The sequence below is a fragment of the Lepisma saccharinum genome, chromosome 26 (genome assembly GCF_977018435.1).
Source record: "Lepisma saccharinum chromosome 26, izLepSacc3.1, whole genome shotgun sequence".
NCBI classification, from domain to species: Eukaryota; Metazoa; Arthropoda; class Insecta; order Zygentoma; family Lepismatidae; genus Lepisma; species Lepisma saccharinum.
The window spans coordinates 57,765,278-57,837,366 of record NC_139254.1 but is presented as its reverse complement, the minus strand read 5'-3'; positions in this window follow the sequence as shown (position 1 = coordinate 57,837,366).

The window sequence follows — 72,089 nt, the reverse complement described above, 5'->3', positions numbered from 1 at the left end:
CGATTTAGAACTTCATGGTAGATCGTATGCATCATTTCAAACGTCTGTTCAAGTTTCAAATTAATACAGTAATGCTGCCTGTAGTGTTATATGGTCCCTTACATTGAAGAGGAACATAAATTAAAAGTATTTGAAAATTAAATCCTTAGGAAAATATTTGGACCTAAAAGGGATGAGGAGTGGAGATGGTTACATAATTTAGAACTGCATAATTTGTATTTATGTCAAGATATTATTAGAATAATTAAATCAAGAAGACTTAGGTGGGCAGGCCATGTGGCACGAATGGGAGAGGAAAGAAGAGTTTACAGGATTATTTTTGCGAAACCTGATGGTAAGAGACCAGTAGGAAGGCCAAGACGAAGATAACGTTGAGATGGGCCTAAGGAAAAGATTGGATTGATCTTGTCTAGGGATAGATGGAAGGCTTGTGTTGTTGCAGCCATAAATCTTCGGGTTTGAGAAGGGTAGAGAGTTAGTAGTTATTGATAGTCAATTTATACAATAGGATAAATAACATGTGAACGCACGTCATAGACTTGTACTCAAAGGACCCTGGGATTGATACCGATTGCATCTACCAGCCGTTTGCAGCAGCTCGAATTGCTTTGCTGTGCCCAATCGCTTTCTCTCCTTTACAGTTACGCTCGACCTTGCCCCACAGATCCCTGGGACAGAGCGTAGTTTACTATGAATTTACTGCACAAGGACGAACGGTGGATCAAACAATGTTATTGGAAGATTCGAGAGTTACGGGAATGTGTACAAGGAACGACAACATTCCCTGTTTATATGTGTTAAGAGTTTGCGAGATTCAGACTGAGAAATCAATTAAAAAAGTAGTACAACTGCCTTATTCACCTGACCTTTTCCAATTTTAAACATGCTCTGAAGAAATTAAGAATTACCGACATTCATAGCATCCAACGGAACGTGATAAGGTTACTGCGAAGTCTTCTTGACACAATTTCCAAATCTGTTGCCAGCAGTGGCACCTGCCGGGAGACTTATAAAGTTCAAAGTTTCATATGGAGATTATTTCGAAGGCAACAGCAGCCGCTAGAGCACAGGTATGGAAACTTTGCTTCACAAGGCCATTACAGAAATTAAACTGTCACACCTCGTACACCACAACTTATATAGGGTTTTAATAATTTAGTAATATATTAATTGGTACCGTACAGTCACATTGTAAAGTAATGGTAAATGTAACTAAGTAACAGAGTAAGTGTAAGTTACTTTTGGTGCAAAGTACCTGTAATGATAACTCGCGGCGCAACAGCCCGTGAAGGCCAGGGTCTACCTACCGACTGCTATCCTCACTCCTATCTGCCGAGGTGGGAGATCATAAAACCAGTTACGAGGTGACGTGTGGTCAGCACGACGAACCCTTATTCGCTGTTGTAGGTTTCCATGACAGGGTAGCTCCCCAATTTCCTCACGACCGTGATTGGCCCATACACATGCCGAAGTCTCAGGAGAAAAGGTGTTACGCTTCCCCCAGAAGTCTCGAACTGACGTCATGACAGCTATTTTGAGCAATCCCTCCTCATTAAGAAAGAGGTTAAGCTCGGAATTAAAACTTCTCATAAGGATTTATATAGTCGTCAAGGAAATTGAGCTGTTTCGAATATATTTCTTGATAAATTGCGTGCGGGGCTTTCCATCGATTTCCGGTCACAATACTAGCTTAAGTATAAATATAGAAAGGGTGGAGGAGTACAAAAGGACATAGGTCTTTTCATTCGTGGATGTCTTTGGCCTTCGAGGCGCAAGGCATCAGAACGCCTTCTGACTCCTGACCCAATTCAAGCTGGCATTGATCGAGTTAAGGCCCTGGTTTTGGTGGCGCGAAATCACTCACATTGAAAAATGATGCAGTGCAGGGACCACAAAGGTTCCGTCTGCGAACCTGAGGAGAGATGGAATCAATAAGATCGCTTTTGTAGTGATTTATATGCATCAAAATTGATACTTGATTTTTTTTTTTTTTTGTTTCTTGCTGTTTCTGCTAAGTTTCCAGACGAGGGAAGTTAGCGATGGAGAGTTTCAGACAGAACACGGTCTATGTTAAATGTGTGATCTGGAATTTTAGCACGCCATATTGTTCAAAATATAGTGATGTGAATAACAACGAGTGTTTGGAAGTACTTAGTTACTTGTAATTTAACAGTTACTTTGTGATATATTCTGTCAAACTAGCTAAGAAAGTAGCTTTAACATTAACGCAGTTATTTTCTTGAAATTGAAATATTTAAGAGAACATTAAGATGTCTATTATTACATATGATATAGAGCAAGATGGGGCAACACTGCGCAGTTTTTGTTCATTATGTTTTATGGAAGTTATGAATCTATAGTAACATACGGAAAAAGTAACACCAAATGCATTATCCTTTGCCAACATACAGTAAATTTACGAAAGCCCAGTAAACAATATTTCATCAGAAAACAAATTAAAAACAGAGCCATGCAAACGCGCAGTCTTACCCGCAAAGGTAAAAAAGGTAAAGTACTCCCCTGTGCTTAGCACCACGCCACAACTTTATCCAGTTGTGAGTGGGGGTGATGTGATCAGCAACATTCCCCTGACCGTCCTTACCCCCCAGGGTTGCCCCCAGGTACCCATGTCATTCGACGCTGAATGAGTCTTACCAGCACATGTCATTAAAGAAAGTTCCTCTTTCATATGGGAAGCATTTGTCGTGCCATCCAAACATGTGGCACAGTGAATCAAGTCCTCGGCTGGAGTATCACAAATCTTAAATCACAAATGAAGGTGCCTGTTTCATACAAGGTGCAGTTTTCGTGCAACCATTAGTCACACGTGGCACACTGCATCCAATCCTTGACTGGGAGTTCGCTGTAATTCTCATCACAACCGGGGCAACTGTACTCTTTCTTTTGACGTTGCCAGCTTGATGGATCTTCTTCAGCAAGGATGCTCGTTTTCATCATCATACCAATAGCAGATGGCGGTACCCCATTAAGTAGCTCTGCTTTCATTATATTCCGTGGAAAGATGAATGCAGGATGAATGAAACTTCCTGACGCGCTCATACGACATACAGCTGTAATGGTTTGTCCACTAACAACTTTCTTAACCGATTCTTTCCCGTTCACACTTATCACCTTTGGAAGATTCGGAAGGAACTGTGCTGGCACCAGATTTATCGATATTAAATACACGGCATGGATGAAATTTATATCGATCCAATAATTACTGCAGGTTTAATATCTGTTCCCCTGTAATTTATTGCGCAGTCTTGCCCCGTACTGTAATCGGGAACAAATCACATGATGCGGTCGAGCCATTGCACAATTCAATGAAAACGAATACACAGGTGGACTCGGCACTGACACAGCTGCCTCCTTGAATGAACATCGTGATATTCTCTACATTTGCAGTGAAGAAATTCTAAGAAAACTTAATATCAAAATAAATAGTAAACACCTTAAAATTGTTCTCGCTTTCCTCTCTTAGCACAACGAACTACCAACTTGTCTTCATTAACATCCACGGCTAGCTTTCATCTTGACGAAGTGACGGTGGAGCAGTGTTGCCAATCGTGTATGATTCTTATCTGAAAAAAAAAAAACTGTTCGCAGTCTTACCCGACGCGCAATCTTACCCTTCTCTACTCTATATGTAATATATACAATATCTTGTAGATAATACAATATGTTGTATTAGGGCCTCCATGATGGCGCAGTGGTAGCGTAATCGTCTTGTAATCAAGGAGTTCGATACCCACTTTAAACTCTAGGTCCAGTCCCTATTAGCCTTACTGTACATAAAGCAAAGCAGTAGGCGCTGCTGCAAAGGCTGGTAGCTACTACATTCCTTTTCCCCCTCCACGCAATCCCTATCCCTCTCACGTGTTCATTGGTCGAGCCGTCTTGAGTCCATACTTGCGAAGAGACTTGTTTTCGTTTGCTGTCTCCATAGATTCCCGGGACAGATTATAGTAGATGACGTATTTCTTTTTCTCTCTAAGCAGAGTAGCCAATGTCACTAACAAAGATACAACTCGTCAACTCTAGTTTCCGAAAAAAAGCTTGTTGAATGCCGTAACCATAGAAACGAGCCGTCAATTTATGTTTATATTGGCCTATTACGTTGAATTGATTCATTTGGTTTATTTTAATACGCTTTTCTTCACCTGTGGTGAGCTGTACTAACCACTCCGACGCGGAAGTTGGTTTATTACGTTGAGCAACAATTGAAGAAGAAGGAATCTATTTTCACATCTGTCCAGCTCAACCGTGTAGGATTTCAACTCCATAGAAAAAAAGACGATCAATATGTTACCGCTAACATTATCACCATATATCAGTCGTACGATACGTCGTAGAACCATGAAAAGAACTTGTGTAAAGAAGGAAGACGCGATTTTTTAATTCTACGCTTTTTGGCTGGATGCCTTCGGGAAAGGCGCTCACCACATAAATCGGGAAATTACTATCCCAAAAGAAATTCTTGTTCTTGGAACACCAAGTGACATGATGGAGCGAAACCTCTTGCCAACAATCACAACACCAATCAGCACGCTATTTGTAACGGCAAATGGATTGGAGAGAGAGAGAGAGAGAGAGAGAGAGAGAGAGAGAGAGAGAGAGAGAGAGATCGAAGGAGCGACATCTGGTGAAAGAAGTTACTGATGGTTTTTGGATTGGTGACGTAAGCGAAGGATTCCTAACTAAAGAGTCATTGGAGCTACGTTTGCGTTTCCATGGTTACTGAAGGTTCGATTCTACTCTGTCCCCTTTATCTCTGGAGCAGTCGAACGAAACGAAGTCTCTGCGCAAGTAGTGACGCGAAATGGCTCCACCAACGTGAGAGGGAATGGGATTGCGTGGAGGAGGCGAAAGAGACTGCAGCTACCAGCCCATTTGATTTCATCCCCTTCTCTGACACTATGCGAGGCCTTGCTCCGGAGAAATATGGGACATGGTATAATAAAACCTTCAATGGATTAGCATTTAGTTCGTTCCTTTCATCCAGAGGGCGTTTGACTGCCAGGCGGGAGACTTCGGTTCGATTCCCTGTGTGGGTGATCTAATTTCCCGGCCTTGTCCCCGCATAAAGTGGCTCTGGGGCTCACACAACCTCAAATCAATGGGTACGTGTGGGCAACGCCGGCAGATAAAGGCAGTTGGAGCGTGGTGCTGATCACATCACTTCCAATGTGTGGGGCTTTACGCTCACATCCCCTAAATGTGCCTTCATGCCACGGTGCTATTTGCACAAGCAACTTCACCTTACGTTTTCTTGCCATCATTGCGATTAACCCGTTAAATAGAAAGAGACGTAAACTAAATAGAAATAAATACAAATGTAGTTTTTATTAATAATAAATAATAATTCAAATCCGGGAATTTTTCTAACAGCCGGAAGCGGCTCCGGCGCTCACCCAGCGTCGAATGACATGGGTACGTACCTGGGGGAAAGCCTAGGGGATAAAGGCGGTCAGGGGCGTGATGCTGATCACATCACTCCCACTCACGACCGGATCAAGAAAGTGTGGTGCATTAGCCCCACACCCCCTGTACGCCTTCATGGCGTGGTGCTAAGCACAGGGGAGCACTTTACATTTTTTCATAGTAAATATACCTTAAATATTACAGTATATTGCAATATATCTAATGAGAAGCCTCGAGTTCACTGATATGATTCAATCTTTATTCCTATTCGTGGTAGCAGCGCAGGTAAATGTGACCCTATTCAACATGGTTACATATACTCGAGGATAAAATGCCGTTTTTTAAGGGTACGTAGAATCGAAGCTAAGCGTCAAACGGAAGAAACTTTATTCTATAAAGTTGTTTGTCTTACTGCCCTCTGTACGCTGTGAAAGTTTGTGACGTGACAATCTAGAGCGAGGTAACGGTCGGTTACGTAGTTAATGTTGTTCAATGGCCATCACGGTCGCCGGACCTAACACCCTTGGATTTTTACTTGTGCGGGCATGCAATGTTCCACACACACTTTATTAGACGCCTTATGCAACTGAGAGCGTCGAAATGAAGCATGCATTCAAGCAAATGGTGCGCATATTGAGCCTGTTCTCTAGCTCCAAGCATTATATTGGGTTTATGCATAGAATTTGTTTTTGGTTTGGTATAGCAACATTTCGGCTTTAAGAGTTTGCTTATAGTTAAACTTAATAACACCATTAAGCCTTGTTTCCATGATATGAAAAACTCAATATGATGACCAAGGCAGAAATTTATTTTATTAAAAACATAAACTAAACGTAACCTTTCAACCTTCTAGCAAGGTCTTCTTCAGACTCCAAACCGCTTGGCATCAGAAGAAGTGTGTAGCAGGGGTATTCTGCCACAAAAGAAGTGATGTAAGTGCGGTGACAAAAATAAATTTTATAAAGAATATGGCGGACAGAATTAAGAAAATATGCACGAAAGAATGTGAAAGAGAATTCAAAATAAATATTCTATTGAAACAGCTGGAAAAGAATGGCTATGAGAAAGAGGATAGACTGGACATAAACAGAAGAAGGAAGAAAAGTGGCAGGGGAGAATTGGAAGAGAAAGAAAAAAGGAGATGGTTTGGAATAAGGAGTATGGGAAAGATCACAGGGAAAAGATAGGCAAAGTGCTTAGGAAAGCGGGAATTAAAACATGCAGGAAGGTAGACCGATGCATCTTCAGAATAGCGAAGAATGCAAACAATAAAAATAAAAACAGAGAAGAGAAAGAGAAAGGGATTATCTACGAAGTAAAGTGTAAAGAATGTCAGAGTGTGTACATAGGAGAAATGTAAAAGAGGCTGAAAGACAGGTTGAAACAACATAGGGATGATGTACGACTTAAGACAGAGAGAAATGCGATATTTAAACACACGAGAGAAACAGGACATGACATAGAGTGGGATGAGGCTAAGCAGATAGGAAGGGAGGAGATAATACCAGTGAGAAAATGGAAGGAGGCCAAGGAAATAGAGAAGAAAGGTGAAGAAAACAGAATGAGCTGGAATGGGGGACTGAAGTTAAACAAAGAATGGAAGAAGGTGTTAGAAAGAGTGGAAAGGAAGAAGAATCAAGGAAAAAGAGCGTGAGATAAAGAGTCCAACCACATTCTAGATGGAAGAAAATATGTTTAGCCTTTTAGATGAAAGTACAGTTGACAAGGGAAAGCCACCTGCTAGAATGTTCCAGAAACACTTTCTAATAGTCTGGAGGGGAGTATTTTTGTGTATATGCGAGGCCCACTATTTATATTTTGAGCCTTGGCAACACTGATTGAAGTTAGGCGCGATTTGACGTTTGCACGAAATCGTCTGGCATTATTGACCATAACGTACTTCAAATGTTTTGTCAATAGCTTCATTTGTGTTGTTTATGTTGCCTTGGAGATTGCGCGACAACAATAAAATGGAATTAACTCGTGAACATTTTCGTGCGATGATTTTTTACGATTTTCGACGTGGATTATCAAGACAAGAGTGCATCGATCCACTTACTTCCACATTTGGCGATGAAGCCCCATCCTTTGCCACTATGAAACGCTGGTATAACGAATTTAACCGTGGCCGCCATTCGCTCACCGACGAGATTCGCGAAGGTCGTCCAAAATCAGTTGTTGTTCAAGAAAACATTGATGCTGTGCAAGACCTAATACTGCAAGATCGTCATGTGACATACTGTGAGATTGAGACAACCATAGGCATTAGTTCCACCAGCATATATAAAATATTACATGATCATTTAGCTGTGAGAAAGGTATGTTCTCGTTGGATCCCACACAATTTGACAAAAACTCAAAAAGACGCTCGCGTCAATTGGTGCAAACAAATGCTCAATAAATACAATCGTGGTGCTTCAAGAAACGTATATAAGATTGTAACAGGTGACGAATCATGGACATATGCATATGAGCCGGAACGTAAACAGCAGTCGACTGTATGGGTGTTTCAAGATGAACCCAATCCAACCAAAGTTGTTCGCGCTCGAAGCACATCGAAACAAATGGTCGCCTGTTTTTTCGGAAAAAACTGGTCATGTGGCAACTGTGCCTTTAGAGGAACGTAGAACGGTCAACTCTGAAAGGTACACAACAATTTGTTTGCCAGAGGTCTTCGGTCAAATACGGAAAACAAACAAACGCCGTCGGATCATTCTTCATCAAGACAATGCCAGCTGTCACACATCTCGTCTAACAACCGACTTTATGAACAGTCAAAAAATCGAATTGATAAGTCATCCGCCGTACAGTCCTGATTTGGCAAACAATGACTTCTTTTTGTTCCCGAATGTCAAGAATAAATTGCGTGGACAACGATTTTCGTCGGCGGAAGACGCCGTTGATGCGTTCAAAAACCATATTATGGAGGTGTCTCAAGAAGATTGGAAAAACTGCTTTGACAAATGGTTCGAACGAATGCAAAAGTGTATTGACCATAAAGGAGAATACTTCGAAAAACAATAAAGCAGTTTTCAATGCCAAATTCCTGTTTTTTCATTGTTAGGCTCAAAATATAAATAGTGACCCTCGTATATCGTCCTGTTTTGTACCGTGTTACATTTGTACTTGATAGAGTCTGAAGAACACCTTTCTAGAAGGTTGAAACGTTACGTTTAGTTTATGTTTTATAATAAAATAAATTTCTGCCTTGGTCAGTATATTGAGTTTTTCATAGTTAAACGAACGTCATTTGGAGGGGCATTGTTGTGTTTATGAATACATCTTGAATTTTGCAGATTTGAAGGAAGTTTGTGCAATTTGTGGACAGAAAAATGTAGAGTGTCAAGTAGAGAAAAAATAATATTTCCGATATATTTATCTATTTCAGTTTAACACAGGAACAAAGGCGGCGGAGGGGATCGGAACGTTTGTGTCTTGTACGGGAAGAATAACGGAGGGGAAGGAAGCAGTGCAAAAAAGTGGTTTTGGCACTTCAAAAGGAAATTTTGACTTGATTGATTCTCCTCACTCAAGAAGACTATCGGGTTTTAATGAAGACGGTGTCAACGCTTTTAATGCACGATGATCCACATTGGTCGACCCTAGAAATAGCAAATGTGGTGAACTGTGACCGACCATTCAACCATCGTGCGACATTTGCATTCCATGATTAAGGTTCAGGATACCGCACGCTTTAAATGAAAACAACACAAATCAGCAAGTAGTCTAGGAGAACTGCTGCAACACGTTAATGCACACCCACACTTCGCTAACAGAACAAAAGTTGTTATCCAGAAGCTTAGGGGGGGAGTCATTCGACATCCTCCTTACTCCCCAGCTCTTGCGCCCCAGGATTTCCACATTGTGCGCTCTCTATGAAATTTTTAATATAATTTGTTCTTTATTTTTATTAATTCTATAAAGGTGGTGTATTACAATCTTTGTAACGATCGCCATGTTAGGCAGATTTCAGTTGTATATTGGTATTTATCTTATTCGTATACTTTCAAGTTAAGAACTTGGATTAAATTATTTATACTTAATTGTTTTCATAATTCATGTATATATTTACGTTGTATCTTATGTTTTAATATTATTCGCGTATTCTTGCAACATTTATTCAGAATTTATAGGCTAATTATTATCCCAAATAATATATGCAACGTTTTCATTGTTATTCAAATCCTAAATGGCTAGGATTATTACTATCTTTCATACACATTTTATTGTTTAAGCACAAGTTAAATACATTTCTTCTTAATATCGATTTTTGTTCAACAATATACAAGAGTGAAGTAATTTGTCTTCGTTATAAACTAAATCTTTATTTAATCATTTTTATGTGCAAGGGCAAATATGAATTATTTGATAAAATCAGTTTAGTTATTTCTATATAGTTTAATATTGTAATATAATAGCAAAGTATTTCTCCCTCGTTTTCAATAAAATATCGTTTTCCTATTGGCTGTTTATGTTACGAGTGGGGGAACCACGCTTCGTGTTCTTGGCGATGTAAAAACTTCCACGTTGGCATTTTTAATTGTTGCCAACCTGAACTTTAGCTTACTATCGCTAATTAACATTGATGTATTATATAAATTATCAGTTTTTCTTGTTATTTTATGTTATGAGTTTGTACCAGGTGGTTATAATTAAAGTGACGGTGTTCAGAGTGGTACAGCACGGGCTGTAATGAGAGCAGCAGTCTGAAACTTCGTAGATATGCTAATGAAGCAATGCGCTCGCGAATTATGAAAAAAAAAAAAGTTCCAATTCTCGCCACCAGGGTAAAAATGTCGCTGTAAGCGGTCGAAACGTGGAATTTTCCGTAACTCTGACGTCAAAGTCGGTGACATTGCCTAACCATTGTGTGAGCTCCCTGGTTGTCGTTGGTGACGCTTGTTGCTTTTTCCTTTAGTAATGTTCATGTAATTCGACTAGTGAAATTGTAGCGATATTTTATTACAAAGAGTATTGTTTTCTGCGATTTATAGTGTTTTTCCTGTAACTATACCACGTTTTGACTGCTTACAGCGCCATTTTTTACCCTGGTGGCGAGAATTGGAACTTTTTTTTTTTTTTTTTTGCATAATCCACTAGCGCATTGCTTCATTAGCATATTAACGAAGTTTAAGACTGCTACTCTCATTACAGCCCCTGCTGTACTACTCTGAACACCATCACTTTAATTATAACCACCGGGTATTATTGTAAGATAGAACAATCTGTTATGCTGCGCCTCGCTCTTGAGGTAGGGGTTGAGGTCTTGCTATTAACTGTGAAGGCGGTGCGCGGACTCTCGTGTTAAATAAGTTGCTTTTCACTGCCTGCGTGCGTGCATGACTCAACAAAATACAAATTTTAACTTGTGCGAATCAGTATGTACGCGCACGATTCGTGATTAAGGATTTTGGACATTTTAATTATGAAGTATTTGGAATTTTATTTACTGTCACGTGTCGCAATTCGGTGCTTTCCTTCCTGGAGGAAGGGTGGATCGTCTTAATCCCGATCCCTGGGTGAGAACTGGTGCTTCCAACTGACCAGCCTGACCAAGGAGCGGTGTGTAGCCAATTCAGATCTCCATACACTGGAGTTACGAGTGGTGGCACGTTGCATCTTAAAGGAAACTGATTTGATATCGAAAATAAATATTCTTCCAACTTGGGCTGACGACTTCTTTAACCCCAAATCAGCTGATTGCTTCAGGCGTGTAATGGAAAACTGCCCTAGCGTTCTTAGACAGTCATAGAGAAGGAAGGCAAATATATTACTGATGATTTCTGTCTATTGTTCATCTAAAATGAGTGTCAAATTTAAAAAAAAACTTTGCTACGGTGAAAAAACATGTTTTGATTTATGTATTTGGTGTCTTAAGTCCACTTTCACAGTAAGGCTAATCGGGACTGGGCCTACAGTTTACAGTGGAATCCCAACCACTCTGTGCCTCCACCGGGTATCAATCCCAGGACCCCTTGATTACAATTCGACGACGCAACCACTACGCCATCGGGGAGACACATATCAATCATATGTCACCTGACTTTTGCCTCACTCTGTACTTTGAGACTCAAAGAGACGGTTCACAGGAGAACCTAAACTAAAAAGATTTGTACTAAATGCTAATTTAAAATAGTTTTACGTGGTTCCTCTATGAAGTGAAATATTTCAAAGGATTTATTAGGACTGAATTCTACCATGACTGAACTAATATAAACGAAGCAGTGGGCAAACAGATGACCAGAATGACAAAGCGCAGCAGAACATACTCAGGTATGTGATGATATAACCAGCATGCGGTGGGGCCTCTTCTTTGAAGCTCAAGTCCAATAATATTGTTGATGGAAGCCGTAGGACGTAGGGGAAACCACAGAAATAACATGTACCTCTGCGGAGACAATGTCATGGTAATTACGATGACCTCGGATGACAAATTGGCCCCGAAGAGAGCAAGTAATCTCGCCAATATCCCCGCTCCCTTTCATGTTACGCAAATCGAATTGGATTCTAGGTCCCCGTGATAGGATGGCATATTCGATTGAGCTTTCGCGTTCGGATTCTTCTTTCGTCTCTTCGGCTTTTAATTCTAGACTCTGGAGCACGCAGCGAATAGTAATGGCATGCAGTGAAAAGGGAGAGAGGCCGTCTACAATCATATAGGATATGGGAATGTGCGTCGAGGAGGTAGGAGGAAAAAATCAGAGACCAATTTGCACTTCTCCTGCTCTCCACATGTCGGTGATTGCCTACGCAGCGGTTCTGTTTCCGAAGCAGAGGTAACGAAGACAGAATCTTCTGCTAGGTTTGTAACAAAGGTAAGCGGATCTCCGTGGCAGAGCGGTTAGCACAGCACGCTGCGGAGACAGAGGTGTGACGTCATTTTTGCACTGTCCAAAAGGTCCAAAAAGCAGGCTTGAAGCAGATTCTTGTCGGAAGTGACGTCACGTAGTGCAGTTCGAAAGAGAAACGAGCATTCTACACTTCATTGTGCAGAATACTCGTGTACTACCCTCGTGTGCTAGTTATTCACTTGTTTGAAATCATGGAAGTCGATAGTCGACCCACTGTTAGTTGTAGTTCTTCCTCCTATTGTGTGGAAATGATAGAAATGTAAAAATAACAACATTTTAAAATGCTGTGTGATTTCTATACTGAAAAACAACTGTTTATAACGCGAGATAAACTATGTGTTCGTAGTTTTATCTACTGATCGTATTTGGCGCTGCAGTCGATGTACTTTACGGACACGGCCTTTCTGTCGGAGCCAAAGATTACGTCACGGTAGCCGGCCAATCTCTGTGCGCGGTAGAGTAATGAGACTCTCCTTAATATTGCGGCTGCAATGAGTCATCTCAGGATGTGATGTCGGAAAAATTACAAGATAATTTCTTACCTTTTGCCAAAGTTTATTGTTGTTTTATTATTCAAATTACTCACAACTGTTTACTATAAAGATTACTTTTTTAAAACAGAATTTTTCACACATTTTGCATCTATACTCATAACAAACTTCGTTCTATCTAATCCTAACAGGTTGTCATGGCAAGTCATTCAATAACAGACTATATAACAAGATTTTCAGCTTTTCACAACACCTAATTTACTGTGTGAAACAAAGATAAAAAGAACCTTTTACAAACTTTCTGAATTTTTAATTAACAAACCATTATGAGGAGGCCGTTGGTAATTCTCCTTCACCTGATTTATACGAAAAGATCCAGATACAGGAATTTACAGAGAATGCCCTGATTGTCTCGGTGAAGATTCAAAAATGAAACCATACTTAAAGAACTAACACAAAATAGAAGCTAATGAGCGCTGTACTTTTAACTTTATAATGATCGACGCTAATATGGCCATATATTTGAGAGCTCTCAACACTTAAACAAGAGTCACTATCAAAATCACTGAGCACTTATATTCTTCAACTTCTGGCTAGCACTTCCTCTTCATTCCTCCTGTCTGTATCCTTAAAAAGTTGCGGTAGAAGCCACCTCTCGCCGATCCATCACACTACCAGTCTTTTGTTCTTTCAAACTACGAGTCCACCATTCGTGTTCTCTTTTGGACTCGAACTATCCATAAACTTTTGTGTTCCGCGGTGACGAAATATAAAAAATGTCAAAAGCTCGAACGACTGCAAACTTTTCGCGTTTTCCCAGCAACGCGCGCGCGGACATCAACCACAAAGACGTAACGCTGTAACTCTCTTTCGCCGACTGTTGCAACTAACTTGCGCCGAAATTTAAGAGCGCTTATTTTCCATTGTCTTTGGGACTCAGCCTATTTTTTAAGAGGGTAGTGAAGTCTTTTTTATTCTCATTCGTTCCGAAGTCTCTGACAGACTGGATAGTAGCAGTAAAGCGACGATAAATGACAAAATTCAAAGCAAATGTAACAAACATAAGATAATTATGCTCAAAATACGAGGTACAGCTGTTACATTCATGATATTTCCTTATAAGGTTCTTATGATTTCACTAAATCTTGTTCTACATATTTTCAATCGACTTTGTCCGTGGTGGAGTGGTTATCAGAACGCGCTGTGACGCTAGAGGTCCCGGGTTCGAATCCCAGCCTGGGCAAGGGTTTTTTTTGTGAGCTTCCCTTCATCACTTACATAACATCACTCATCCCCATCTTCGCGATTAGACTAAAGTGATAAAAAAGCAAAGTAAAATAAACCAAATCAATTATTCTCCAGTACTTGGATACCTATTCCTTTCCATACGCTGTTGTAAATGACGGCCTAAGGTTGGTTTCAGACAAGAGCTGCAAGCTACCTGGCGGGTTTCACACCGAAGTGGCAAACGACGCGGGTACGTATCTGCAGTGTGCGGAAAATCATTCATTGCGCATGCGCAACCAACCGATAGAGGCGGCACGATGATTTCATTTCATTTCCTTTATTTAACTTCGCCTTTTGTAGCGCTTTGGGCTAATTTATCAAGTTGGGGATGAGTGATTCGAACCCGGGACCACTGGCGTCGTAGCGCGATGTGCTAACCACTCCGCCACAGAGGCCGGCGAGGCGGTACGATGAGAAAATGGTCCAGTTCTCCCGAGTGACTCCCAAGCGACAAGTGACTTCGGTACGAAAGCTTGTCTTCTTGCTAGAAGTTTCATTTTCAAGTCTCCCTTCGGTCTTGAAAGCTCCGCAAGACCGTCAAATTCCACTGCTGACAGCATACCGTAAAAAAAATGGAAATGACTCTTTCTAAAGTATTAACGGCTATTTCAAATGTCTGTAATTAATGTAACATTAATGATTCAGTTTTTAGAAATATAATTATAACGCACACATCTAAAATGTATAAACATTAATTACACTGAGGAACAATGAAATTTGCCGCGACCGGAAATCAACCTCTTTCTATGTTTTTTGACTTGCTGAACACGAAAATGATGTTCTTTTTACGCCACCACGTCTAGTTTTTGAAATAACAAGAAATTAAAATAAATGTAACAAAGCTTTTTTTCGCTATATGATATACAAGGATTCTTCAAGAGAACACGTCTGGCTGTTTTTCCTGCATAATATGAAGAAAGATTGTAACAACAACAAAAAGGGCAAACATTGTTTACTTTTAAGATAAGAGTAGAGAAAAGTCTTTGTTAAAGAGGCAAGGTGATGCATTGTACTGTGTCTTTATCAGTTGCGTTCTGTTTGCTGGGAGTGCAGGTTGTGTGTTAGGTTATGTGCTTCATCGTGATTGTTTTGTGTGGTATTTGAAAATAGTGGAGTGATGCCTCGTAACTGTGTAAATTCACCCAATCTGTTTTGCTATGTGTGTGGTGAGTTCACGACAAAATTCCAACGAAACTCAATTATACCAGTAGTGAAGAAATCTTACGAGCTATATTTCGGATGCAAAATCGGAGACCAACATAAAGGGTGGGCTGTTGCAGTAGATGCTCGCGATACTTACGAGTGTGGTTACATGGTGCCCATCTATCCATGCCCTTTGCTCTTCCCATGGTATGGCGCGAACCTCGATATCACATTACTGATTGTTACTTTTGTGTAAGTAATGTAACGGGATTCTCAAGAAAGTCCAAATATGTCCTACAGTATCCAAATTTACATTCTGCGATAAGACCAGTACAACATGATGAGACATTACCTGCTCCAAAGCCACCATTGGAATGGTCTTTGGAAGAGGAAACGGATACTTCCTCAGATGAACCGATATCTTCTCTCGGACATGATCCTGGCTTTCAAGAATCACGAAAGACAACGCATCTTATCACCCAGCCAGAATTAAATGATTTAGTATGTGATTTGAACCTTACAAAGAAAGAAGCGGAATTTCTGGGTTCAAGACTGCAAGGGTGGAACCTGCTGGAACCAGGGACAAGTATTACATTCAGAAAATGTCAACTAAAATTTTCTTCCATTTTTCTATGAATGGGTCCCTGGTATCCTGCAACAATGTCACTGGATTAATGCAGGAGTTGGGAGAAAACTATAAATCAGATGCGTCAAAAACTAGCTTCAAGGCCGTCCTCCTGCATAATGGAAATGAGAAACCTTCAGTACCAGTTGCTCATGCGAGCGAAATGAAGGACACACATGAAATCATTGCTTTGATGATTCTTACAAGTGTTAGCTACGACAAACACCAGTGAAAAATCTGTGCTGATCTGAAGGGGATGCATAAGGGTTTCACGAAATTCTGTTGTTTCCTCTGTGCATGGGACAGTTTCCAATTACAAAACTAAACACTGGCCTCCCAGAGAGTGTTACACACCTGGAGAAAGAAGTATCTCTCACAAACCTCTTGTCGAAGCCAACAATGTGTTACTCTCCCCCACTGCACATCAAGTTTAGGTTAATGACGAACTTTGTGAAGGCCATGAACAAAGAAGGAAAAGGGTTTGAGCACTTACGAAGCAAATTTCCTGGTGTAAGTGATGCTAAAATAAAAGAAGGGATTTTTGTTGGCCCTCAAAACCGGGAGGTAATGAACGATCCCAATTTTGAAGAACTGTTACGTGAATGTGAGAAAGTAGCATGGGGTGCGTTCAAGGGTGTGTGTTGCAATTTCCTTGGCAACCATAGGGTTCACAATTATTCTGAACTTGTAGAATGTATGCTGGCAACATACAAAGAAATGGGATGCAATATGTCTCTCAAGTTACACTTTGTGTTCCAATTTAGACTTTTTCCCCTCTGCTATAAGCGGGAATCATACAGAAATACGTTTTGAAGGTTCATTACTTTTACTGTTTACATTATTGTTTATTATTTTACTGCAACTGCAAATTTTAGTGCATGTCATAACTACATCATTTACAATCATATTTGGTTTTCTATGAACCGAATGTATTACTAAAATTACTAAAATGCACATTAAGGTTTGGAGCAAAATGCTATATTTTACCCTTCTTTTAATGTGCTGTGAAAATTTTCAAAATGGTTTCCGCCAGAAATGGTACGTGATACAGCATTTTTGAAATCAGCACACCCGATTTATTAAAGATCACCTATTTTCATCCAGCGGAAAAACAAAAAGTTTTAATTTGTTCCTCAGTGTTATCTCTATGTACGAGCAAATTCATGCTGAATATAAATCTATTGAAATTCATATTGAATTTTCTCTCTTCTATATGAGTGCATATGTGTGTTTAATGTCATCGTCGTCTTGTAATCAATTGGTCCTGGGTTCGATATCTGGTGGAGGTGCAATTCGCTTTGGATCTCGATTTAACAGAAGATGTGGTCCCAATTAGTTTATCTGTGCATGAAGCAATCTTAAAAAAAAAAACGACACTACTCGTATGTTTAATTTTTAAAACGCTTATCGACGCCATCTTTGTCTTTTTTACTACAGCACCGAGACTTGAGAAAAATGCACTCACGTCAAAAACAATTGCAATTTCAACGGAGTAACGTAAAATTTGCAGTAATTTCGAACAGCATACTTGTTCAGTATGTTCTGATAATACTCAAAATTACAATTACGATAATTCCTTCTGCTCTTTTCTTCAGTTCTGCTGTAAAATGCACAGCGTTAGAATCAGATATCTTCCTTTACAGGATTTTTTATAATTATTCTGTTAGAATACGGTCACCTTGAGCATTTCTGCATCATTATTTTGTTATGATTATCTTGATAAAACATAAAGACGGTGATTTTCTAGCTGACCCAAGCGATATTCTAAAGAGATGGAAGAACTACTTTAATGACCTTTTAAATGTTCATGTAGGAGATAAATCAGAAGTAAATGAAGTACACACAGCAGAACCTTTAGTTCCAGAACCTAACTTGGCTGAAGTTAGAGATGCTATTAAAAGACTAAGGAATAACAAAGCACCTGGCATTGATTTAATACCAGCTGAGTTAATTAAATATGGTGAAAATTCGTTAATATGTCAAATTCATAAATTAATTTGTTTAATATGGAATAAAGAAGAAATCCCTCAACAGTGGAAAGAATCCATAATTGTTCCTGTGTTTAAAAAAGGTGATAACGTAACGAACTGTGAAGTTCGTGGGATCTTACCTAGAATGTTAACCAATTAATCAATGGGTGATGTAAGTTACTCATCATTCATCCTCTGATGACAGCACTCGTCATTGGCATGACGAGTTAACGCTTGGCAATACGAAAGGTACAAATAAGATTAAGGAACTAAACTGCAGAAAAGACAATGATCACTCGTTGGGTTTTCTGAACCTTTGAACCTGAATCATGGCTGGGTGTTAGGATAGTTACCTGTCTATCTGATATATGAAGATAATTACGATGAATAAAATATACAAAGTCCTCTGTTGGCTTCTCTATCGGTTGAACAGAGCGTCGTCACATTTCTGCTCCACTGCTCTCCTAACCTCTTCTCACTTCTCAATTCCAATCCAAAGTCCGTCACCTCTCAGCTTGTCTCACCTCTATATCCCTAGGCCATGGAGCTCTTCCTCCATGCCGAATCGTGTTTTTAATTGCCACTATGCAAACCACTGACTCCATAGGCAGAAGAAACTACCTGTTTCCTGGATGCTCAGGAGGTTTGCATAGCACAACACTGTGCATTGTTTACATGCCTCAGAGGCTGAGACAACTGAGAAAAACAAGTGAATGCCCTGGTCAACGTGAAGCATTCAGAGAGGCTTTTATAAAATAAACATATAATCTTAGGGATTGATACGATAAAATGAACTGCAACAATTATCGTGGAATTTTTTTCTTCTCTGAACAACATATAAAATATTATCTAACATGATTTTAACAAGACTAACCTCATATGATAATGAAATTATAGGTGATTATCAATGTGGATTTAAACGTAACAGATCAAATACTGATCAAATTTTTCACATCAGACAGACACTTGAAAAAAAGTGGGAATATAATCAAAATGTCCATCAGCTATTCATTGATTTAAAAAAAAGCATATGATTCGGTCAAAAGAGATAAATTATATAATATATTAGTAGAGTTTGGAATACCTAAGAAGCTTGTTAGTATGATAAAAGTATGCACCAGTGAAACAGAAAGTAAAATTCGTGTGGGTAATAATATGTCTGACAAATTTACAATTCATGATGGGTTAAAACAAGGAGATGCATTATCTCCATTGCTCTTTAATTTTGCTTTAGTTAAGAAGGTAAAGAAACTAAAGAAGGACTAAAATTAAATGGTATGACTCAGTTGTTAGCATAGGCAGATGATGTAGGGGATGATGTAAATACAATTAAGAATAATGCTAAAATATTTTTCAAAACTGCTAAAGATATAGGTTTGGAAGTTAACAAAGAGAAAACTAAATATATGCTTACAGGCCGAAAAAAAAGTGTTAGGTAATAATCAAAATCTAATTATTGGTAACAACTCATTTGGACCAGTTTCCAAATTCAAATACTTAGGAGTAATATTAACAAATGAAAATGATATTAAAGAGGAAATAAAAGGTAGGCTTAATTCAGGAAATGCATGTTTCGTCTCTCTTCATAAACTCTTGTCTTCTCGTTTAATATCTAAGAAACTAAAAGTTAAAATATACAAAGCCGTAATTTTGCCTGTAGTATTACATGGGTGTGAAACGTGGTCCCTTACATTGAAAGAGGAACATAAATTGAGAGTATTTGAAAATAAGATCCTTAGGAAAATATCGTGGCCTAAAAGGGATGAGGAGACAGGTGAGTGTAGAAGGTTACATAATTTAGAACTACATAATTTGTATCCATGTCCAGATATTATTAGAATAATTAAATCAAAGAAGACTTAGGTGGGCAGGCCATGTGGCACGAATGGGAAAGGATAGAGAAGTTTACATGATTCTTGTTGGGAAACCTGATGGTAAGAGACCTGTAGGAAGGCCAAGACGAAGATGGAGGGACAAAGTTGGGATGGACCTTAAGGAAATCTTTAGAGATGGAAAAGAGTTTATACTATCTTGCTCAAGATAGGGACAGATGGAAGGCCTGTGTTGCTGCAGCCATGAACCTTCAGGTTTAAGAAGGCTAGAGAGTTATTTAGTTAGTTAGTTATTTTGTTATGTTAGGATCATTCGCGTATTGCTGAATAGTTAGTTGTCTTTGGTCAGAGCCGGCCTTAGGGAAAGGCAATTCGGGCACTCGCCCTACGCCCCGCGATCAATGGGGCCCCGCTCCAGATAAAAATAATTATTTTTCTACGTTTTTATTACGAATTTATAGATCTCTGGTGATTTCAATTAAGCAACTCACACGATATTTTCTAATTTCATTGATTGTATTGACATATTTTAAAAATATAAACTATTATTAAAATCATTTTCTAAACGAAGTGCCACATAATAATCACGTTCAAATATTTCAATAAAAAATGTTTAATATGGACTATTAGTTTATTTACAGTATGAAATCATGAAGTGAAATTTTTATTTTATGTGGAAAAATGTAAATTTACTACATCATCAAAATTCAATGAAAAATATACAAAAGAGAATTATGGTAGAGAATGTTATTGAATTATTTAAAATTGCCAATTTGGAACATAAAATAATTGTTTGATTTTGAACATACTAAGTTTTATAATTAAATACAATGAACGTCGCACCAATGGCCTATCGTAAATGAAAATATACACTAATTTAGATACTTTATTAGTATCCCATAATTCTTGGTTTGAACCTTGAACATGCTCTGTTGATTTTAATGTTTATATTGTAATTTTATAACACACGTATACTTCAAAATAAGGAACAAAAATCTCTGATATTTCAAACCTCTGAATAATGTTGGTTGTAGGCTCGGAATTTATTGTATGTCCCAGGCCTCACACCCTCCTAGGGCCGTCTTTGGTGCAAGGGTTCCCCGGTTTGATTACTAGTTGCAGCTCTAAAAATTCGCCGTTGGCTCAGCATGGCGAGGACAATTGGGAAGCTACTTGATACCAATAGTATCGAGCGGACTCCAGTCACTGGTATGTCTAGAAATTTTCAATTGTGTGGTTTCGTGGACGATAAAATACTTGCAAGAATCTCTGTGTAATATCCTGTTTCTCTATCTACCAATATCTTCCTTTATCTTCTTTGGTTTTTCTCTTCATTTCACTCTCTCGTTGTTTTACAGGGTGCATCTATAAGCAGTTGGCAACCCTGTCGGAATGCGGCTGCACATTCGCAAAAATCTCAGATGCTTAGACTGTTGAGTCTCGCAATCAGCCTGCTATGGAACGTTGGCCTGTTCAGAGACAGTGGAGGCGTTCATCCGAACGGATTCCATTCAGGAGATTCAGAGGGCGCTGCGACAACGTTCCAATGAGGGTGGCCATCAACCCGTGCCAGAGCGTCACAACATGATACGATGAGTCAGACAATAGAGACCCAATGGAAGCGTGCAGAAACAGAAGTCTCCAGGTCGGAGGAGGCGTTTCCTCTGGCGGGCAGATCCCACTGCGTCTCTTGAATGGAACCCGTTGAAATGAACGCCTCCATTGCCACGACTTGTGTCTGAACGAGCCAATGTTCCATGCCAGACTGATTGCGAGATTTGCACCTATCTAAGCATCTGAGTCTTCTGCGCATGCGTGCCTGCGTTCCGACAGGGTTGCCAATTGGTATTGGTAGATACAGTGTGCACCACTCTGCATAATATTTCAACCTTTTTGTTTCGCTTCTCTACTTACCTCTTTTGATTTCCTTCTCTCTATCTTCAATGGTTCTATCTTTCTTTCTCCCTGCTTTCATTTATTTTGTCTCACTTTCTCGTCTTTATTTTCAACTTTGTATCTCTATCACTTTCTCTCTAGTTATTTCTCTATTTTCCTTTGCACCTCTTTCGATTACTCTATTTCTTTGACTCTCTCTCTACTTCTGTTTATTCATCACATTTTTTCTAGTTATATCTTTCATATTCTTCCAATCTCTTTCTCCTTTTTTCTCTCTCTGTGTGGAAGAGATTCTTGCTGCTCGGACAAGGTGACCAAACTTCTGAAACAACAAAACGAGACATTTTTCACATTTTCCTGAAAGAAATACGGGACAAAACGGGACGGCAAAATGTACACAGTTTAATATAAGAACTGTTTCGTCATGAATACTTATATTTGAAAACAAAATAGATAAATATTGTGTAAGTAACTTACATAATATTGTGATTTGCACTCCAACCACGGAGTCCTTTAGAATTAGAAGTCATTCTGTTTTTCCTTATGTCCCCACATAACTGCAGTGTTGCAAACTTCTAACATAGACACTGCTGTAGTCAGATGACAGAATGACTGAATTTTACTATGCCATTGTTCATAGTGATAGTAGAGAAGTCGCATTGTTGCACTAATTCTATGCCGATAAGTCATTGTTACATAAAGGGACAATTTGAAGTCTCGTTTTACATTTTAAAAAATCGGGACCGAGACTAAAAGATAGGACTTTTCTGGATAATACGAGACGTCTGGTCACCTTGTATTTGTGTGTGTGTAAGGGTGGCCTAAAACTTCATCTAAAGAGGCTAGGGCCCACCGTTGCTCCTCTGGTGGCGACACCCCTCATTTCAATCTCGAAAGCCAGGAAATAGCAGTAATATATACAGGGTGTTTCACTCGCTCTCGGCCACTGATTTTCACTTATGAAACTATTAGTCATAATATATTCGCACCACTATCAGGTGCGTCACAAGCCGACCCCGTGGCGGAGGTGTTAGCACATAGCGCTACAATGCCAGGATTCCCGGGTTCGAATCCTGACCTGGGCATGGATATTTGTAAGTCTATTCATCAATTTCATCATATCATCACTCATCCCCATCTTCGCAAATTAGCCAAAAGTGGCACAAAAGGAAAGTAAAATAAAGCCAATCAAACCAAATCAAACCAAAGGTGCGTCTCAACAGCAGGGTCAAGAACTCAGACGGAAAGCGCACGTCCGTACGATTCGCATTTAACAGCGGAATCGCTCAGATTCATGCTAGGACTAGAGAGACTGTGGCGCCATCTCCAATGACGTCACCATGCTTCTCATACACCAAGGTATGTCTGTATGAAATTTCATTACATTATGACCAATAGTTTGATTGTTATAAGCGAAAATCATGGGTCGAGAGCGAGTGCAAAACATCATCTTCATTTAATTATAATGGGACACAATGAAATGTTACGAATACTAAATCCTTTGTCTATAATAAAGGAGAACTGAATCGATTCTTCTTCATAGTTAAGTCTCCTTAAGTTTGCCAGAATATTTTAAAAAGTGTTGGTAGATAATTATCGGTAACAAATAAGTTTATCTTCTTAGTCTTCCTAATCTTCTAATCTTCTACTCATGCGTTATTCACAGAAATAAAATCTAATAAAATCTAAATCTTAAGGACAAAGGTTCAATCTACCTTTAGTTCCACGCACGCCTGTCATTTTTTTTACAACGAAAGCTAAACTGTCCATTAATGTTTTAACTTGTAAAACTTATTTTAATAGACATTGAAACAAGAGTACTTCGACCTTAAAAGTAAATGTTAACGATTAAAGTTTCTAGAATTACGTAAAGTAGGGATAACTTTCGTACTGCGGAAGAATGGAAGAAGCTAACTTCCGATATGAAAACTGCAACGTAATGTTCACCAAAGATGGCCGTATTCGTTGATAGCATGTCCTGAATGAGCCAATAGAACTGACGTAATACCATTAGGTCAGCTCTATTGATGGCAGATGATTTCCAGGGAAATGACATAGCTTTTACGGCAATGAAAATGGTATTGAACGCTGTTGCAAGCTTCTTCAAAGAACTTATTGATTCATTTGGTTTAAATTTCTTCGCTTTTCTGTCATTTTGTCTTATCTCAAAGATGAGGATGAATGATGATAGGATGAAATTGATGAGAGGACAATCAAAAACACACAAGGACACGAGTTTTATGGACCTCCCCGATGGCGCAGTGGTAGGGTCGCTGCCTTGTAATCAAGGGGTGGAGGCACAAGTGGTTCGGATTCCACTTTAAACTGTAGGTCCAGTCCCGATTAGCCTTACTGTGCATAAAGTGGACTTAAAACACCCAATCAATCAATCAACACGAGTTTTATACTGTCCGTGCACTGGCGTAAGCAGGGTTTTTTGGAGGGGGCTGCAATTGTATAGGTGTATATTACATGGCTGCCTTTTGAGAGGCGGGTACACAATAAAATGTTTCATAATTGCCATTTGTAGCCTCCTAAAAGTTTTCAAAAAACAAGAATGATCATCTGAGATCATTTTCACTCTAGAACACTACCGTGTCCTCATATAACATTGCAACTATAGTGGAGCCCAAGATAAAAGTTCAGTATGGGCTGTTTATTTATTGAGAAAATTTCAGATACAGCCCAGGTGGCCATTTTACACTGAAATTGTCAACAATGAGAAAACAATAATTATAATAAGCATATATATATATATATATATATATATAAATAAAAAATAATTAAGAGTAACAAAACAACATAAAAGTGAATATCAAATGAACAGAAAAATAAGTAAAAGATGGCACTATGTGATATTAATTACAGGCATTTCTTCTGATGGAAGACCGAAAGGCAAACTCGGAGGAAAATATATCAATATTTGAGGGGAGATCATTATATTGTGCTGCAAGTCTGTAAAAGAGAGATCTCTTTTTGAATTTCTAGTCTAGGTTTTTTTGTATAAAATAACCTTGTATTGCGAGTTGTGCGCATGGGTACTCGAAAGTGGAATTCCTCAAGAAGTGTGTTGCAGCGGATTTTGCCATTCACAATTTTGTATAAATAACTGAAATCATTCTGCAAACGTCGCTGATAAGCTGTTTGTAAGTTTAGAAAAGACAGGAGATGCGGAGATGAAAAATTGCGTAATGAGGGAACCCTGTGACGGAGTATAGCTAGGAAGAAGTGAAAGACTGAATCGATCCTGGAGAGGTGAGTGGGACATGCCATGGACCAGACGGGAGAGCAGTATTCTATTATTGGGGAGATGAATGATTTGAAGTACAAGGTGAGGGCTGAGATGTCACTAATTTCAGTGAAACGGTAGAGTAAACCTAAGAGACGCATGGCCTTGTTTGTGGTGAATAAAATATGTTCCTCAAATGTGAGCTTTTGGTCGAAAACAATGCCTAGGTCTTTGTGAGAGGATACTGCTTTGATGTTATTGCCAGAGATGGAGTAAGATGACTTTAACAGATTCTTCTTGAGAGAGATAGTGAGAGTAGTACACTTGTCAGGATGTAATGTAAGGTCCCATTTCAGGCACCAGGAAGTGAATGTTGCTATGTCATTCTGAAGAAGATGAGTATCGTCGGAAGTGGAGATTTCTCTGAAAATGTTAGAGTCATCTGCGAAAAGAATGTAATAGCTAGAGGGAGCTGTGAGATTGTCGGCAAGGTCATCGACGAATAATATGAACAAGAGAGGTCCTAGAACACTACCCTGTGGAACTCCAGAGAGGACAGGAAGAACGACACGATGTTGGCGATCGCTAAGGTAATCTGTGAGAAGGGTTAGAAATTTGCCATGAATGTTGAATCTATTGCATAATTTGTGAATCAGAAGACGATGACTAACAGTATCAAAGGCTTATGGGCTTTTACTTTTGAGATCACCACCCCCAAACATGTGTGTTTCTGTCAGAAACAAAAGCCGTTAACATTCGAGGAGAATATAATAAATATGCAAAAAGCAGAGGAAATGTAAGGTTTTGATGGTCTATACCTTCTTTTACAATTCAGACCATTAAAAAAAGGCGCCTTCCTTTCATGTGTTAACCACGATTTGGGGAGTTAAAAATAACAGCCTTCCACCTGTTGCCACTCGTTGCAAACAGGTGTTGGGAAGAGGGAAGGGGGCGGGGAATGGCCAGCCAAAAGTTCGTGAATAGGCTTCCGCGGGGTCAAGTGGTTTCTTATTTGTGTGCGCGTTTTCTCATTTTGGGTAATTCTCCGAAAACAGGCATATTGTATGCATTGGCGAATCTAGCGGGAGACCCCCGGTTCACTTGCTCTTCCCAAAGGATGACTAAGTATTATAAAAAGTAATGATAGCATTATATTAAACAAAATGATCGTTCAGTTCTTTTCCAGATAGTTAAAATAATAAATCAAGGTTTGACGCAAATGCATAAATAGGGAATAGATTTATGAGATACTTAAAGTAAATTTAATCCGAGACTTGTTGCTTGCAAGGCAATAACGTTAACTGATGGACACAAAGCGAGAGCATTTTAGATTGAATATTTCCGACGTATGTCTCTTTCTTTCTGTAATCATTGATCACACAAATACAACAGAACTTCATCTATTTCAAACCTCTACTAATAATTGGTTAATTGAGTTTTGAATCCACTTTTATGCACAGTTATGTTAATTGGTACTGGACCTACGGTTTTATGTGAGATATGAACCACTATGTGCCTCCACCGGGTGTCGAACACTAATCCCTCGATTAAAATGCGACGACGAGGGGGGAGATTTGCTTTGGTGTATGCCGGTATAATGAACACGGTTCTGTTTCAAATGAGACAGTGCACTGAAAAATGTGAAAGAGGTCTCCCCGATGGCGCAGTGGTAATGTCGTCGCCTCGAAATCCAGGGATCCCGGGGTCGACACCCGTTGGAGGCACATAGTGGTTCGGATCACACTTTAAACTGTTGGTCCGGACTAGTCCTGATTAGCCTTTCTGTGCATAAAATAAAGAAAAAACACTGCCGACGCATGTGAAAAAATAGACAGCAAGACGTATAAAAAGTGAAAAAAATAATAAGAACACTTATAACACTGTAAATAAGGAATTAATGTAATTTTAAAGTTTTACAAGAAATAGTGCATGCTTCTAAACTTTTGTTTTTCAAAATCTAATAATCAAAATCGAATTTACGAATGTCAAATTTACATGCACGATTTTTCTTCTATTGCTACCGCTACGTATTATTGACGTACAGAGTCCAACGTAAGGAACAAACTAGAGACGTTCAATGCTTGCACCCTCCTTACCACAGTGCTGCCAAGTAATATAGAGTATTATAGGAAGAGCATTCCGAGACACGGCGCACTCCGATTGGCCAGGAGCCGCAACGAGCTCTGACGTGACCAAGGGGATCTGTCAAGCGGCGAGGCTCGCGTAGCAATGGAAGCTTACGGGAAATATCTTCATTTTTAATTGTCCATACCTTGGTTCTATCCACCATTTGCAGTAGAATAAGAGGCAAAAAGCAAGGAATAAGATCTAGGCAATAATATGAGGATGTTTACAGCACACAATTAGAATATATGGCGTTATACAAATCAAGCAAAAAGTAATCACGACTATACACTTATATCACCGCTACATTGAAATCTGAAGTTGCGTATGGGTAAATAAATACAATTTTACGTATTAAATATTTCGCTACCTCACCAATACTTATTATCCTTCATACCTTCAAATTTTCACAGATATTTGTTATTTATAATGTGTTCATAATAATTTATATATGTGTATAATATACATAGGATGTCACTGTTGTTAAATAAAACAATAAAAATGAATTAAGAAATTATAAATTCGATGGGAGCGTAGACTAGATGAGTGTGGCAAGCACTGGCGTACGCAGGGGGGCTTGAAGGGCTGCAGCCCGCCGAAATTCTTAGAAAATAAAAAAATCAAATGAATGCAGTAAAGAAGTAAAAAAGGGACATTAAAATGACCCCGATAACTATTTTTGTTTTTGAACAACTTTTAATGGTAATTGGAGCTCATCTGAAAACAGAACAGCGACAACGGGATATCGGTGAAATTGATTTTCGGCGATACATTCTATGAACCAATCTCATTCTGTTCAGTAAAGGTTAGATTCGTGGCACTGAACCCGCGTTCACATTCAGCTGTAAATATTGGTACGACTTGAATTGAATTAACATAATCTTTGATTGAGGTGGAAATGTGTTTTGGATTTTCTTTGTACATGTGAAAATCTTTAACTAATGATGCACACATGCTTTCGCTTACATTAAAGTTTACCTAACATGTCAATATAAAACACGCGTTTTTAATCATCTAAATGCCATGTGTGCATTTAATTGGACTACATGCGAAAATAAACCTAAGTCTTCAAACCAGCTACAGAAGGTTGTTCGCTTTATATCCGACCATTTTTGACTGGTACTCACCTTAAGAGATACCGCGCCGCCACCACCGATCATGTTCTATTGGACCCCCAGCATTGTGGACTATCGCCCGGCATCGCAGTTTCAATTGCAGCAAGCTCCGGCGCAGGACAGGCATGGGAATTCTGTCCCACTCCTCCCTGCAAGCTTTCCATAGACCATCCAGGGTGCGCGGGCGGCGATGTTGAAGACGTCGTTTCAACAATCCAAATGCGCAAAAATCCATTGGAATGGCATCTGGGCTTTTCACAGGAATGTCTTCAAACGGGAATGACACGAATTCCTAATTCCTCTGCATTTCCTGATAAAAACGTAGTGCTGTTCTGGCGGAATGAATCGAAGCCTTGGATCATCACCTGGTTCGCGTCCATTCCATCCAATTGTGGGATGTCTCTCCGATAGCTAGGTGTCAGAATGGAGTCTTGGAAGTATCTGTCATTCACCTTCACGTTTTTGTCCACCTTGCGTATCATAAACTTACCCTCATATCCGAATCCCGTCACAACCATAAAGCCACGAGGGAAACTTTCCCTGCACTAACGAACAATGTGTCCCTTGCCGTCAATGTCACGGTATGTGACACTTTGGTTGCAGCCCTTCTCCTGGTGGTTTTCGTGGGTGAATGTTTCACAAGGAGAGCCTGTTGTGTGTAACGGGCTACAATAGCTTTCGCAGTAGTCACCCCGAGTGTTAACCCATTCTCCCGACACTGTTTCACAATTCGTACGTATGACAACTTAGCATGGAAAAGGGCCATTACGTAACCCTCCCAATACCGGTTGATTTTCGGCGCCATTTGATAACATTCACTACACACATAACTCAAAATGCATCAAATGACACACCTAAACGTGTAATCTTGGATTATTGGAAATTGTCTTCGGTTTTTATGCACTTTTACTACATCAAATCGAATATCGACTGTGGAGTGTGACTTTTGATGCATCTTAGTGTGTCAATTGCCCATCCGATGGGATTTTATGCATCGAAATGCATATTGCTCAATTTATACACTTGCATGCATAATTCTTACGAAGCAATTGTTCGGTGATTTTACTTAACTTATACAGAAAATAAATTCTGATATTACGATAATATGAAAGGAATTCTTAATTTATAAACTCATAAGTTGATCGAAGTAAAAAATATAAGGTATCAAGAACAAAAGTAAATTTATTTTTAAGTAACTAAATTATATTTCCTATAATTGAAATATCAAAATTGGTGCCACCCTTGCATGTTCAAGCCACTAATAATGTTCTTTTGAAGCATTGTTTCTGCACAGTAAGTAATTTGAACTCTTTGATCAACCACTGCATTGTAAGGGTGTGTGCAGGATTTTTTTTCTCGGAGGAAAGAGAAGGGGCCACATCTTGCCCTCCAGTCATGGAAACTTAAAATTTCCGTCTTATTATTGTTAATCAGTGCTGTCTTTCTGGGAGGAAAATTCCGTTACTCTTCCAGTTGGTTTGTTGTTGTGTTCATTATAAAAAAATACTCAAAATATTTTGGCATGTTTATAAATAAAAAGGTGCCAGAAAAAAGTGCTTGTTGTTATTATTATTTTACAAAACATAAAATTGAAATTATATTGAAAATACTTTGGCGTTGTTAACAAGTTCAGACTTGTGTACGCTATTTAGGTAGAAACTAGATTCGCTTTGCTTGTTTCCATAAGCATCTAAGTATATCACTTTGTTCATGAACAGTTCTTTGGCTTTTTTGTACTTTTTCACGATACACAGATATGAAAGATCCCTTAATCTGCTCCGCGGCGGAGTGATTATCACAACGCACTACGATGTCAAGGGTCTCGAATTCGAATCCCTGGTTGAGCGATTCATCACTGAGGGGTGCTCGCTGAAGCTATGCGCTTTCACCTCTAGAAGCGTGCATTCCATTCCGTTTCCGTAGTTGGCGTCTTGTGAATTTGTGGTGATACATGGTTTGTTGGTGTTCGTGTGTTTTGAAGTTGTTTGCAGATTGCACAAGGAGAGAAGATCTACGGATTGAAAAGTAAGTATCTATGCAGTTTATTTACAATTTTATGTTTTGCTTTTTCCGCTGAAGTTCTGATTTCAGTACTTAATTCCAAATGCTCTAGTAAAAATGAAACACGTGTTCAGTCCCAACGATTGAATTAAAATGGGAGATCAGCTTCAGGACCCAATATTTAACATAGCACAATAGTTTCACACTAAGCTTCGCTGTCATCTTAAGTTGCAAAAACTACAAGTGTTAGGTGTGAATTCAACGTTTCTTTGAGGCTTCCCCGATGGCGCTATGGTAGGGTCATCGCCTTGTAATCAAGGGGTCCCGGGTTCTATACCCGGTGGAGGTACAAGTGGTTCTGATCCCACTTTAAACTGGAGGTCCAGTCCCGATTAGCCTTACTGTGCTTAAAGTGGACTTAAAACATGTTAATCACTCGAACATTTCTTTTTTATATATTTCTTCTCACATTTTCGGTCTGTGTCTTCATTATTCTTTTTCTCCATTAATCTTTTACTATTCCTCTTCCTTCTGTCTCTTTCTGCCTACCTTGCTTCTATATATTTCCTTCTCCCTCGCTCCTCTTATTTCTATCTCTCTCTTTTCTATTTCTTTCTCTGTTTTCTATTTCTGTTTGCTCTTTTTAACTTCTTCCTTTCTATCTCTCTCGCTTTTCTATCAATATGTCTTTATTCTCTTTGTCTCTTGTTTCTCTATTTCGTTTGTTTCTCTATTCTTCTCTCTCCTTCACTTCCCTATTTATTTTATTTACCTCTCGCTTCTCTATTTCTTTCTCGCTCTTTCATGTTCTTCTCTCTACCCTCTCTGTGCCTGGCTTATGTGTTTCGCCTCTTTTCTCTCTTTTTTTCGGCCTCCCGGTGGCGTAGTGGTAACGTCGTCGCCTTATAATCAAGAGATCTGGGGCTCGATACCCGGTGGAGACCCATTGCACGTTGGTTCGGATCCCACCTTAAATTGTAGACCCAGTTCCGATCAGGCTAACTGTACATAAAGTGGATAAAAAAAACAATTATCTTCCCCTCCTGTCTCTCTCAAACGTTAGTGTGTGTGTGTGTGTGTGTGCGTGCTCGCACCTCACTTCTTTTCTTCTTTATCTGTCTCTCACTTGTGATTCTCTTCTTTCCTTCACTCCGTCTGCCTTTTTAAATCTCTTCCTTTCTCAAATTCTCTGCCGCTTCTTTCATCTCCCTTAACGTGCTTCTTTCTTATGATGATATGGAACATGATGTCAATGTGTCTAACTTGTTTACATGCCATCCCACTCATAAGAGGGAAGATTTGAAAAAATCGGACAGAGAGTGAAGTAAAGAGAAGAGAATCATAAGTGAAAGATAAAGCAAAGTAAATAACCGATACGCAAACATACACCGAATACGTGGGGGGGGGGGTGAAAATCTAGGGAAGAGAGGGAGAGGCCGAAGGGAAATAAAAGACATGGGAGAGAGAGAAATAGCTAAGCGAGAGAGATGGGGACATACATAAATAGGGAAACGAGCGAAAGACAGAGAAAGATGTAGAAAAGCAATCTGCGGGTTCCGATTGTCGCCTACACCAATCACCAACCACATCGAATTTACACAAACTAAATTTTTGTTTCTTCTTTTATAAAAATTGAGAAGGCGTACATACAGTAAAAATCTAGAATATCTTAATCTTAAGAATATCTTAATCCTATTTACGAAAGTTCAGAAATATTATTTTAATACCCCTGAATGTTAGAGACAATAGTTCTACGTGTGATTTTTTTTAGTAGTCAGTCCTTACTTTGCCATCTTTTCGTGCATCTCACGTTCTTTTTTTAAGAGTATTGAGGCAAAGGGGGGTTATGACCTTCACCAACCAACTCCCCCTTGGACACGCCACTTGGTTCTACTTTAGCATGCAATGTTAATTGGATATTATAAATTGTCTAGTGCTTTAATATGTGTAATTTCAAGAACAACACAATGGATAATGTCGAACTAACATAACAGTTGGGCTGAAAAGTTCGTAGGCTGACTCATAGATGGCGTTACTAGAATTAAATCCATGTGATTTTTACTTAGTACTAACCTTCAAAAGATATGTGTATAAATTTTACAGCTGCCTAATAATTAGTTCGTGAGATATAGCATTGTGAGTGAAGCAGCTTTTGTTATTGTGAAAAAATGGATAAAAAAGAATTTCGTGTGTATTGCTTTTTGGCGAAAAAATATACTGTTGAAGCCAAGGCTTGGCTTGATAAACGTTATTCGGACTCTGCACCAGGAAAATCAACCGTTGAGAAGTGGTTTGCTAAATTTAAACGAGGCGAAATGAGCATCGAAGACGATGCACGCAGTGGACGCCCCAAAGAGGCTGTTACCGACGAAAACATCAAAAAAGTCCACAAAATAATTTTAAATGATCGTAAAGTGAAGTTGATCGAGATAGCTGAGACTTTAAAAATATCAAAGGAACGTGTTGGACATATTGTGCATGAATATTTGAACATGCGAAAGCTGTGTGCAAAATGGGTGCCGCGCGTGCTCACAATCGATCAAAAGCAACAACGTTTTGATGATTCGGAGCAATGTTTAGCGATATTCAACCGTAATGAACACGAATTTTTCCGTCGATATATTACAATGGATGAAACATGGCTCCATAACTACACTCCAGAGTCCAATCGACAGTCAGCCGAGTGGACTGCACGTGATCAACCGAATCCAAAGCGTGGAAAGACGCAACAGTCGGCTGGCAAGGTTATGGCATCAGTATTCTGGGATGCGCATGGTATTATATTCATCGATTACCTCAAAAAGGGCCGGACCATCAACAGCGATTATTACATAGCGTTGTTGGAGCGTTTAAAGGATGAAATCACGAAAAAACGGCCCCATTTGAAGAAGAAAAAAGTGCTGTTTCATCAAGACAATGCACCGTGTCACAAATCAATGAAAACGATGGCAAAATTATATGAATTAGACTACGAATTGCTTCCCCATCCACCATATTCTCCAGATCTGGGCCCCAGTGACTTTTTCCTGTTTGCAGACCTTAAAAGAATGCTCGCTGGAAAGAAATTTAGCACTGATGAAGAGGTAATCGCCGAAACTGAGGCCTATTTTGAGGCTAAAGAGAAATCGTACTATAAAAATGGCATCGAAAAATTATATGACCGCTATAATCGTTGTATCGCCCTCAAAGGCAACTATATTGAGTAATAAAATCGAATTTTGTCAAAAAAATCTTTTTTACTATGTTAGCCTACGAACTTTTCAGCCCAACTGTTATTTCAAACAATAAAAAAAATTAAAATATGATATTTCACTCATCTTAGTAATTAGGAATGAAATGATCGTTCCAGCACTTGTATAAAAAAAATATTTTTGAATGCTCTACTTGTCTGTTATTCATTAATGTTAACTGTACCATTAAAATTATACTAAACTAGTATTTTGTTTTAATATGACTAAGTTTCGTTTTTCTGCTTATCCCAAGTAGATGTCTTATGAAAAGTTATTTTTGTTTATTTTTAAGCTACTTGTTGTTTCCTTCATGAAGACAATACAGAAATATTCAGAAGCTCTTTTACAGAGGACTCTTAAGCAAATGAACCGACTGAAGAGTGATTATTATCTGGTTCTTGTTGATACCCACCAACAATGCAAGCAAAAGGTTAGTGTGTGTTGCATATTGTTATCCGTAACATGAATATGTGCTAAGAAAATCTCACTTTCCACAGAAAATTTACTATGGTGAAAGTGTTGCTCCTGTTTGAAATTACGACTTCAAGTTAACCCATGTAAATATATTTTTTCCATGATGAATAATTTAAAATGTCTTCAGAATATTTTTTCATTTGATAGATTTTAGGCTCATTAAATAAACTGCTTCAAGTAACATCCAGTGGCGTGCTCAAGGGGGTTTGTTGGGTATTATAACCACCTCTTTGGCCAAGTATTTCTAAAACAAGAGAACATCAAAGACAGGAAAGATGGCAAATTGAGGGCTTATTAATAAAAATAAGTATATGTACCCCCCTTTCTAAAATCCTGATAACTGATAACATCAATCAAAATCCAAACAGCTTCTCATTGGATGACATAATGATCAGCTCTTAAGCCCCTTATCACCTTTGATACCTAGCTCTTTATATGAGACTGGGGTTAATTCAATATGGTTAACTTTGTTGCCTCTCTCTCTCCCTCCCCTCCCTCTCTCCCTCTCTCTCTCAATGTGTGTGTAAATTATTCGACATGTGTTTCATACTTGTATACAAAATCAAAAGAGTTGATGTTATGTTTGTTTCAGTAGTGGAGTTCTTTTGTGGAAAATGATTTCTATACTTATAGGCATTATAAATAAGAACCTTATGTCAATTTCATGTTTAATTTTGCTTTTTAACTGCTAATGACATAAGGTCATTTTGGCTCTAAATTTACCCTACCACCCCTAAATATAAACTTACAACCCACATATGGAAAATTCAGGATACACTCCTCAAAATATTTTCTTTTAATGCAACTGATAAATTATTTTAAGTAACCATATATACATAATGGTTAACTCAAGATTGTCATGTATTTTTCTGTTTCATTTTCTTAATTGCTTGAGATACGCAATGAATGGCTTTTAATATTTTTTTTCATTAGCATACATAGCACATCAAGCTGCCCATGAAAGGCTTGGAAATTTAATTATTACAATGACATTAAGTCATGGAAAGCGGTACAGGAGGAAAGTGATCTCTTTCACCCTTAATTTGTTTTTCTTTTTCTTTCATTCTTTCGTATTTACTCGATTATCTTTCTTTCCACCTTCTTTCTCTATTTCCCCTCTCACTCTTTGTCAGAGAGAGAGAGAGACTCCTTCACTGTCTTATTTCTTTCCTTACCTCTTCCCCCTATAACTCTCTCTCAGTCCATTTCTGTCATTTTTCTTCTCTCCAAAATATATATATGAGAGTCTCTCTTTTAGAAAGAGAGAGAAATAAACATATGTGCTTATATATATATATAATAAACATATATATCTCTCTGTCCTCTCCCTCTCTAATCTCTTATGCTTGTTATGTGGGAGAAAGAGAGGTTTTGGGAAGGAAAAGGATGGAAAGGTGGAGGGAAGAGATGGATGAGTTATAAAGGGTTTCTGACTGAAAATCGTATACAAATTACACCATTTAATACTAGGGTAGCTAAGGGGCTATATCGATCATTTCACATTGAACAGTATATAAAAACTTTTCCTCCAAAAACTGTTAATTTATTCTGAAAAAACATTATTTTGGCTGCAAAAGTTCACAATTTAAAAAAAAAAAAAGGTAAAGTGCTCCCCTGTGCTTAGCACTACACCATGAAGGCGTATAGGGGGTGTGGGAGTAACGCCCCACACTTTCTTGATCCGGTCGTGAGTGGGGGTGATGTGATCAGCATCACGCCCCTGACCGCCTATACCCCCCAGGGTTTCCCCCAGGTACCCATGTCATTCGACGCTGGGTGGGCGCCGGAGCCGCTTCCAACGTTATAAAAGTTCCCGTATTTGAACCGGCCGGGGATCGAACCCGGGACCTTGAGCATGGTAGTCAGACGCGTTACCGACTGAGCCACCGCGGCCACAATTTAAAATTATATGTTTATATTTCTGATAGTTGTAAAAATGGAAAAACTGAAACACTACACATTGGAAGATTTTCCAAAACTAAGGGGTAATTCTGATCATTGACGGGGCTATTCTGATCACTTGCAAAATCACATGTCTAGATACATTTTCCACAAATGAATTGTTTCTTACCAAAAGCCCCGACACATTATTTAATGAAACCAAGTGTCGCGTCGTTGACATCGTATCCAGTCATCTTTAACAGCACTTTCGTTGGAGTAGTACAACTGACCGCAAAAACCGCAAGGAATATTGTCTTCATCGTTACCGACATTCTTAGTTTGCTGTAGGTTTTTTCATTTTCTTCCCTACAGGCATATGCTCGTCAGATGTCAAATGGCATGCTCCCAGTTTTCTTGTACATCGTTTTGTATTTTCTGGCTCTTTGGTGGGAGATGGGACTATTTCAGAGAATGGTGGAGTGGAAGAGGATGTGCTTGGTAAATTTGTCGAGGCCCTGAGAGGGGAAGTAGGTGCAGTAGAAGGGAAATACTTAGGGCTAGGCCTATCATTAGGTTGTGGAGGTTCTTCTAGCACTGGAAATCCTATTCTGTAATGACGTATATGGCACGTTGAAGAGGCCCGCCGCAGCACGTAAACTTACATCTCCACGCAGTACGCTTGAAACAGCCCTATTCATACTGTCCTCCGACCATCATCAAATTCCTTTCGACTTGTAGTGCATCTTGGATCTGCAACGATAACAAAAGTTATCGTAATTAATTTTTGGAGTGGAGTAGCACAAAATCTGCTGATCGATACAGCCCCGGAAAAAATGATCGTAAAAGCCCCAAAAGCCAATATTTCTTTCATTGGTTGGCTACACTGCGCTATACAACTTTGGCGCCACGAACGTGTATGACTAACAACTAATATACCTACCCCATGGTTACATATATAATTACTCATTTACTCATAATAATGTGGCTGGTACAGCTTACGTTCTAAAGCTTATCTGTTTAACTATGCGAACATGCACATGCAGAGTACATACCTTGTTTTGGAAATCAATTTTTTACAGGCACATGAATTTACAAACAGCAGCAGTGTCGTGCGCGTCTCAACCGTGTAGGTTCTCCTTCTCCACTGATGCCATGCAGTTCGCCAACCCGAACATTAACAATGCGCTAGAATAGAATATTCTTTCGTCGATCGGAATAACCCCTTGGTCGAAATAGCCCCGGCCTACCCTATGTAATATTTTCAGTTCTACTTGATCTAATCAGTATTAGTCCACATATGTTCCTAATTATTTTATTTTTAAAGCTCCAAATCATGTTCATCTGTGATAAAGTACCCACTGTTTCACATTCATATACAACAGAAAAAAATTGCTGTCTTACATTTATTAAATCATATTTTTATATATTGATGAGTATAAACGTTTATGAACAGAAAAGTATTGTACATTAACTGAATCGAATGTTCTATTTGTTTCCTGTTTGTGCTTTTCAATTGCTAATCTTGTTCGTAACTGGTTGGATTTGGAAATTGATTTGAACAGGTTATCAATAAGAAAGTTTATGCTTAACCTGTGTGTATTGTGCAAACTATTATGTCACTTCATTTTGGCCTATAAGCATATAACAGAATCTGTCTCCTTTAGAGTTTTACAAAATTATTATTGCTTTACACCACTTACATGTGGTAATGTTTTCCCAGAGCCAATTGACATATGATGTTTTGTAATAAAATTCAAGGAAAATATCATAATTATGAGTGCTTCATTCATTTATTTTCAGGAAGCATCATCATTTGCTAACAGAAGATTTTGAGAATGGAGCACCTTATATGGCTGGCACTATTAGTGGAAGGAAAGTTGAGCTGGTAGCTGGATGTTAGAAAGTGCAATGTGTCACTTTACAAACATTTATCTGTGCACTTGTTGGCATGTAAAATGTTTTTGAATTAGACTACTCCGAAAACTGTGGTACATGTATGGTATTAGTCGAGTACATACTATTAGGTCATAAATAGAAACTGTCGCCTCAAGTCATCTATCTTATGTGAGAAGTTCAAGGATTTAAAACAGAATGTGCATTAAGCACCAGTGTATCTGTGTCAAACAATAAATGTTCTGTCTCAGGATTATCTGTATCACTTGTTAGTATGAATCGCACCTAAGTTCTTTTATTGTTCTCTAACAACATTGGTGTGATTGAAAATGGTATTCATAGATTTTCTATGTTTTATATTAATTTTAAGTTACAAGGTGTTGTTGATTTTTTTCTGTTTAATGACAATGCTTTTACTCCTACATCACTTAATTCTTGTTCATAATTGAAAATGTTTGCTTTTTGATTTTTCTGTGATTGTTAATCTGCATGTTCACGGTAAGACATACACATGTAGATTAAAATGGGAAGGAAAATCAATTTACTTCTTTTTCTCAGCCTAAAAATGATTACAATCTCATTTTGTGCAAAAGTTATTTTCAGTATGTTTTAAAAGTGTTATTTTTATGCATTCAATATTCAATTCAATATTTACACATATAACCATGAACTCACAAGGCCATGCCACTTTGAATCAGAAAAGTGTGTTTATATGTGCAGAAATGTGAACAAGAAAAGCCCAATATTTAGTTAAGTGTAGCTTAACACACTAATTCCCTTGCACTAGAGAAAATTACACTAAGCATTCCTGCATCTAATAATTTCCAGTAATAAGGAATTTGTTCATTGTGTGCTAAGAAGTGTTTTCAGCATGTTCTAAATGTGTGAAATATACTATAAATGATCAAATATAATTAATAATTTCTAGAATGCACTTTACACACTTGCAGAATATTTAATATTGACAATACTCCTTTCTATCACTTTTTCAGGAATTTGAACACTTCTCAAGCACATTAAATGTGAAGTGCTTCAAGAGAGCGTTTGAAAAGTGAAATATTTTTTTAGTGGAGAAATGTATTGGAACTTTTCCCTTGCAGGTATGCAACCCCCATGAACAAGAATAGGAAAAAAAAATACGCATTTGAATGTGTCACTCTACACACTAAAAGTGCATCAAAATTTTTGACTCCAACGACACGTTTTGGTGCATCAACATTTACTTTGATGCATTTAGGTTCATATTTCAGTTTGATGCATTTTAGTGAATCATTTGACACATTTATTTTTATGCATTTAGGTGGATTTTTCGGTTTGATGCATTTTTAATGTGTCATTGGAGTAAAAAAATCATGCACTTTTGTGTGTAAATTGACACACTTTGAGTTCTGTGTGTACCAACACTCACGCACCTACAAGGTCAGACACAACACTGCTCCCGCCAGCAGACCCATAGTTCCAGCATGATACGCCAGGTGGCAGCACCGAATCGACAATGGTCGGATATAAAGCAAACAACCTCTGTATTTATATTATTCAAAGATTGAAGAAATTGCTTTCGAACATATGGTTTGATCTAACCTCTGAACTAGACCTCCTACACGGTGAATCAATCGTTTTCAATGTTTCAAGAGTAAGAACCGAAGGAATTGGTGTTGCGTATACAAAGAGAGTGTAGAGAATCTTAAAATAGAGCAAATTCGATCAAAAATAACTACATTGTCAAATGTTCTACAAATCCTTCAAACCTAAACCTCCCATGAGTCGATCAGGAACCATCTCGACTTCTTTAAGACACAACAAAACACTGCAGATCTCAAATCCGCTCGAACAAGATTGGAAGACGAAGCGACCCAACATATGTCAAAAACACAGCCCATCGATAGAAAAGTGCTTGTGAAACACCAGAAGTCTGAAAAACACTTAATGCATGCCATCTTAAAGAGCGACAGCCAGGGGCTTTTCAAAAGCATTGAGTGGGCTTGAACACTTGAATTACAAGTTCACAAAAAATCACAAATTATATTGAATGGGCTCGGACTCCATGAGCCTATGTAATTTGGCGTCACTGTACACAGTCGCTGTAAATTGCGTAACGTAACGTATGCATGTATGGTGAACTTAAACACCATAAATACAATATAGGTTACAAGTGGGTTGAAAATAATAATCCCTGGTTGAGATGCCCCTCCTATCGACCCCTCGAATCGCACCCTGCATTGAAATGAATATATTTATGTTTCTTCACTATTTTCCAATGACGAGCTTCTGATTTTCCGATCCATCATATTCGAAATGAGCCCAAAACGAGGTCTAGAGCTTTAAATGTTTCGGAAATATCTGTCTTTAAAATTACCATAAATTCTAAAAAGAAAAATAATAATAAAATAAAGAAATAAAATGTATTTACGTAAACTTTGGATTAAAAAAACAGAATACCGTGTCTGCTCTTCTAAAAAGGAATTCTCTATGCTCCATACATACATTATCATTATATACAATATTTATGTAGAACGAATTTTGTACCGCAGATGAAAAATGTTCCTGTGCCACCGAACGCACCAATGCACCATCCAAGTTCAGAAGTTCAGCCCCCGAAAAAATTCCTGCGTACGCCAGTGGTGGCAAAGCTATTCAAATCAACATTTCCCTGGTAAACAAAATATGGGAAAACTGCAGGAATATTCTACCTAAATTGATTTGTGTTTAGAAAACAGTAACTGAAATATATTTTATTTTTGAAAAATTAAAATATGCTTTTTAGAAATTGTAAAAGGATAAAATCTAATGTCGTGGGAAAAGATTACCCCCACCCCTTTTTGTGGTTGAATCCCAAAGAAATTCGTGCTAGCTCGATGGTCAATGTGGTCAACTTTGGATCCCGTCAGTAAAGTTCCCGAGTTCGAATCACGTCGTGGGCATGGGTATTCTTTGTGACTGCCCTTTCATCAATTTCATGTGATCATCACTCATCGCCGCGATTAACTAAAAGTGGTAGAAAAGTGACGTCAAATAAATACATAAATAACAGGCCTGGCCTCTGTCTTGGTTTAGCAATGTGATTTGTTAATCACTATACCGTCGAGGCTGCACATGCTTCCACAAGCACACACACACACACACAGAATATATACACATCCTGTACTGCATATTTGCATACTTGCAACTAGCGAGGCTCTGGCGTCTGGACTCGTGGCCATTATAATCCTTGGTGGGGCTCGTATTGTATTGTCTTTTCATGTATATGATTGTCCCCTTGAACTACATCTCCATTCATCCTCATCTTCGCGATTCTTTATAAGTAGCAGAAAAGCGAACTAATAATAAATCAATATGTATCGTATGTGTCCTTTATTTAAATTTGAATTTCTACCTATTGGGTTGATCGCTACGATGAGAATGAATGATGAACTAATGAAGTGAAGAATGAGACAAACATTGCTACATGCCTTACTGTGGTTCGAACTGGGGCTTCTGGCTTCCTAAAGAGTTATGCTGTCATGGAGACCGGTTATATACATGTAGAGGGACTTACTTAATCCTTTCCGTCCAATCTTACTCTCTCTCGACCCTGTTGCACTTATGTCCATCCATGGTATAATTAATTAAGTTAGTCATCTACTTGCACGAAAATATGCCCACGAGACTTTACCCCCATCCGCCTCCAGCAAACACACATGCCTTTAAAATTGGCTCACTTTACGATTTTTCGGGTGTTCTATCTATTGTGCTCGTCTCAAGATTATGACGAGACTAGGCAGACGAGACTTCCCCGTTCCTATGTGTCCTCATGCAATAGCTCTACAAAGTTCCCAAACCTAAATTCTCCCTCAAAATTTTAGAGCCACCGCACTTTGGACTCACCCGTCAAGCAACGCACGGATACGCAGCATTGTGATTGTTCTCGTGAGATCATACCCTTAAAGCTCCAAGTTAAAAAAAAATCAACGTCCAAAACTAACACATATGGTGACCAACCAGTTAGAATGAACAGCTCTGCGAATGAATTAAGCTCACCCCTAGCCCTTACCTTTAACTTAAATTCCCGCAGGCTTTTAGAAAGAAAAACATAACAATTAATCTACACTGATGGATGAAATTCGTAAACTCAAAGAAGTTCAACTATTTCGCTTAACCGGAGGGGGGGGGGGGAGTATGCTAGCTTTCCGTACACCCCAACCCAGAACAGCAGACTTGAACATGAAAACCCTTGCTGAAATGGAAGTTCAGCTTATTGCCCTAGGAGACAAGAGCGAGATGAACCTTCCCATCCTGAAAGAAATATTATGATTAACATGATACCATTTAATTTACACTAAAGCATGCATGGATACAAATTGTTGATTCGGAGTCAGAAATACTGGTTTGACGACAACTATTTATTTACATCAGAACGTAAACAAACTTGTAATTGACAATAAGTATTCTTCACATATACCATGTGTCAAGTACGCATTATTATCTTTCCTACCAGAAAATTATAAAAGTTTCATGTACTGGCATTATATTATTAAAAAAAATCAATACTGAATCATTCATCAAAAGTTTTGCCGTAAAGACAAACGTCTGAGACCTATAACATTCTTTTACGACTGATTGTAAATTCCACAACGGTTCTTATTTTCTTTTATTCAATATGGCTGCCTAGGACGCCAAGTTTCCCGCCGAAACTCAATACAAGGAAAGCACACGAATAATGGCCATTATTTGACACACGGATGCTAGCATTAATATATTTGAGAAAGAACTTTTGTATAGTTCACAATCCTTCCCGTTCCTGTAACTGTGATGCAAGAAATGACAGCAGATTAGTACTTACAGGACAGTTGACATCGGGGGAAAATTCCGTCATCTTTAATTTAAAATATCCATTTTTAGTCACCATGGAGGGTAAATACTCATCGGAAATTTTGAAGAACAGTCCTTCATAAACAATTTAAGGCAAATGGATTCACTTATCACTTCCAATTATGTTCGATTTCCATTGATGCTTATCACAAATTCTTTCACATCAGCCAAAGCTTCTTCCTTCTCCCGGACCGAGTCCCCGAACAGTTCCGCCGATCCGATTCCCACTATGTCCATTCCACCGCCTATGCAGAGGCAACGGCAAGGTTATTAGAAGTATAGGTTGGGCCAATCCGTTGTTTACTCGTGATGACGAAACGACGGTAAGAAGTGAATTTATCAATGAAATGAATTCCAAATCTATGCGCTAGTGTTGCACTATGCAGATAGGAAACCATGCTAGAAACTGGACACACGAAATCGAGTACTCAAATGAGCATTTCCACCCATTTACATTTTGTGGCTTCAGACAAATTGAAAATAAATATCGATGGGTACTTATTGTTATGCGGGACAGAATATTATTGATCGGAACGGTAATTGTTTTTAAATTCCGACATTCGGGACGGGAAATTTCCGAAATTTCCCGAGGCTCTGGAAATCTCAAATTCTACACGTCATTTTCACCTTAAGTGATTGTCTTTGCATATCTGGAATGAAAACTAACAATTTCCGATAAGTTCCAGACACTTGCAATGTAGAAAACGTCAAGAATTAATATCGTTTTAAAATGACCATTCGGTATTTCTCGACTGCTCGGGATCCAGAAAAGTAGGGAAGTCATTTGCTGAAGTTGGGATCGGGACGGAATTTTTCTTTCCGATCCCGGTCACGACTTTTCGAGATACCGCACACCACTTGTTATTATTATTTATTTTAGTTCAGCACAAGACGTTGAACATAATATGCTGTGCATACCAGAAAAGAAAAGTTCAAATGAGCATTTATGTACGCTATATTTCCACTAGGCTATGCACTTGTATCTTTTCCTCAGTGCACAACATGTTTGTGCATGTTTATATTTCAACAAATGATGATACTTGCATTCCACTTATGTTTCTGACAAACTGTTAATTGTTATAAAATGTAAAATATATTCACATTCTCATCCTCTAATCATATATTTATGCCGTGCAAATAAGCAATAAATTTGATATTTCATAACTTGAACATTTGAAGCAATGATAGTATCATTCATTTGCATGTCAGAAGTTAAGTTTAAGATGATACAAGGTATATTTTTTTAAACTCATCCTCATACCTATGTGGGAATTATGTAGAAATTAATGAAAATGAATAGTAGTATTAATCGTGACAATAGATAGCGTGAATAATTAGCGATATGAAGTCTCGCAGCAGCGGTCCTTAACAATCATATGAAATATGAATTGGAGAAAGGTGGATGAATTGTGCGCTCCTAAGGATAATTACTCATAGTCGGGCATGTAATGGAGTTAAACGAATTGTAAAGAGTAAAGACACATAAATTTTGATTGGAATACTTTCAATCCGTCAATACTTTTTTCTTCAGGGCAGAAATATAGTTTTCTTGAAACATTAATTTAAAACAAAATTAAAGGCGTACAGCCAACTACAAAGATTAATTCATTGAGTTCCATTCACTTGATCATACAATAAATTTCACTATGATATGAGATATGTCAATAATATTAATGTCTAATTTTGAATACAAGGAAATTAACCTATAGTCTAGTTTTATCTATTAAGTTAGTAAAAACAATAATACTTTAAGAAAGTTAAGAAGTAATATAGTGTATTTTGTAATAATAAGAAATAGTTTTAAAGTTAATGTCCATTAATGGAAAATATGACACAAATAATCTTCTATATAACAAATGTTACATTAGCAAGCTCCTTAGTGTGGTTCTAAATTTAGATGTATTTTTATTCTTCAAGAGATAGTTAATAGTAGGCAAATTGTCCATCGTTATTTTCATTTTTTTTCTACATCCTGTGTTGTTTTAAATAATGGAAAGCAGATGTTGTCCTCTGCTTATTTCAATTTGTGATCACCAGATTGGGGAAAACAGACTGGAAGAAAATGTTGATGGACAATTCGCCTACCATTTTTTTGCCATTGGTGTACAATTCTCTCTCGTTTTTCTCTACATATTCACATAAAGCAATAAAAATACAAACTGCTAATTTTTCATTCTTTTTGGTTATTTATTAAACTGTACGTGTTTGCATTTATATGTGATAAATTTACTTTGCTCTTCCGGCCATTGAAGTCAATTGAGATGATGAAGAAGTGATAAAATAGATGAATGTCCAATCACAGTTCCCCTTCCTTATAAGAGCGACTACAAGAAAAAGAACCTTCGTCGAAAAGTCCGCGCGCACGTTCCTCCTCTTCCGTTCAACTCGGGCTATAAGAGAGCTGCTCCACTCTCCCCTCCCCTCCATACTGGAGTATGGTGCACAGGTTTCTTTGCTTGTGGCTCCACTAACTATAATAGTAATATAAAAATGTACACTCACCTCACTTAGTTATCCGGCAGTTTGTTTCTTTATACATCATATTTGGAGAAGATACAATTCAATCTATATGTGTACACTTTATATAACACACCTTATTACTGACTTCCTTGACCCTGGATGTACAGGGACAAGGAAAACAAAGAAACGAGCATAATTTTCTCTTCGGAGAAGATGTTGAACCTAAACCAAAAAGAACACAAATAACGAACTCGACAATGTAAATTGATGAGATTTAGTAAATCATTTGATGAAGTGAACTAATTCTGAGTGGACTAATCGCAAAGGACATAATCAGCTCAGATCATATTACTACTTCATGGTATGTGACGTAAAGTTCCCGCCCAACCGTTTGACGACGTTAGTGGTTATCGCATCTCCTTTTCCACAGCCTGTAGTACACATCCTCATCTAGACATTGTTATTGTTCTGGTGTTTAATATCTGCATACTGCAGCACTGTCGTTCTGTCATTTCACGTGACTTCACATTTAAGTGATGCATTCACTTGGCCGGTTACACGTCATCGCACGCAAAAACTTAACCGTTACCATGGTTATGGGCCAGGGCTGGGCAACGGGTTAGATGACCCGTTCTTCGAACCAGTTCACTTTTATTGCGCATTCTTCCGGTGTTGACAAAAGTTTCTCTTTTGTTGCAATTTCGCAACGTACGTAACTATTGCCATACATTTTAAATGTTCATAATCTATTTTGAAAAATATTATTTTTTGTTGTATACACAAACCAATCTTATATTTTTATCGCTTATACAATCATTCGTGCTAATTTTCACCTAGAGTACCTTGAGGCCATCTATTATCAAATCTTTGTATTAATGTTCGGTTCAATATAAATTTAGCACTCAAATGCCATCTATGGGCAGTTTCGGCACAATCGGCCTTGATTTACATTACAAATGTCACAGTCATGACAGATATTGTCATAAGATGAGACCCTCATTTAATAATCATTTTTCTGAATTGCTGTGCCTTGTAATGAAGGGGTCCCGGGGTCGATACCCGTTGGAGGCACATAGTGGTTCGGATTCCACTTCAGCCTGTAGATCCAGTCCCGATTAGCCTTACTGTGCATAAAGTGGACTTGAAACACCACATCAACCAATCAACCAACCAACCAACTTTATTGCTGTGTGTAGAAGTGTAGAAAAATAGTGTTAAAAAACCAAAGATATGGATTTCCTTTTCGCTGAATTCGTATGCCATCCACAGTTAACTTGAAAAGGTACGCGAAAGCGGAGAAGAAGAACTACATGTTATAAACATTGCTTTCCAAGACCATGAGGCGATAAAATTGTATGATTTTACATGTTATTAAGCGGCCCGCAGCCGAGGAGCCCCCTTTTTGACGCCACTCTAGAAGAAAACCTTCACGCGCCGCTGTAGCGCGGGAAGCTTGAATAGCACCCCCTGCAGTGCTGCCTCGCGTCTGACAGAATGCCCGAGGCACTGCTTGGCGGAGGGGTGAGTGGGTGCGAGGTGGGAGGTAGGGAAGGAATTTGAGCGAAAAGCATACGTAAATTTTACGTACGGTTTTCACTACAGTTGGCTTTTCTCAAGTTCATCACTGCCTTCATTGAATGTTTTTATTTTCCCAAAATGTCGTGAGGGGACATTTTGAGAAAAATGTCCTTTAAGGTCCCTCCTTGAGTACGCCAGTGTGGCTGTGAGTCCAGATGCCAGAGCCTCGCTAATCTGCAAAATGCAGTTCAGGTTGTACTAAGTGGAAGGGAGGTTGACATTTCAAAGGTACACCCTTACACTCGCTTCTTCATAGCGGCATGTACGTACATTTGTCACTTGTTGTCACTTGAAGTTGCATGAGAGGAAAGTATGACATAAATTAGAACATAATTTCTGCACGCCATCACAGGATTTGTGCACAAAATTTTTCAAGTATTTCTAATTGAAAAAAATGTTCTGTTAACTTCACACTAGCATGGCAACATGCCCTAAGTGGTCAATATTTATGTACCCTCTATACTGATTTACGTAGTATATGGTAATGCTGGTGAAATATTCTCAAAATGTTTAATGCTTATATGAGCGTACACAAATTAGCAAAAGTTATGCACTAATTCCTGTCATACTTCTAATTATCTTTTGTTCATGCAGTCATAATCTCACATGACTTCGTACAATTCTGTTCAGATGAGTGGTCCAATATTTAACTCTAGCCAAGTCCCATTTTATTTGATCAGGAGTGTACCAAAAGTCTACACAGAAAAAATATTGGGGAACGGGTTTAACACGATCAACCAGACTGACGTGATTACGAAAATTGTAAAATCTCTAAATTATCACCTTTCAATTTTATTCTACGAGGTATAGCCCTGTGAAGAATTTTGACCGCTCTAGCTGAAAGAAAAAGGTTTAGTTTCTGCAAATGCCAGTAGATGGCGCAGATGTGGTATTACGTCACCCACCCATAGAGGTCAAGGTGTAAGGTACTTCGAATCACTTCACTTCCAGCTGCCACACACCTTCAAGTGGACACCCGACGTGAGAGACGAGTTCAAAAGGGGATTGGGCCGGTGCCCGTGGCGGAGTGGTTAGCACATCGCGCTACGACACCAGGTGTCCTGAGTTCGAATCCTGGACTGGGAATGGATGCTTGTGAGTGTACATTCATCAATTTCATCATATCATCACTCATCCTCATCTTCGCAAATTAGCCAAAAGTGGCACAAAAGGCGAAGTAAAGTAAAGCGAATCAATGAGACAGGGGGTTGGATTTGATAGTTTGTTTAACACTAATTCAGTTTGTTTTGTAGAAGTAGTATTAATAATTGTTCTCGTTGAGCTCCATCCGAATGATCGTCATTTCAGACAAAAGGGGGGGTATATGCACAGACATAATATCATAGTTAATAATATATAATTCCCATTATTAAAGATACAATCGTGAAGTCAACCTATGAATTAATAATACATTAACAGCAAAAAGAGTCACTTGTTATATTGGGGTAATGCCGCTATTAATGTTAAATGAGTGTTACTGTTAAAGATAAAATGGACACATATATATATCATTATGGAAGTTATTTTAATATTTCGGCGACAGTGTGTTTCATTATGTTGTTAAAATTTAATTAATTAAGCTTGTTAATAAACTGTTTTATATTATCCAGTGTTTTTTCATGCCATTGATGAAAATAACAATTACTGATTGAATCCCACGAACCATTGATGGCCCAGTTATGCATGTTAATACCCACCCATCGTTCCTCTGTATTCCGGAGGGGTATTGTGCAGCCCAATTGAATTAATGTAACTTATTTTGGAGCCAGCAATAATAACGAGAGAGTTATAGAGGGTAAGTCAGAACGTAAAGTTCCATAATTATTATATATTGTTCTATACCATTCGAGATGCTTCTTGGCTGAAATTAAACTTAGATTGTTATTGGTAGATGGCAAGGTGTTCCAATGTCAGTTACACTTGAGTCTTGAAAGAAACGAGGGTCATTTTTCTTGTAGTGGCAACACTGTTGGTATACGCTTGTCAGTTGTCGCTGGGTCTTGTTTAGTCTGTATTAAGAATCATGTGTAGGTGTTTGGTGTTGAATAGTACTGTTGTGTGCTAGTTAGGAGACGTAAAAGTGAAGTGTGTGTATAATATCGTCCTGAACAATGTTGATGTGGTCTCTTGCGCCTAAGAGCAAAGCCGAAATGGTCTCGAAGGAAACTGACGTAATAGTCTGCATTCACTGTGTAACGTGTAGCAGTGTTCACGTTACAAGGATGTATATAAACTTAATATTTTTCTTTGTTTCTTATTTATAATTTTTGGGTGTTAATGGTTAATTACCAAGAAAAGTGGAACCACCTCGTATATAGACAGACTATACATCCAGATGTTAAATAAAAGTTCAAAGATTTTGTTTCTTTCTGCCAGCAAGCTGAGCTGGAATTTTTTTTATCGGTGACAACAATGCGAGAAAACAATCGCTATTGTGTAGAAGCCAGGCAGACTCAACTTTAAGTAAACGTTGAAACCGGGGAAAAGACGAAAGATTAGGCTGTCTTCCCCACGCTATATCTGTCGTGTCCCTTGGCGGACAATAAGTTAACTAATATCATATTAATCCCTGATTCTTTTACTGCAAGAAGGTGTAATCAGAATTTAGTTATGTTAAAGTAAACGAAAGTTATGCCCGCGCAAGACAATACCTGTATTTAAAGAAATTTTGCTTAACATTTTAACGTTGTAAACTTTCTTTCTTTTCTTTGTTGTCTTTTCGCGTGGCCGTTGCAGGGAGAGAGGGGAGTTGGAAGAAGCAATACTCCCTAGTCAAATTAAATGCTGAGTGTAACAATTAAATTTATATTGCATATTTAATATTCACAAAAGGTTAAAAATAGTAATTTCTGTATGTAGCTAATTATGTTCCTCTTTGATATTTTATTAATATGTATTTTATTGTAATGTAAAATTGAGGTAAAGATAAAAGTTGGTAAATCCTTCACGGCACCGAGAAATCCTATATAAGCAGCGAAGCTCGGTGGCCCGGGGCCTTTGTATTCGAACTCCAGATAAATACGGAACTCGTATTACCGTCTTTTCTTTTCACACCCGTATTTCTGCGCTTACTTCCACGTCGCTACTAGGAATTAGTTTATTCTGGATTAGCTTAGGACAATTACTTAGCTCTTCTGGTCAGAAGGCTTATGTTCTCTCGGTTCTATGCTCCTGGTCAGGAGATATAATTGAGAGGATTGTGATTGTCTTAGGATATACCAGAATTCGGGATCGGTCGATAGACTGTTGGTAGTCAACGTTTGTGTCCCTGGTCAGGGAACACCTTTTCTTATTCTGTGGTCACGGATTAATTTTCAGTTCTCTGGTCAGAGGCTGAAAAGAGAATAGGAAGTTGGATACTTAACTGGATATCGACAGAACCTAGTGGGAAAAAGGATTGTTGATTGCTTATAGAATCTTGGTCAAGATCTATAAGTACATTGAGAACCTTTGACCTAGAATTACGAGGGACCTTACATCGAGGATAGAAGAAACCGGAATAACCCGAACCTTGAGCCGAGGAGACTCAAGCCCCGAAGCGATACTGAGTGTGAAGCCGAGGCTCAATAGACCCATCGAACCAAGTACGATCCAGGGCGGATCCTTACAAGTGGCGCTGCAACGTTTGGGGCTCGAAGTATATATCCGGTGGTTCTTCTGAAATTACGAAACATCGAGATGGCAACAAGAAAGTCTAAACGCAATTCATTGCCGACGATTGTAGAGGAAGACGGAAATTTGCACTTTGATTGTTGCTCCGATCAAGATGAAGATAAGGGGGCATTTAGGTGCATTTCCTGCAGCCAGTGGAAGCATTTCGTTTGCGAATTTGAGTCTGAAACCGTGGAAGGACAAAATTTAGATGTCGTCCGGTGTAAAGGTTGCCAGGGCAATGAAGATGAGAATAAGGAACCTGCTATTGAACTTCCTCCGTGGTTGACAGTTTGGTCCGAAATGGAAAAAAAGGAAAGAAAAAAAGATAAAGCAGAAGAAGAAAGAAAACGTCAAATCGAGAAGACTGCAGAGGTGAAAGCTCGGAAGGCGGAAGAGAAAGCTAAAAAAATTGCTGAAGAGAATAGGTGGCAACAGTTCTGGAGTATATTAAGAGAAGAAAAAGCAGAAGAAGAAAGAAAACGACAAAAAGAGAAAGCAGAAGAAGAAAGAAAGCGACAAGAAGAGAAAGCAGAAGAAGAAAGAAAGCGACAAGAAGAAAAAGCAAAAGAAGAAAGAAAACGACAAGAAGAGAAAGTAGAAGAAGAAAGAAAGCGACAAGAAGAGAAAGCAGAAGAAGAAAGAAAGCGACATGCTGATAAATCGGAAAATGAAGAACGGTGGAAACAGCTGCATGAAACTCTAAGCAAGGAACTGTCCCAAAATAATGAGAAGTGGGAGGTACTCCACACAACGCTTACAGTTGAGCGAGAGCGTGAAATAGAAGGAATTACTCGTTCCATGGACACTCTGGGAGTGAGTGTAACCGAGATTAAGGAACAGATGACTGCTTATCTAGGGAAAAATGAGGAAGTAAGTTCTAAGGTTGCTGAGTGCTTCGAGAGGTTAGAGAATTTTGGTGAAGAACTACGTCAAGGAGAAAGTAAGGTTTCCTCTTTTTGTGAAGAGATAAATACTAGTATTTCCAGCTTCCGTGAAGAAGTAAACCACAATATAACCAGCGTTCGTGAAGAAGTTAATAACATTAAAAGGAATAACATTTGTGTGGCCACCGAGTTACGTCAGCTGAAATTAAACATGCAACAAAACATAAGCTCCTTGAGAGACAGACTTCAAGGACTTAACGTAGATCCATCTCAACGAGAAACCGCTGTTAAGTCACCTTATGGTTTTGATAACTATCAGTCAGCAGAAGAGACGTCAGAGTACGTCGGGTGTGAGGGTGCACGCATACCTCCGAGTAAGAGAAAGATATCAAGGAAGAATAATGTTAGGCCCACAGTGGAAGATCCAAATGTTCATGGTTTGGAAGAAATAATTAATCACAGTACAATGGTGACCTCCATTGGTAACACTGATGCTGGTAGGTTTAGAAAAACGTCGAAAAGAGAAAAAAATCGGAAGAGAACTTCTTGTGATTCCTCCTCCGAGGAAGAAAGACCACCGGGAAGGATTCGTCATAAGAGGCGAAGACGTGGAAGGTACTCAACTCCATCTTCTTCAGATTCGGAATTTGATAAAAGGATCGAAGGACGATATGGAAAATTACCTCGGATATCTGACTTAAATCAACTCCCTAAGTTCAGTGGTAACATTGAAGCTCAGAGTGCACAGAAGTATTTGAAGGAACTAAATGTTAACTTTGAGCTTATGCAAGTTCCACAGAAATATCGTCTCCAGTTACTATCCAGATTGTTTACCGGACAAGCCGAGCATTGGTTCCAGGCCCATTACGAAGAGTTTAGGGACTACAATGGGTTTTGTAAAAAGTTTACTGCTACGTTTGCTTCAGAGGAAGCAAAACAAAGACAACTGGACGTCTTGAGAAATAGAAAGTACTATAAAGGCCAGGGTCAAACCATGGAAGAGTATGCGTTGGGAATCTATGCTGGTTTTAAGAATCTTTCTCCAGTACTCATAGAAAGTGAAGTCGTGAATATGATAATTAGACAGATGTCTTATAAAGTCAGACAGCTCTGCCTCGTTAACCCACCGAAGACAATGGAAGAGTTAGCAGCGTCTCTGAAAAGATATGAAGTGAATGAAGAGTCCGAAAGCTGGAGAGCAGATTGGTTCAAGAGAAATGAAGCTGGGAACAGTAATAATGGAAGGTTTAGAAACCAGCAACCACTGCAGAGAAATACAGCAGTAAGACAAGTCGTCCGAGAAAACCACGGCCCTGCGGGGAGAAACTTTAACAACGACGTCTGTAACCACGAGGAATCAATGACAGGTAATAATGGTTACCGTCAAACTAGGGAATTTAGAGGAAGGACGTGGTATAGGAGTCGGCCTAATACACCAGAGCTCAGATCTGATCCCGAAACGAGAGCACCAGAAGGAGGTTACATCGAGAGAAGAAGAAACTCAGCATCTCCTCCTCGAAGAAGAACCTATGATTTTCCTAACGGGCAATTCACAACTTCGGGGTCTCAGACACATGAGTCAGAGTTCCCGAGGACCTTTGAACAACAACAAGCGCTTGAGCAGACTCGTCAGTACTATTGGAGTGCTCCAGTAGTTCCCACTAACCAAGGTTCAAATAGGAACCTTGCTTAAGTCCCGTTCCGTCTACAAAGGAGCCTGTTGATCGGGTTAACTACCAGAACCTAAAGAAGTTCACCTGCTCCCAGGAACGACGGAGAGAAATACTCGGAGAAAGCCAGATTTCTTGTGACTAGTGTGGAACGTCAAGATGTAACGAGTGCACTCACGGTCCCCGAAATGACGTGTCAATCATACCCCGGCACGGGGCCAAACGTCGTTATGTGTACGGGAAACCGGTCGTGACTCACGGTCCAGTTATCAAGTTCGGTACTGAGACGGTCGTTTATTGTCATACTATTGCGAGGCGGAGATTAATACCTTGAAATGTTACACTGTTTTGTTTACCTTTGATATGTAGATTCGAACATTCATAACACACTAATAGCATAATATCCGGTACCTGAAAAACGTCAAATAACAACACTGACGAACGGTAAAAAGTGAATATATATTGTAACAACAAAAAAATATTGCAATCAACAACTGTTTACAAAGCCTCCTCACTCTCACAACATTCACTCTATCTCTCTTTCACACACATGAGGTATTTTTACATGCGAAGTATGGATACAAATCATGGATCTCATTAACATATCATTCCTTTTAATTTTTCAAACCTTTATGTGAATTTAGGGCATTTGTCTGCCAGCTCCTGTGCTCTTTTAAATTAACTTAAGTGCCAGCCCTCGGAAAGCGGTTAACTAAGACAATTGGGTCGGCGTGGTTAAATCTTTCGTACGCATCGAGTCGTAAGCACGACTTTATACAAGTTTCTCGGACGGGGGTATTACACACAAGCCTCTCTCGTCCAATGAGAACAACTACTCAATTACATAGTGATGCAAAAACTTAATTGGCTCCAGCTGCCGGAATACACTAATCAATCGTCGGCGCGAGCAAAAATTACCTTAAAAACCACTATGCAACAAATAATACTATTTCACGCACACGACCTTGCAATAAAAACAACTACGCTTTCCACAATTAAAAGGACTCATCAGTCAACTATTGACAAATTAAATGGCGCGACGGGGCGGTCGGTTACACAAGAAATGGAGCACACTTTGACAATTTATACTAAATATTAAAGAAATGAAATGGAGCTTCTAACCCTGAATGCAGACAATTAAATTAGAACATCTGAACATGAAATAACCCTTTTTTATAACAATACCAAAACATTTTTTAGACGCGGAAGTTAGGTTTGGGGTTTCCTGAGTAACTTTGCGAATAAGTGAGACTTCGGCGTTAACTGTACGGTGTTGATACTAACGACGCACGTTTACATGTACATGAGACCCTCTGAAGTATACTGTACCAGACTCTGCTACACGGCGTGGTCATTCATCTCTCCTGGACGCGGGACTTGCACACGGTTCCTTTGTGGCGAAATTGTCCTCCGAGGTCGATCGCGACGAAGAATAATTGCGACGATCTGGTGTACTTGCACCTCCTTGGTACTTCGGGCGTTCCTCTTGCCACTAGCGTCGGATGTACGTGGTCACGCGCCGGTTCGGAATCTCTCTGGTGACGGGCTTCGATTCGGCGTCGTCTGGAAGCGTCGTTCTGGAGTCGTCCTTCAATCTCTCCCTCTGGCTTCGATCGGCGTCGTTCTGGAGTCGTCCTTCAATCTCTCTCTCTGGTGGCGGGCTTCGATCGGCGTCGTTCTGAAGACGTCCTTCGGGCTTTGGGCAGTGTTTGGCTTTGGTGTCGTCTTTGCCGTTGGCTGACTGGCTTCATCGGAAGATGGCGATGCATCGTTGCGGGGTCAGGGAAGTCGACAGACTCCCTTCTCAATCTCCTTTAGCCGCCCATGATTATGTAGTTAACGCTTGGCAAAAAAAAACAAATCACCGCGTAATCTTCACCAAAATAAGGCGCACACTGGTAACCCTCTATCTGCGATTCGCTCACGGTACGTAAGGAGACAAAGTCCACGGACACAAAACAATAATCACGCGAGAGTGTAGCGCGGAGATGCTCTCTCTATGAAATCCGGGTAAAAACTGTGTCTGGAATCATAGTACAGCCTATATATAAGAGATTCGAATTCTTCCGTTGAACGGGACGCTCTAGTGGCTTGGCTTCTGTTTCAGAGGGATGGAAATGACCTCTCTCCATTGTCTTGAAACGCGGTCAAGTGCGCGTCGTCGATCCTTGCAGGCTTGGAGCTCCAGCTGGTTTCTCTGGTCATCCGTGAACATGGGTTAGCCCGCCCGCTGCGACTCAGGCCTGGTAGCGACGAAAATAATCTTTCCTTATCTCCGCGTTGGTGCAAATATGTCCTGTTCTAAGCGGCGGCTGTCACTCAAGAAAAACCCGTCCCCAGCTTCCGACGTCTGGCTCGGATACAAGTTTATTCACAAAATAAGATCAAACCTCACACTTTCATGTTTGTGCATAAAATGAATCAATAAACAAAAAATAATTTATATCGAACTGCGTTTACATGTCACTAGATACCGTGACATCTCGCCCTCCTTCCGATCAAAAATTTCTGTAGGCGAATAAAATTTTTACTACTCAGGGGCATGAAATTTTGACTACAAATTTTTTAACACCCTGTACAAGAAAAGTCAACCAGTTCGATAACACAAAACACATGATTTAAATGATACCTCCAATTTTCATAATAAATATGCATATTATACACTCAATAATTTATACAAAAATAGGATAAATATACCTCACATCCTTATCAGAATTCAAACCAAAGACTCGCTCGTGCTTTTATATCGCGCTAACCACTCTTGGCGCTTTTCGTCGGAGCAGTTCCACCTTTTGCATTTCTCTGCAAAAATACGGCCCGTCGTATATGAAAAACAGCTTCTTGATCTTTCCCTTCACCTGCATAGAGCGTGGAAAGTGCGTCAGGAAGGCTTCACTAAACGCCGAGTACGAATGAAAGTGTCTTTCATTCCGATCCAGCTTGTTCTGTGTTCGATCTTGCACCCAGCCTTCCAGTACAAGCAATCGCTCTCCATCCGCCAGTCCTAACTCCCGGGCTGTTGCTTCGAATTCCTCGACGAGGGCAGACGGCGATATCCTGACGTCCCCGGAGAACTTCTTGAAGTTTTTCTCATATTCGGGCGGGAACAAAGCTCTCTCCGCGGACCGTGGTTCAGGCCGTATGTCGTCCTGGCTTGAAGTTTGGGCTTCGAACGGTCGCGGCGATGGAAGATGTAGTCCCGATTCCACTTCGCTTCCTCGGCTGACACATTTAGTCGGTCTTACGTCACTCGTGGTCCTTGAAGGCGAAGGAACTTCAGCTGGCTGCGATAACGTCATAGCTGTCGGCTCTCGCGGTGATCCCGGAACGTCGGCTACGTTCAATTGTTGTAGTTTTTCCTCGATTCCCTTTATCTTCTCGGGATTCCCTTCCGCTGGGTTCGCTGCTCGCCGCACTTGTCGCTCGAGGGCATCGTTGCTCCGATTGCAGGCTGACTCCAGCTGTGCACATTGTTGGCCGATGTGCTGCAAAGCTCCTTCCTGCTCAATTACGCTCTGCGCCAGTGTTGCCACCTTGGCTTCCTGTTCATCGATGCGAGCGTCGGTCCTGGCGATCCTGGATTCGATTCGAGACTCGGATTCTTGGATCGTCTGAAGAAGCCGTTGCTTCACTTCTTCTCCGGAGGCGCGAACCGTCCCTTGTAGGCGTTCTTCCATTCCTCGCACGTCGGTCTGCATCCCTTGCACCTCAGCCTGCAATCCCTGGATGTTTGTCTGGACCCTGGTTTCCAACCCCTGGATGTTGGTCCGCATCTCGGTCTGCATTCCCTGGATGTTGGTCCGCATCTCGGTCTGCATTCCCTGGAGCATCTGGAGAACCAGCTGAAATTGGTTGGCACCACTGCCACTTCCTACGTCATCTTGTTCCTTGCTGTGGTCGCTGTCCGCACGTGACGATGTACCCCCTTGGGCACTTGGTATCTTCCTTTCCATTTCCAACGGGCCCTTGCACTGGAGACAAACCGGTCCGGCTCCCTCGCTGTCGATTTCGGAATCAGCAAATTCCTTTCCACAAGCCTCGCAAACCATCATGACGTCACTCTTGTTCAAACAGTCTATACGACGATTTCTTAATCTCATGAAGGCCTTTCGCTAAATATCTGCTCGATTTTCTGTCGCACTTTGGAACAGTTACGCAAACTTACGCGAGCTCACACAAAATGTGAATTACAAATCGATACATAAAAAGAAAAAGGAGGTCCGTCGGGAATCCCTTATCCCGCAACTCAGCCTGATGCCATAAATTATGCCAACAACCAAAAAAAAGTACACAAAAAGTACATAAAAATGCCCTATGCAGCTGCCCTTGCTGCTTTCGCCGAAAAAAATATCTGCACTATTGTTACCAATTACGCCCAATAACGTGTCCTTACACGTGAACCTACGACAAATACATGAAAATAACCCTCGAAATACAAAGCGAAAAACACAAAAATAACCAGGAACCTGACAAGAATTTTATGCATGACGTATACAACAATGAAATTTCTACCGCTCTCGCAACCTGGCTTTCCTGGAAAGACATGACAAAAGTTGCCGTCCCATGTTCGCGGCGCCAAATGTAACGAGTGCACTCACGGTCCCCGAAATGACGTGTCAATCATACCCCGGCACGGGGCCAAACGTCGTTATGTGTACGGGAAACCGGTCGTGACTCACGGTCCAGTTATCAAGTTCGGTACTGAGACGGTCGTTTATTGTCATACTATTGCGAGGCGGAGATTAATACCTTGAAATGTTACACTGTTTTGTTTACCTTTGATATGTAGATTCGAACATTCATAACACACTAATAGCATAATATCCGGTACCTGAAAAACGTCAAATAACAACACTGACGAACGGTAAAAAGTGAATATATATTGTAACAACAAAAAAATATTGCAATCAACAACTGTTTACAAAGCCTCCTCACTCTCACAACATTCACTCTATCTCTCTTTCACACACATGAGGTATTTTTACATGCGAAGTATGGATACAAATCATGGATCTCATTAACATATCATTCCTTTTAATTTTTCAAACCTTTATGTGAATTTAGGGCATTTGTCTGCCAGCTCCTGTGCTCTTTTAAATTAACTTAAGTGCCAGCCCTCGGAAAGCGGTTAACTAAGACAATTGGGTCGGCGTGGTTAAATCTTTCGTACGCATCGAGTCGTAAGCACGACTTTATACAAGTTTCTCGGACGGGGGTATTACACACAAGCCTCTCTCGTCCAATGAGAACAACTACTCAATTACATAGTGATGCAAAAACTTAATTGGCTCCAGCTGCCGGAATACACTAATCAATCGTCGGCGCGAGCAAAAATTACCTTAAAAACCACTATGCAACAAATAATACTATTTCACGCACACGACCTTGCAATAAAAACAACTACGCTTTCCACAATTAAAAGGACTCATCAGTCAACTATTGACAAATTAAATGGCGCGACGGGGCGGTCGGTTACACAAGAAATGGAGCACACTTTGACAATTTATACTAAATATTAAAGAAATGAAATGGAGCTTCTAACCCTGAATGCAGACAATTAAATTAGAACATCTGAACATGAAATAACCCTTTTTTATAACAATACCAAAACATTTTTTAGACGCGGAAGTTAGGTTTGGGGTTTCCTGAGTAACTTTGCGAATAAGTGAGACTTCGGCGTTAACTGTACGGTGTTGATACTAACGACGCACGTTTACATGTACATGAGACCCTCTGAAGTATACTGTACCAGACTCTGCTACACGGCGTGGTCATTCATCTCTCCTGGACGCGGGACTTGCACACGGTTCCTTTGTGGCGAAATTGTCCTCCGAGGTCGATCGCGACGAAGAATAATTGCGACGATCTGGTGTACTTGCACCTCCTTGGTACTTCGGGCGTTCCTCTTGCCACTAGCGTCGGATGTACGTGGTCACGCGCCGGTTCGGAATCTCTCTGGTGACGGGCTTCGATTCGGCGTCGTCTGGAAGCGTCGTTCTGGAGTCGTCCTTCAATCTCTCCCTCTGGCTTCGATCGGCGTCGTTCTGGAGTCGTCCTTCAATCTCTCTCTCTGGTGGCGGGCTTCGATCGGCGTCGTTCTGAAGACGTCCTTCGGGCTTTGGGCAGTGTTTGGCTTTGGTGTCGTCTTTGCCGTTGGCTGACTGGCTTCATCGGAAGATGGCGATGCATCGTTGCGGGGTCAGGGAAGTCGACAGACTCCCTTCTCAATCTCCTTTAGCCGCCCATGATTATGTAGTTAACGCTTGGCAAAAAAAAACAAATCACCGCGTAATCTTCACCAAAATAAGGCGCACACTGGTAACCCTCTATCTGCGATTCGCTCACGGTACGTAAGGAGACAAAGTCCACGGACACAAAACAATAATCACGCGAGAGTGTAGCGCGGAGATGCTCTCTCTATGAAATCCGGGTAAAAACTGTGTCTGGAATCATAGTACAGCCTATATATAAGAGATTCGAATTCTTCCGTTGAACGGGACGCTCTAGTGGCTTGGCTTCTGTTTCAGAGGGATGGAAATGACCTCTCTCCATTGTCTTGAAACGCGGTCAAGTGCGCGTCGTCGATCCTTGCAGGCTTGGAGCTCCAGCTGGTTTCTCTGGTCATCCGTGAACATGGGTTAGCCCGCCCGCTGCGACTCAGGCCTGGTAGCGACGAAAATAATCTTTCCTTATCTCCGCGTTGGTGCAAATATGTCCTGTTCTAAGCGGCGGCTGTCACTCAAGAAAAACCCGTCCCCAGCTTCCGACGTCTGGGTCGGATACAAGTTTATTCACAAAATAAGATCAAACCTCACACTTTCATGTTTGTGCATAAAATGAATCAATAAACAAAAAATAATTTATATCGAACTGCGTTTACATGTCACTAGATACCGTGACAAAGAGTTGTCAGTGAATTGTTTCTGAACATTAAGTGAAGTTTTGAAAATTTTCACAATTTTTCTGTGAAAGAGAAAATTGTTCAAATTTTCTCGTAGGAAGCGGGGCAATTGTAACGTGTAGCAGTGTTCACGTTACAAGGATGTATATAAACTTAATATTTTTCTTTGTTTCTTATTTATAATTTTTGGGTGTTAATGGTTAATTACCAAGAAAAGTGGAACCACCTCGTATATAGACAGACTATACATCCAGATGTTAAATAAAAGTTCAAAGATTTTGTTTCTTTCTGCCAGCAAGCTGAGCTGGAATTTTTTTTATCGGTGACAACAATGCGAGAAAACAATCGCTATTGTGTAGAAGCCAGGCAGACTCAACTTTAAGTAAACGTTGAAACCGGGGAAAAGACGAAAGATTAGGCTGTCTTCCCCACGCTATATCTGTCGTGTCCCTTGGCGGACAATAAGTTAACTAATATCATATTAATCCCTGATTCTTTTACTGCAAGAAGGTGTAATCAGAATTTAGTTATGTTAAAGTAAACGAAAGTTATGCCCGCGCAAGACAATACCTGTATTTAAAGAAATTTTGCTTAACATTTTAACGTTGTAAACTTTCTTTCTTTTCTTTGTTGTCTTTTCGCGTGGCCGTTGCAGGGAGAGAGGGGAGTTGGAAGAAGCCATACTCCCTAGTCAAATTAAATGCTGAGTGTAACAATTAAATTTATATTGCATATTTAATATTCACAAAAGGTTAAAAATAGTAATTTCTGTATGTAGCTAATTATGTTCCTCTTTGATATTTTATTAATATGTATTTTATTGTAATGTAAAATTGAGGTAAAGATAAAAGTTGGTAAATCCTTCACGGCACCGAGAAATCCTATATAAGCAGCGAAGCTCGGTGGCCCGGGGCCTTTGTATTCGAACTCCAGATAAATACGGAACTCGTATTACCGTCTTTTCTTTTCACACCCGTATTTCTGCGCTTACTTCCACGTCGCTACTAGGAATTAGTTTATTCTGGATTAGCTTAGGACAATTACTTAGCTCTTCTGGTCAGAAGGCTTATGTTCTCTCGGTTCTATGCTCCTGGTCAGGAGATATAATTGAGAGGATTGTGATTGTCTTAGGATATACCAGAATTCGGGATCGGTCGATAGACTGTTGGTAGTCAACGTTTGTGTCCCTGGTCAGGGAACACCTTTTCTTATTCTGTGGTCACGGATTAATTTTCAGTTCTCTGGTCAGAGGCTGAAAAGAGAATAGGAAGTTGGATACTTAACTGGATATCGACAGAACCTAGTGGGAAAAAGGATTGTTGATTGCTTATAGAATCTTGGTCAAGATCTATAAGTACATTGAGAACCTTTGACCTAGAATTACGAGGGACCTTACATCGAGGATAGAAGAAACCGGAATAACCCGAACCTTGAGCCGAGGAGACTCAAGCCCCGAAGCGATACTGAGTGTGAAGCCGAGGCTCAATAGACCCATCGAACCAAGTACGATCCAGGGCGGATCCTTACAACTGTAACACCTTGTCGTACACTATGTGCAAGGATAACGCCTTCAGTTCATTTGCTAATTCACTACGTGTCCAAAGGCGATAATTCTCCAGCAATCTGCGAAGTGCATCCACGTAGTCAGTGTTGCCACATGAAGGGAAATTTCCTTTTTGCAGAGAAATTCCGACCGAAATTTTAGCCAAAAGGGAAACGGGAATTTCGATGAAAAATACCACAATTTCAGGGAAATTTTAAGACATCTGGCTACATTATTACTGTTTATGTTAAGTTCCAGTTTCATATTATTTTTTTCTGTCCTTTTCATGCTCCCTTGAATATAGCCTGTATCTATTAATATCTCTGTTCAGTACATCGCTTTTCAGCACCTTCGGATAATAGTAACGATGAGGATTAACGATTAAATGGATTCCTGACCACAATCCAAACCCGGGACATGAGGTCAGGAAGCGATGAAAGTGACATGTATGTGAAAAATTTAACATTTTTTATTCACACGGACATGGACCAACGGAAATACTACTACTTGAGTACTACTGCTTCCACCAGCACCACTAATAATAATAATTATTATTATTACAGCTACTAGCCCTACCAATACTTATTATTGTTATTATTGTATGATTTGCCTAGGTGAAGGGAAAAATTGGTATAAGAAGGGAAATTTTGCCCCTTGGAGAGGGAAATTGTGCAATTATATTGTGGCAACACTGAAGCTAGTGTGGATCTGTTGCCGTCCGAGGATACCCAGCACAGTGTTCTTTCACGGCTGATACACGGCCACTTTCAAATGCCTTGGCACATCTGGAAAAGGTACGTTACGGCAGAGTGTGGTCCCCACATGCCTCGCGCAAGCCCTTGTGAATTTGCCGCGCATTCCTTCCACGTGCAACCTGAAATTTGATTAATATTCGCTGTTCTTCACGCGTGAACATTGTTCAGGGCGGTATTATATACACACTTCACTTTAACGTCTTGTAATTACCACACAACAGTACTATTCAGCATCAAACACCTCACACGATCCGTACCCGAATGTCTTTTGGCCCAGCGACAACTGACAAGCCTATACCAACAGTGTTGCCACTACAAAAAAAATGGCCTAAGTACATATTCAAAATGACTCCTATGCTGGTGAACAGAACATTAGATATTAATTAGGAACTTTATTTTCTGACTACCCCTTGTACATAATGCACGTTACACAATACAAAAACAATATGAACATAAAGAAATGCTTGCAATTAATGATTTAAAGCCGTTTAGAATGGGAATGTTGCCAAAAGTAGCGGAGGCAGGAAATGTCTCACTCTCGTCCAATCATGGATTTCCAGTTAACCTTCTATGAGTAGAAGTGGGTGTCCTTACGCAAACTTTCTCGCCTTTATTTTTGGTCTCTAGTTTCTCCAGTGAAACGCGTCATTTGCTAGTTATTGAATTTTCCAATTTTTCTAGTAGTTTTACCTGTTGTTCCGGGTATTTGCATGTTATTGAATTGATTTTCTGCGAAATTTGGTGTTGCAATTATAATACCATGTTTTCAACCTTATCACGCTGGGAGTAGTTATTTCGATTCTCTTCTGTAGATACTGATCAATGATGTAGACGAAGAATTTCGTTTGCGTGTGCTCTAAGTTGAACAAAATGTTTTCAGGTGTGATGTGCTTTGTTCCCTTTCCTAACCTTGCTTCCTCTATCTATCAATCTACCTTGCTATATATTATTTAATTTATTATTTATTTACTTATTTCGTCTTCTTTTACATTGCGAAGTTAAGGCTGTGGAGCCTTTTCTTCCACTTGACCATGTTTACAAAAAAATTTGAATGTGGAATATTGAAACATGAATATGTTACTACGAGTATATTTATGAAGCTTATATTTCCTTCCTTGTCCGTTTTACTTCTTTCCACTCTTTTCCTTTGCTTCTCTATCAATCTCTCAATCTCACTTTCATAATTTATCTCTCTCATTCCCTCACTTCTTCCCTTTCTCTCTCTCTCTCTCTCTCTTCACTTGCATCCTACTCGTTCTCTCACTTCTCTCTCTTTATCATTCACTCACGTTTTCACTCTCTCTCTTTAGTTCTTCCTCTATTCACTTCTCCCCTTTCTCTCTCTCTTTCTCATTTAGTCACTCTTCTCTCTGTTACTACTTGTTCCTCTCTTTACTTCTCTCTCTGTCTCATTGACTCACTTCTTCTCTCTCTCTTTCTCATTGACTCACTTCTTCTCTTTCTCCATTTCTCTCCCTGTTTCTCATTCACCTACTTAGCACATCGCGCTGCAACGCCAAGGGTCCCGGGTTCGAATCCCGGTCGGGCTTGGTTGTTTGTGAATGTCCATTCATCCATTTCATCCTTTCATCACTCATCCCCATCTTCGCAAATTAGCCAAGAGGCACAAAACGCGAAGTAAAATAAACTAAATCAATCAATCAATCATTCACCTACTTCTCTCTTTGTCTTCACTTCTTTCTCACTCTTTCCCATTCACTCACTTCTTCTTTATGTGTTTCTCCATTTCTCTCCGTTTCTCAATCACTCACTTCTCTCTCTGCCTTCACCTCTTCCTCTCTTCACATCCTTCCTTCTCTTTCTTTGTTCATTTATACCTCTATATCTCTCTATCTCTTATTGTCTCACTTCTTTCATCTCTTTTTTAACTTCTCCCTCTCTCTCTTTTTAACTTCTCTTTATCTCATTCTCTCACTTTTCTCTTTCTCTATCTCTCACACCTATCACTTCTCGTATCTCTTTTCCTTTGCCTTCAATTCTTTATCACTCTCGCTGACCTCCGTGACCGAGTGGTTAGCACAGTGCGCTACGACGCCAGTGGTCAAGGGTTGAAATCCCGGTCTGGGCGTGGGTGTTCTTTGAATCCCTTCATCAATTTCATCATATTATCACTCATCTTCGTGATTGGCTAAAAGTGGCAGAAATGCGAAGTACAATTAATCAAATCAATCAATCTTTTTCACTCTCATATCCTTTGGTTTTCTCCAGCAAATGTAACTGTGTAAACAGCCCTATTTACTTTAAAAGTAACTTCATCTGAATTATTTTTCATCATCTGTAATTATTAGAGCCCGGAAGTTAAGGCATTTATTTTCGTTACAATAGGCAGGCAGAAAGGCATTTATAATGTGGTAAATAGGCACTAAAAATGAAAAAAAGGCAAAATAAACCGAAAAAAGGCACATTTAGAAGTCGCTTACTTTTACCTATAATTTCTGGCAAAATGTTAAAATCTAAACTGGGAAGAGCATGTCAATTTTCTCCGTCTTGATTGCACATAACTACAAGGTGCTTTTTAAGTTCTCAACATTCATTGATAGTCGTCTGTCAGAGAGAATGTTTTTCATAATAGAAAATGATCTTTCTACTTCGACAGAAGTTATTGGAGCATACATATAACAAGCTAATGTAGCTGGACTCATTTTGGTAACAGCATTTTCACCTTTTAGAATATCACAAATTGTTTTCAATTGTTTCAAGTCCTCATTTGCACTCACTACCCGTTTGCACTTTTCCGCAACAGCTGACCCCTTTTCTCCTGGCACTTCCATCATCTGCTGCATAGATTCCTCGAAGATTTTCATGGATGCTATAATTGTAATTGTCTCTGGCAATGCACCATAATGTGCAAAAGTAAACTTGAATAGCACAGGAGTTGTTTCACTTCACGAATTGAAGCCGCTTCATTTTCTGGAAGAGCATCGATCACCTCACTGATTTTTTCAAGGTTGTTAGCATAATATATAGCTGCTGATATCCAGGTTCCCTATCTCGTCAAGACTGGTTGCTGAGGTAAACTAAGCTCAATCGCAACTTCCTGAAATTTTTGGGTTCGAGAGGGAGATTTCAGGAATATCTTCTTTGTGTTCGAAATCAACCTGTCCACTTCAGCAGTCAATCATGCACAAGGAAATGTTAACCGAAAGGCAATATCCTGACTCAGCATGAAATACTTTTTTCTCACACTTTTCTCCTTCAGCAATGTTGAAACATGCGTGAGTTCAATATTACTTAAATAAGGCGAAAATTATTCACATAATAAACGGAAGAAAAATAAATGCCAACAACGTTTCTTGGGAGAAAAATAATTTATATACACATTTATTTTAAAAGAATTGTCAAATTTCATTGAAAAAGGCAAAAAAAGGCTTTATAATTAAAAATAGGCAGTGGGGTCCCAAATAGGCAAAATAGGTAAAATGAAAAGGCTTCCAAAACATTCGAAACAACATAAGAAACGTATATCCGGAAAATTTTTATCAATATATGCAGTAGATAAAAAGAGGCATTTTGCCAAACTTCCGGGCTCTAGTAATTATATTTGAAAAAGTAACTTTTTACGATGTTAATTTTTACCGATAAGAAAAACAAATCTCCACAATGTGCAAAACCAACTAAACTAAACGAATCCTACTTCGCTCGAGTTGCACCCTTCTTACCAAATGTTCAACGAACTTTGAGCGAATGCCTCCGAGGAGGTAACTTGAAGAACAGGGGAGTTGGACAAGTTTCCCACTTAAGGCTTAACCGAACAACTCTTTGAGGTCTCCTCGCTTACCCCCAAGGACATACTCCATCGGTATCCTTGGCGAACACAAAAACAAGAAGCAACTTCAAACATTTTGATGGAAGAGGCCGAGATTCACTCCGTTTGTCTCAGCTTCATTATTCTGGCGTTCTCTATTACGATAAGATAAAAATGAAGAATGAGGATTGTAATAATGCATGTAGCACATAAAATTCAACATTTTACTGTGCGAAAATCAAATGGAACGAGAATTTCTGGAAATATTTTTTCTCCGGATTTACTGATTTTTTTTAGCGCTTTTCCTTCGAATTTTTAGAGACATATCTAAAAACGCTGGTCGTGCTTTCGACCATGTTAATTGCCATTCAAAACTGTAGATACAGTTTGAGTTACATGTTGTTGCTTGTATTTAACAATTTCAATATGCTTCACTATTTCATGATTTTCATCAAACAATTGTCAAACAAAAACTCATTGAACAGCCATGATAATTCTACATGTTTGGAAATAATACTTATTAGCCACGATTATTTAAAAAAAAGAAAATGTTTAAATGTGAGTTAACTAAGAAACGACACTTTTTAGCATCACGATTGCAGTTCGCAAATAGTTGGTACAGATACTAAATAGAGACGTTCGGCAGCTTTGCATCAACGCCAATAAAACTAAAATTCAATATTGCAGACTGCATACCTCCGGAGCCTCTCTGCACACATTTATGTTACAGCGCAGAAGGAATAACTTGGCACTGACGTCATCTCCCACCTTCACCTCTCCTTCCAGAAGCGAAGGCTCGTTCGGTAGAACGGACGACAAGGTGACGTGCAAACCAATCGAAACCATACCGAGAGGGGCGATGCAGGCGTGCAAACCCCCACACTGCTACATTAGTCTAACAAACCGCAGCTACGAGCGAGGGATTGCAAGCTATTTTGTTTCTTTGTTAGGGAGGGTTATTTTTGCTGGTTTTGTCATTGTTGCACAATGAGCAGTGATGTAAAGAAAGGTAAGCCCTTGCACAGCGATGCAAGAGAAATAGGTTTCAATGTGTATAAGTACTTTGATCGCGATGTAAACAAAACCACAGCTGTTCACAAAATGTCCGTGACGACAGGTGTCAGTGAAATATCCGTGTGGAGAATCTTGAATTAGAAAGACAAAAGCGTTGCGAGTGTGAGCGGGAAACCTTTTTCAACGGCGGGCAAAAACCGACCGAACGCCCAGCAACGTGTCACAAATCACTTGGAAGCTACTCCTTGTGCAAATACACAAGAACGATTAGAAAGACAACCCCAATATCAGTAAATATAATAACTCAGCAATTAAATTCATATAACTTGAATGTAAACTATCAAAAAACAATGTATATGGCTTTCAATCCTGGAAATAAACTCAATTTTCATAATATAAACTTACAAATAGATGATAATCAAATCAATTATGAAAATCCAGTTACATTTTTAGGTTTAGTTATTGATGACAAATTAAGATGGACATATCATATTGACCATGTATGCAAAAAAGTAGGGAAAAACTTATATCTCCTAAAACTCCTAACACAATATCATGTGTCTGAAATAAACACAAATCTATACTATGGACTTGTATATCCATACCTAGAATATTGCATAATAGCGTGGGGAGGAGCTGCGCAAGAATACACTCAAAGATTGCTTACTCTACAGAAAAGAGCAACACGGTATATTTTCAAAATACCAATTAGAAACTCAAATAGATAATTATTTAGAGAAAATAAAATTATGACCATATATTCCCTATATATTTACAAAGTAATTGAATATGTTCTAAAACAACGTAAATTAGATAAGAATTCGACCGTCCATCAGCACATCACACGTCAAAAAGAGAACTTCCACATTCAAGCACACAGACTTGTTCTCTCAGACAAATCACCTCATGTTGCAGGAATAAAATACCATAACAAACTTCCCACACACATCAAACAAATTACAGAAACTCACAAGAAACTGAAAGCAATTAAACAGTATTTAACAGATATACCTCTATATAATCTCAATGAATTTCAATAGTTAAACTGGATTAGTAAATTGAAGAATTCAAATTATTTTGATATTGTATGACTCCTATATTGGGATTTTCTCTTTTACAAGTTTACTAGTATGTGACACTTATAACAGTTTATGTTTAACCCATATGATTTATTTGTATTTTGGTGTTTGCATTTTATTATTTTCATTGTAATCCTACTCCGTTTGTAATATTTAGTATTGTATGACGTTTTCCACACCCATGGATATGTGTCTACGGAAATAAAGAATTTATTATTTATTATTATTATTATCCTTGAATGAAACAGCATCGTAGCGTTGCGGGCGGCCATCAATTTTGCGTGAACTGCGCAGAGAGCTAACCGCCGGTCTTTCATTTACATGGCCCGACCCTGTGGCCGAGTGGTTAGCACATCGCGCTGCGACGCCAAGGGTCCCGGGTTCGAATCCCGGTCGGGCTTGGTTGTTTGTGAATGTCCATTCATCAATTTCATCATTTCATCACTCATCCCCATCTTCGCAAATTAGCCAAGAGGCACAAAAAACGCGAAGTAAAATAAACTAACTCAATCAATCAATCATTTCATTTACATGGATGAAAGTTTCGTGAACACACACCACAATGTCCCCAAAGTTTGGCTGGATTCCTAAGATTCAGTGGGGGGGCGGGGTAAAAGTGCCAACAGGAAAGGTTCCCAGGTTTATTATTGTGCATGCCGGTGGTGAAAGTGGATTTGTGGAGGGGCGAAGTTAGTGTTCCTTTCAAAAACAACTTCTGGTGACTATCATGGGGAGATGAACGCTAACAATTTTATGTATTGGTTCGAAGAACGGCTTCTTCCCAATCTCTCCCAAACTCTGTTATTGTGTGTAACAATGCTCCGTACCACAACAAGTTAGTGGAAAAAATCCCAACATCTAACAGCAGGAAGGATGAAATGAAGTCGTGGCTGTTATCTCACAATATTCCGCATGCAGAAGGTTTGCTGAAAGCCGAATTATATGAAATAATTAAAATAAACAACATAAAATAAACTTCTAGCAGTAAAAAAAAAAGTTGGTATTTTGCACCGCGATCCTTACTGCTCGTACTCTTACTCGTGCCATGGTTCCTTTCATAGTAGTTGGCAACGCTGACTTAGCAGGGAGTGACGTCACTGCCAGGTTATTCCTTCCCGGCTGTAGGACGAAATCCAAATTCTTGCAAACTCTCACGGAAAAGAGGGGCAATTTTATTTTCCTAGGTTTCTATAGGTTAACATCAAAATATTTGAGAGTTCGAGGGGGCATGGCCCCTCCCCTGGGCACGGACCTGATATGCTCTGCTCCAATACTCAGTTCAATTCGGGACACAAAAATGAGAGAGAAGCAAGTTTGTTTGAGCAAACTGTAGATGGATGCATGCCAGTTAAGCAAAATGGTAGGACATTTACATTTGCTCTAATAGTAATAACATACCGGTAATTCCCTTTCGAGAAAACGTACACGGAAAGCAAGAAAGTAATGGATTTGTCAAACTAAATTACCTTTTAATACTAAAATTTTGAAAACAAGTTTATGGAGCCAAATAACGTCTTGCGAAAGGCGAAAATTATTCGGTAATTAAAAAATCGATAGACAAAAGAACAACTTGGAAATGGATAAAACACACAGAAATGAAACTTTTCTATAAACAAAAAGGCTGGAAACGAACAACTGAAAAATTATCGAAAACTAGAGACGATTTTTTTTCGTAAAACTAAAGACGAAACATTTTTTGAAATAGCGAAAAATGGAAAATCGAAAAATTTAACTTTCAGAAATCGAAAAATCAATTTTTTTTAAAAAAAATGCCATTCGTACTGTTTATAATGGAATGCTGAGACGCAACGTTTATCAATTCTGTTCGCTTTCTCAGTCGTGGTATCGTATGGTAATAATTTATCTACTGGCTTTTGAACTGCGGTAAATGCCTCGTGTCATCACGTAGGGCAGGAGCTTTCTGTAGGAAGACCCAACTGTTATCCTGCATACTGCATATTATTCCAAGGTGAGTCGTTCCCTATTCATCTTCGTGTTCACTTTCAAGTCTCCTAACCGAAGCCTCAATTTTAGAATAATTGCAATGGGAATCAGTTCCTTCGTTGACAGCTGCATTATCCGTGTGATATAATGTGGTATCCCCCTTAGCGTTTGGACTAAAGCTGTTTCCTCTTAATAACGGGTCCGCAGGTTTCTGTCCTCAGTTAAGGAACATCGTACAATGATTCAGATCCCACTTTAACTTGCTCTGATTAGCTCACCTGAGTCAAAAAATAAACATTTCGAAACAAAAATTAAGATATAGTATAAATCCATTACAAGCATTTATTTGATTTGAGATTGTGTTTTAAGTACACTTTTTGCACAGTAAGGCTAATCGGGACTGGACCTACAGTTTAAAGTTGTATCTGAACCACTATGTGCCTCCTCCAACGGGTATCGAACCCGAGACCCCTTGATTACAAGGAGACGACGCTACCACTGCCCCATCGGAGAGGGCTCATTAAACTGCTTATACACAAAGAACTCTATCAAATGTTAACTGGCATTCCAAAACCATCTTCACAGACAAACTCTCCAAGTTTTACCTTCACATTCCAAGTGTTCGATTTGGGCACATTTGATGGCATAAATGCAGTTTCTATCTACAGGTATTGGACATTGAAACTGAAGCACCTGGTAGAAAGCCATAATTTTTATTTAATAAGGTGTTAGGCGCCTTTGGCGGCCAGTACAGCAGCAACATGACGTAGAAAGGATCGATAGAGGTCCTTCACTGTGTGCAGAGGGATTTGGAGCCATTCCTCCTGAAGCACAGTGACAAGTTCAGCACGTGTACGTGGAGGAGGGAAACGTTTCCACACTCGATCCTCTAACAAACCCCACACAGGCTCAATAATGTTGAGATCCGGCGATTGAGCGGGCCATGGCAGATGTTCAACCTCACTGTCATGCTCATCGAACCACTGTGTGGTACGTTTAGCAGTGTGAATAGGGCAGTTATCATCCTGAAACACAGCACCACCGTCCGAGAAGAATGTTTGAACCATAGGGTGTAAATGATCCTCCAGTATGGTCCTATAGTCCTTGTCAGTGACACGACCCTCGAGAAGAATTAGTGGGCCCAAAGTCTGCCACGATATTGCACCCCACACCATCACGGATTCGCCTCCATGTTTGACTGTGGGTTGTATGCATCAGAGGGACTTCTCCAGACGAACACTCTCCCTGTTGTTGGGAACATGGTGTAGCTGGACTCATTCGAGAATATGACACGTTTTAGGTCATCCAACGTCCAGTTTTTATGAGTCTGGCAGCACTGAACCTGCTTTACGGCATTTGTACTACTGATGAAAGGCTTGGCCTTATGCAGGTATCGACGGACTTTTCATGCACACAGGTTCTGTGAGGTGTGTTTTCACTTCTGCTGTGATTGCCGATGTAATGGTTTTCCTTTTTCGTGCAACAATCCTAGTCAATGCCCTGACGTCCCTTTACGACAACTTTCGTTGTCCCCTGCAGTTGCTCCTCCTGGATGTGGTTCGTCCTTCCTGTTCATATGCACACATCACCCTGGATACTGTAGCTCGTGAGACGTCACAAAGTGTTGCAGTTTTGGACACAGATGCACCTGCTAGACGCGCTCCTACGATCTGCTCTCTTTTGAAGTTGGATATGTCCCCCATTATACCGCTCTACACATACGATTTGACGTTCACTGACGAATCTCTTCTACTGGAGTGACTACCAAGAACCCGCAAACGTGACTCATTGACCATAAGTACGATTTCAACTACCAGATGGCTCTGGTGAGTCCCGCGAACATCCCAGGCTATTTGCGCAGGGGTTTCAGTTTCAATGTCCAATACCTGTATGTAGTGTGCCCGCAGGAGGAAACAGGGTATTGCTGCTTAAGCTTTGATGGTGAATTTTGGAATTATTTAAAAACATTTTAGACATTGCATAGATTCTATGGAAATCTTAATAGCTTCCCTTCAAAATAACTCTGTAACAATGTTCCCAACCTATTTGTTTCGCACAATAAAATTTGAGAAAGACACAACTGTCATGTTCGGCATTGTCCAGATTTTTCGGGATAATGCTGAACACCGTGTTCGCCATTACCCCCTATGAAAAATAGTTACTATAAAGACAAATGATGTCAAATATAAGGAATAATGACCCTTCAAGAAATTATTTGCTCTTCGGTCAAATTTTTACTACACTAATGGTTCTTGGTGGCAGGTGTCTTCATTTCAATTCTTTGTTCAAAGTTTTTCTTTGCCGAACATCTGTTCCCAATTACCTCTCTCTGCGCCGGTCTTTTTTTATTTACCACCACACGTGCTACATATAATATAGGAGCATTCCAGTGTGTTTGTTTGATTGATTGATTTGGGGTTTTAAGTCCACTTTATGAACAGTAAGGCTAATCAAGACTGGACCTACAGTTTAAAGTGGGATCCGAACTACTATGTGCTTTAACAGGGTATCGAACCCGGGACCCCTT